General features: G+C 42.0%; 1 protein-coding gene across 1 annotated transcript; it reads left to right on the forward strand.

Annotated features, from left to right (window-relative positions):
* Positions 1-32,794: 32,794 nt before the first annotated feature.
* On the forward strand, positions 32,795-53,935 carry LOC147629512 (uncharacterized). Its single transcript, XM_086812771.1, has 5 exons — positions 32,795-33,498; positions 33,794-34,094; positions 34,182-34,340; positions 34,543-34,841; positions 53,468-53,935. Exons 1-5 carry the CDS (start codon positions 33,301-33,303, stop codon positions 53,669-53,671), a joined length of 1,161 nt encoding a protein of 386 aa, XP_086668897.1. The 5' UTR covers positions 32,795-33,300; the 3' UTR covers positions 53,672-53,935.
* The last annotated feature ends 18,154 nt before the right edge of the window (positions 53,936-72,089 follow it).

The following is a 72,089-nucleotide window of genomic DNA, read 5'->3' on the forward strand; positions in this document are numbered from 1 at the left end:
CGTGAAGGGGTGGCCCCCCTTGCTGGGGGGGGGGGTACCGAGAGGGAGAGATGCGTCTGCGTTGTGCTGCTGCTGCTACTGAGAGAGAGAAGAGCAAGCTTGCAAGCTTGCTAAGGGTGGGGTCCTGCTGCTTACCGCCAAGAGCATGAGACGGGTGAGAGAGAGCATGGAGGCGGGTCCTTCTCTGCAGATGAGGAAGGGCCATGTGGCAGCTAGCCTTTTTGCTAATTTTTTTAATATTTTTTTTAACCACCACCCCGCTATTAAGAGGGCGGTGACCGGTCCCTGCGAGAGGAGAAACGATTTTAAAAAAAAGGAAATTCTATATTGTATATATACATAAGCACCTATAGAGAGAGAGAGAGAGAGAGAGAGAGAGAGAGAGAGATTGTATATATATATAATCTCTCTCTTTATATATATATATAGAGAGAGAGAGAGATTGTATAGGAGGTCCACAGGGTGGGCAAGGGTTCACAAGATCAGATAATGAGTACTCAAGAGCGGGTGGCCTTCCTAAGGTAAGCAATAGAAAAAAATAACTCACCCTATATATATATATAGATCGTATAGGAGGTCCATAAGGTTGGCAAGGGTTCACAAGATCAAATCATGAGTACTCAAGTGCGGGTGGCCCCTCCTAAGGTAAAAGAGCAATGGAAAAAAAATTAACTCACCATATATATATATATATATAAAGTAAAGGAACCTCAAACCATATGTACAAGGTCAACACGCCATCCAGTACAAGGGGAGGAAAATAGGTATGTTCCTAGCAATATACACATGGATAATAAGGAAAAGTAATTGGAGAACAGTACATACCCATCCACTCCCAATAAGGCAATGAGCTAGATAGTGAATTAAAAACCTAGCAGCCCGTTCCCATGAGCATTAGAAGCAAGAGTAGGGCATCCAAGTGCGATAATAAAAACAAAAAATGAAGACAAGACCTACTATGTACAAACACATGCCAGGGTTCCGATCAGAATTAAGTGCCAAAAAGGCGGGTGTGAAACCCTACATCAACGACATTGCACAAACAATACGAAAACAGAAGTTAGGCTCAAAGCTCTTCTTCTTCTTGATGATCCATTCATGATTACAATGAGCGCTTGTGAGCGGGTATATAGTTATCGGCTTTGAATTTAGAACAACACATATGACTGTTAGAATCCTATTCCAAACTACCCCTAAGCTAAGGTTATACAATTATTATGGCGGGCTATTTCCTAAGCTAACAATGTAAATCCACTGTGAGCACCAGCACCCATGCAAAAACATATTTCGATAGCCTCTACCAGTTCATCAAAACCGATATTTGCTAGATCCATTGACACTAATGCTTGACGTAGCTTCGGCTAGAAGCTGAGTATGAACCACCCACAAGTAACCTCATTGGAAGGGTGAATGCTACATCCACCCGTCCATGGAGAGTGCAAAATTTTGTTGCATAATCAAACACTGGTAATATTTTTCTACCTAAGTGATCGAAGCTTATCTAACACCTACGAAGTACCACTAAAGGAATGCATCATGTAATAATGTATAATTGGTGAAATGAGCATTCGCATACTATGCTTTCCATCCACCACCACCGCAGCTTTGGATTCCAAGGTGGATGTGAACACATTGTGTTTCAATTCATTTGGTTGATTTTGATTTCCATTGGAGTGCCAACGACTCTCGAAGATACTCATGTGAGTATCAAGGTCCTCTGAATGCTTGCCTTTAAAGATAGGGTACTTCATTTTCTTGTGATGTTGGGCCATTCAGAGAGGTGGAAAATTGCCAAGTAACCCCAAAGTTTGATCCCTCTAAGGGGGTTGGGGAACCACCAGTTTCACCAAGAGGATGTTGGTTTACCATAACAAATTGGTAGTGACAATCTAAAGATCCACAAGCAGAATGTTGGTTTACCATAAGAAATTGGCGCAACAATCTAAGAATCCACAAGCGGAATGTTATCACCACCTGACATGTTGTCAGAGAAGTGATTGTCCTCATCAAAGGATTTTACCCTACTGGATTGTGCACTAACCATACCCAAGAGGTCTTCCTCTCATGTAAGGACACATTGGTCACGTGGCATTAGGGACATGGTGCAGAAGCCCTATTGCCATTACCCAAAAAGAAATTGTCATCTCACTACGGAAGCTACCATGCCAGTCATCGTAAGTACATGAGATAAACAACAGGATCACCAAAAGTGTTTGGAGTCAACCAACACTTGCTAAGATTTGTAAATTGTAAAAAGAATTAAGGCATAATATAATACATAGAGTAACATCGAGACATGATTGGAATTAAATGATCATCTTTTGTATTACAATGAATCTAGAGGTGTTACAATAAGTGCTTGGTGCTTGTATAGTGACTATAAAGAGGATTTGAATCGGCGTATATGCCTTATTGTATCTCCACGGGGTGAATCCGCCTAATGTATTATAGTGTTTCACCTAGAGTATGTTAGCGCCACTAACATACTCTAGTAATAGAAACTTGTCTATTCTCTCAACCATTAAGGCTCAAACATGTGTTTTAGCCCTACACATGTATACACTAATACAAGCTCAAACTCAAGTTTGAGTCTCATGAAACTTGAGAGAGAACCTCAAGAGATAACACTAATACATTATCAAGCTCAGCCTTGGGACACTTGTACATTCTCTCAACCAATGCAAGAGAGGTGCAAACACTTTAGGAGAGGCTAAAACTCAACTTTGAGCTTCAAAACACTTGTCTATTCACTCAATCATTGAGACTCACCCTACACACAAGAATACACTAATACGTGCTCAACCTCAAGTATGAGCTTCAAGACACTTGTCTATTCTTTCAATCACTTTAGGAGAGGAATATCTAGGGTCAAGAGACATGGCCTTCAAAACACAAATAGCCTTATAGTGGCTCAAACTTGAATTTGAGCCTCTACAAACATTTTTTCCATGCTTCTATATAGTAAGCAAGTCTCAATTCATTTTGATCTTCAAGACACTTAGTCATTGGCTTAACGTTGAGCTTCATACACAAATAGCTTCAAGTATATGCATTTGTCATTTTCATAATGATATTCTAATCTTTGCTTTTTAGTCAAATGTTTACTATTCATGGTTTCTTGATGTTGTTATTTGTCTTTTGAAATTGTTAAGAAGTGTATCCATGGAGCCACAAAAGAAGACCTTTTTCTTAGAGAGTTCTCCCCTTACAAATAAACCCAAATACAATCCTCCATGCCTCAAGATAGCAAAGAGGTATGACATGGTGGGAAATAAAGAAGGTCTCAAGTGGTTATTTGACACTTACAACCATGAAACTGAGTACAAAGGCAACATTCACCTATACTTAACAAAAAGTAATGAAGACTATGGAGACATCATGGGGATTATTGGAAATGCAATGGAAGATTACAGTGAAGAAGGTGCTCCTTGCATCACTTTTAGTGTGATACCAAATGCTAGAGAGAAGAAAGCTAATGCAATCTCACTTCCATTTAACAACTTACATCTTTCTGATATGAAAGGTAGCAAGGAGGGGCTAGAGAAGAGTAATGGGAAGATTGGCCTCAAGATCAACTCCTATGACTCACTTGAGTCTTTAGGACTTGAAAATTACACTCAACTGATCAAAGGTTTCATGAAAGCGATTACTCTCCTCTAATCCATCGATACCTACCAAAAGGGGCACAAGGGGAAAAAAATGACATCTCTACTATCAAAGAGTTTCTCTAAACATCATATACACATGCTTCACATGAAATATATATTATGCTCGCCTCTTTTGCAAATTTATGATATTTAATCTAACCCTAGCTTGGTTGTTCTTGATAGTAGGGAGCATGGCTATCTTGATTAGAACTCATTGAAATTTGTAAAGAGAATAAATTTAAAAAGTATTGTTTAAAAGAAATTTTATAGAAGTGTGATGTTTTGCCATAAGGTTGGGATATTTAGATAAGGCTCTGCCACAATAGGCTAGGTTGCACTAAAGTATTAGTGTTACAATATACATTTTTTAGACCTTTCAAGAAAGCATTGAACATGAGTTAGGGTGAGAATGTGGTGTTAGAGATTATTCTTCCTAGACCTGAGCTGATGAATTTTTTAGTGCATATTCATGCGTTTGCATCTTTCTTATGTCGATCTTATATTTTATGGATAGATAAACAACTTGCTCTTTTTGTTTTAGATGCTAGAAATAAATTTGCTGAAATGGAAAACAATCATGTGGAGAGAGAAGAAGCAAATGAATTGCTAGATGTGCAAGGTGTGGTCATGTCCATTAATGCTTAACAACATGGTTACAGCCAAAAAAGTAAAAATGCTAAGAAATTTACATCCTTTGGACATTTCTCTACAAATGAAATGGGAATGCATAAGTATGGACTTATCACTAGATTACCTTTAGTAAATACAAGATATAACTCCATCTTGGTAGTGGTCGATTGATTAGCAAAGGTTTCCCATCACTGAGTCCCTGTACAGAAGACTTATACAGCTTTAGATTCTACTAACATTTTCTTGAAAACAAATTCAAATTGCATGGATTTCCTAGGAGAATTATAAGTGAAAGAGATGCCAAATTTACATCTCAATTCTAGACCACTTTCTTTTCGAAGCCAAATTTGCATCTCAATTCTGGACCGCATTCTTGGAAGACATATGTACCTCTCTAGATCTTAGCACTACATATTATTTGGAACCTGATGGACAAGTAAGAGGGGGTAAACCAAGAAATTGAGGATATCATTCGAGTGTTTTGTGGGCAAGAGTAGGAGGTGGATGAACTAATTTCATTTAGTGGAGTTTGCTTATATTTCTTCTTGTCATCAAAACATTAGGATGAGTCTAATTAAGGCACTATATGGACACGATTGCCTAATGCCATCATAAATAGATCTGATGCACTAATCAAAGTGAAAGGGTCTAAATAGATGGTGGATGAGATGGATCAGCCAAATACAATCCATAAAGAAAGATATCAAAGCTACCCAGGATGACATGCATAAGCAATATGTTGATATGAAAAGATCCAACACGGAATTCAAAGAGGTGACATGGTTTTTCTTCATGCATGACCCAAGAGAGGGAAAGTACATGAAGCTATCACCTGGGTATTGTGGGCTATATGTGATTACACAAAGGGTTGGAAATCAAGCTATCATCTAGGTATTGTGGGCTATATGTGATTATGCAAAGGGTTGAAAATCAAGCTTATGGAATTCTACTTCCACCGTATCTGAGAATCCATAACATCTTCCATGTTAGTCTACCAAAGACGTATGTTCTATATCCTAGTCATATTTTGCATGATAAGTGAATTGCTTTTTGAGGTTAAGGAAAGTAGAAGTAGAATCAGAAGTGATCTTAAATGTTATGAGAAAAGCCTCTTAGAAATAGAATCCTAAAAAATAATCTGGCTAAGTGGAAAGTTTTCACAACCAAAGATGCGACTTAGGAGAGAGACGAATAATTGATGAAGGATATTCCCTAGTTTACGAAATGAGAATAGCTTAGTTCTTTAAGTGGTGGAGAACTTAAGATACATCTTACCATGTGATGTTTAAAAGAGGGTATTACTTTTTATGGTGCATATTCTAGAGAGACGTGTCATTAATGAGAAAATATTAAGACATGAAAAAATAAAAATTAGATAAATAATTAAGGTTAACTTTAAGTAAATTAGATTAAGATAGTGAGCGCATAATTTTATTGAGACCCTCCCATGTTGCACATGTGCCCCCAACACATTAATTGGGTTAAAGAGGGAAATAACCTTTAGAAAATGTTATTAAAATTTAAAATAAATAAAATGAAAAAGAAAGATGATAAATAAATATTCCCCATGTACATTATACATTAAACTTATGCTTGGGTGTAAAATATTGGTCTTGGCAAATTATAAATGGAAGTGTGTACAATAAATTATCCTAATGTTAAATGGGTTGTAAGGTCAATAGGCTAAGGTCAACTTTTAAGGCCAAGGAAATTAAATAAAGAGGTAAGTGTGGAGACTGTTAGTTGGAGTGAACCATGCATGAGAAGGGCTAACTGAGATAAGTGTGGAGTGGAGACTATTAGTTGGAGTGAACCATGCATGAGAAGGGCTAACTTACTAAGTGTAAGAGTTAGTTGCATGAGGTAGAAGTAGTTACATGAATTGGATAGTTGTAGCTCTAGTTACATGGGATATAATGGGCTACCAACCATGAGTTAACTACAGGAATTGTGGAGTGTCCAGCCATCATTTTCAACTATATAAAAGCTCCCTAGCCCTCTTGAAATACTATTTTTTCAAAAGAGGAGGAGAGATAGTACTTTGTATCAATTTGAGTTTTTCAAGAGAGGAGGAAAGAGTGCTACGCATCAATTTGTAGCTTTGATCAATTTGAGTGTGTGTACTCCTTTTGCCAAGGAAGCTACAAAAATATGCGTGTACCTCTAAGGAGTTGTGTTGCATATCTATTTCATCTTAGGGCTCTACTCCAACCCCCAAAGCTAGGCTAAGATATATAATGAAATTCCACATTCAAAATTTTACCATGCTTCTTATTCCTTGCATATAAATTAGGTTTAATCATTTTTATTTGAATTGAACAAATAAATCAATAATTCAGAGTAATACAGACCATCCTAGATAGGTCTATTTTCACCTTAGGATAGGGGTTTATTACAGCTATGTGATTGGAAAGGCATGAATTGACCCTTTTTTCACAAAGGGATATAAATCAAACTAAGGCTTGAATATTTTGTTAATTTTGAGATGGGATAAGGTCTCAGCATAAATCCTGAAATAAAGAATTAATATACTTTTATCCAGCACATTAGCCTTAGGATTATTAAAGAACCATATAAAATTTTGTGTTTTTATTTTACACCTAGATTAATCCAAGCTAGGATTAAGCCAAGTTAAATTGATCTGATCGTAGGATTAGGATTAATAGTCTAGGTTTGAACTTAAAATTATAGAGAGATAAAATCCTAATGTAAAATTATAGAGAGAGAAAATCCTAATATAAATTATAGAGAGAGAGAATCCCAGTGTACATGCACAGGTAGATTAATAATATTATAGAGAGATAAAATCCTAATGCACATGCACAAGTAGATTAATAATATTTTAGGGTTCAAAAAGAGATTAATATTACAAGTAAATTTGATTTTAAAGTGGATTGAAATAGTTGATTTTTAATTGGCCAATTTGATTAATAACTATGCAAGATTTGAGAGAGAGAAAGCTATTAATCAAGACTGCATATACATAAAATATTATCTAAGAGATATGCAAATCTATACCTTAATTCTTGAAAAGAAATGAAGACCCACGTGAAACTAGTTTGTTATTAGTAAACCTTATTTAATTTCATAGTTTCTCTCTGTAGAAATAATTGAAAAATGGGAAATAGGAAATTAGAGTTGGTTAAATTTCATGAAGAATTTTACAAACTTAAGTAGATTTCTAAGACTATGAATTAAAATAAAAATGGGGAAGGAAGGATTGCAAATCAACTTTAGATAGCAATTGATTACCCTGATGGTACATGGCATAAGCTGAATGAGTAGCATGTCCCTCTTCTCGATGAGGATGATATCGTATCACTTCCAGAAGAAGCCCATACCCAAGATGAACCAGATGTATGGCACATGTTTTTGCCAAGCAGGGCAATAAAGATCATGAACACTTGGGCTAAGATGTTTCCAAGTTTTGGTTTTGTACCTCCTACATACCGACATCCGCATGATCAATCCGGATTGGTTTCAGCCTACTAGCCTTAGAGCAAGTGTTGCCAGGTGGACATTGTTCCAATGTAGCAGGAGGACAATCATTTATATGAGGATGCCCATCCTATGGCCAACAATTTGTCAAAGCAAGCTTTTGCTTGCAGAGTCTCCATCCTATGCACAGTTGATGGCAGGTTTACGGGGAGATCTAGAGGAGAAGGTTCTTGCAAATGATGCATGTGGGGAATGAGCAATATGTTTGCTTTGAGGATACTCGGATGGATGAGTAGGATGGGTTGTAGCATGCACCCATGGATGAGGTAGAGAGCCTGAATAATCCCTCACATGCCGAGACACCTTGGATGGATAAGCAAGAGAATCACCAATATGTAGTTTATGCTCAGATGTTGAGCAGGGGAGATTCGGATGATCCGAATGGTAGTTCTAGCCATGATGATGGTATGGTTATGGTGAAGATTGAGAGAGCATGGAAGGAGCATGAAGGTTGGAAGAGCCAGGTGATGCCCTTGGATGTCTCTAGTCTTGCATCAAGTTTCCCTCATGGTGCAAATAGTCCAAAAAATCTAGTTTTCAGTTTCGATCAAGATGATGACATAGACTGGTTTGACATGCTGATTGCCAATGACAGAGTGCATGTCCATGGTGATAGCCTTGCAAAGGTTGATGCAGCTTGGTTTGACACCTTGGTGGAAGAGGATGTGGATTATGCAAATTATGTTTGTATGTCAGATACAGTGGAGCATGGATTGAGTGTTCTTGTTGAGCCTACACAGCATGATGAAGATGTGGATAGAGTGCTTAATTTTTTGCTTATGCATACACTCTTGTGCTATTTAACAAAATTCTCTAGAGATGATGTGCCATATTCATCGATTCTCGAGCTCGAAGTGTTGTGCCATTGGGGTACATTAGCATGTACAGCAGATGCTGGAGCTTCATCAACACATCTTTTTGATGGCCAATGTTATGCCTACATTGTGTCTACTCTGTGCTAGTGGAGTGTGGACATACTTGTGAGATGACATGGTTTTATGTTTTCATTTTGTATGATCATGGATGGATGGCCTTGTATTTGATGGATTCCCAGCCCTGGCATGCTGCCATAAAATGGTTGCACTGTACTTGCACTCAATTCATGTTATGTGTACGACTTTGGCATGACCCTATGATTATGGGTTCAGGTCGTCGGATTGGGAATCCAACCCACCGGGTGTACCAAGTGTTGGTGGCTAGATAGTCGTAGCCGATAAGCTGCCCTGCCCCCGTCGCTGCACCAGATGTCAGAGCCAGTGAGCCGGCGCACTTTATTATAAAGTCAGGTGTGCCAGGGTTAGCTGGTGTTCGCCTATTATATGCCTGGGGGTGGGCATTCAGGACAGACATTTTATTTGGGGATATCACATGACTGTATCGGGCTCTCCCGAAGCAAGGGGTACTTCAATGAAGACCTAGCTCTTTCTCTTCTTCTTTTTCTGCTTTCTATGTTTTCCCTTCTCTTTTGTTGTTGTTTCTCTATTAGGGAAAAAGAGCCACTAACAGAGTGCCCGTTTAATTAGTTGTAGATTTGGACATCATTGTTTTATAGATTGATTATACATTCTTTTGATGTCTCCATCTTTGCTATTTGATGTAGAATTATAGTGGCAACTCATGTTAATCCCAAAATGGGTGAACATTCCCCCCCTTTCCTGATGTCGATCATGTCCATGATCGAGAAGAAGACATTGTGGTAGGCAAAATTAAGAAGCTATTTTGTTAATGCTTATGATGTTGCATGGGTGAAATGGTCATTATTCCTTCAGATGAATTGGGAAAGGCTAGTGAATTGGGTAGGGATTTTTGTGAGTGATTTCATTTGTTTCCTTTGTGCGTTGTATAATAAGTTAGTAGTAATTCAAGACTTCTTAGCAATTGGAGGAGAAGAGAGGGGGGATTCGGAGGAGTGTTGACATAATCATCAAAACAAGAGAGTCAATATCTATTCCTCCTTATTTTTTACCCTTATTCAATACATTAAAGTGATGCAAATGTAGCTTCTTAGTTGTTACTTTTGTTGTTATTTGTAGAACTTTGTCAAATAATCTTGAAGTGCTCTAGAAGTGGACCTATATCTCTATCTTCCTCCTATGTGCTTTTTAAAAATTTTATGTATAAATATATTTTTTTGTTCTCTACTAGTAGATATATAATGAGGTGCATTAAAGTGAGTCAAGAAAGTTTCTGAATGTAGATGTTGTTACAGTCAAAATTATTAGAGAGACACAAAAGAATTCTTTTGACGTGAGCGAAATAGAAAAGTTCTCACCTTCTTGAGAGAAGTGTGGGATTTTATGGTAAAGAGATTATTGTTGAAGGGGTTAGTTGTGATGACGTTTGGATACATGTCATTGGGGAAAATCTATTATACTTGCACTTGTAAAGGGAAATCTAAGTGATGGGGGTCATACCATTAACTAGGTTTTCGCTCACCATGGCCCCGCATCTAGATATGTACCTCAAAGGATGTTGATGATGAGGTAATGATTTCTTCAAGCTTGCAATTTTCCAGCATTGGTGGGTGAGTATTTCTATTTACTCACATGGAGCAGCTATTATAAAATGATTAGCTAATTTAAAGAAGAATGGTAAAAGAGAATAGGCATAATCATTTATGTGATTAGCTAATGCAATAAGCTAACACTAATGCGTTGCATTGCGGTGCCGATCTACCTAGACTAAGGGAGTCAGTCAAGCCAGCATAGAGGTCAGTTCCTACAACTGACAGGATTCCTGAACGAGGCTCTTGATCTAGTTTCCAGATAGGAGTCATGTCCAGATATGAATGACTCTGAATACAGATCCCAGTGAGAAGACATATCCAAACAAGAAAGTTCTTAACATAGACTAGGAATCAAATAGACTTATACAGTATAGAAAATGGAGAATTACACAGACAAATCACTTGTATCACTAGAGCAAAGGCTTAGCCCAAAGTAAAATGTTGTATCACACCCTGTTGTCCTCTCTACTCCCTTCTCTGTCCTATATCTCTCATCCCTAGATAGCTCCCCTTTACCCCTTTACATCTGCCCGAGTACTATCCGTTGGCAAGATTGAGTTACAAGGTTGTTACAAGAAAGAAGATTCATGTCTCGAGAGTTTGTTTCCCAATGAATATACTGGGCTTGAGGTTGGCGGCAATGTTGGGCAATAGCTACCGATAGTTGGATGACCCCAACACCTGGCAATCACGGTGGTGGACGTTGCACAAGCAATGAAGCACCCACAATGACTTATTGTTGTTTCCATCCATTACCAACTCATTTTTGAAAAATCAAAACAAAAAATTTCATCTCTGGAATCCGGGTCTGAACTCTAAGGCCCATTCAAGCCTTTTTCATCCAGTTGTCCCTCCATGGCGAGGCCTCTTGAGATAAACTTTATGAGCTTTTCCTGGGAATACCTGGGCTTGTAAGCCCTCTTCTTGCTGCTCACCTAGGCATGCCCAACTCCATTCCTTTCAACAGCCCATCGAAACTACACGTCAATGGGCTTGGCATATGGGTACTTTTTCCTGACCCTTTCCATTACCTCAATGGCCATCCCCACTACAAAATCATGTGGCTTTGTCTGATCTAGGATGATGGCATCATTTTTTAACACAGTGTCCTCTGGCTTTCTTGGTCTCTTCCTTCCCCCTTAACTCCGCTTCCACTCGTATGGTGGTCTTTTAGTTGGTTCTGATTTGGAGTGTGCCTTCTCTTCTTCTGTCAAGTCTCTTCTTCTACAGGTAATTCTGTTGGTGAATGAGGGGAACTAGTAGTATTGCCCTATGCATGGGCTATTGCCTCCTCACCTGAATCCTCATGTCATAAGACCCCACCACTTCCTTGCATTGCTCAGGATTTGGATGAGGGGCTTTTTCCTGGCGCGTTGATATAGCTACCTAGGAGCTACTTTGCCCTTGTTTTTTTGTTTGTGACACATCTAACTAGTTCATGAATTTTGCTATTTCATCGTAGTTAGATGGTTGCACAGCTCCTACCTACTTGGCAGCAAGCTCCTCATGTGATCGACGGCTATCTCTTTCCATATGGTCGTGCCCTTTTGTACCCTTTCTTCTTGGAGCCTTTGATGTTGCAGGGCTTTGATGTTGCAGGGCTTTCTTCTCCCTTTTCTCCCTTTTTGCTCGGCCATGTAAGTCTTCAATCATTTTGTGTTCATTCTACACCTCTCTAGCATGCGCTTTCCTTAATGCCTCACCTACTCTTGTCTTTTCTTGAGTTCAGCTCTGGATACCTTCAGCTCTTCTGCATGCGTTTTCCTTGTGGCATCCAGCTGATCTACCGTCATTTTACCTCCTCTTCCTCTTGTGTTCTTTGTAGGGGTTGTGGATTCCACTTCCTTCTTGAGGGCTTTTATTGTCAACCATCCTGCCATTGTTATTCCTTGAACTCCTCCATCAGGCCCTCTAGTTCTTCAATTTGGGCCCTTAGTGGGGCCTCATCGCCTACCCTCTCTTCCAACTTCTTTGTGGCCGCCCATGCATGCTCTCGCAGCTCATCATTGGGAATTATATCCACTGATGTACAATACTTCTTGACATATAGTATGGCTTGTGGGTGAGATTGATCATCTCAACCACAAAGTGCATATGCTTTGGTCTATCCTCATCTGGAGTTCCTGTGATTTTAAATTCTTTGGCCTTTTCTTCCAAAGGGCCAAACTCCTTGATCAAATCTTCTTCGTCGACTAGTTTGACCTCTCCTTCCCCTTCATCCGGTAGCTTGAAGACCTCAACCACATAGAGGGGGTTTAACACCCGCTTCTCGCTCGACGGAAGCATGATTGTGTTGGTTCTGCACAGCTTGCTCTAGCTACTCCGTCGCTTTGTAATTTTGTTGTAGCTCCTCCCATGGCAGCTCAGTGAAGTCCTTTAGCCCCATCCTCTCCAGCCATTCAGAATGCCTATCCACCTCCTTGTATACAGTGGAGGATAGAGGTTTGAATTCTAGCACCATGGTTCCTATTTTGGGTATGTAGGGGCTGAGCGTGAGAAGGCAAGAAAAGTAGAGTTTAGCAGATAGGGAATCAAGCGTGTAGAACGAATTTTTGAAAGGCAATTTGGAAACTAAGCTTTTGATGGTGGTGAAGCATTCAACCATTGTCTGCACCTTCCCCAAGGGCGGCCATAATTGCTTCATATTTTCATGATTGCCCTATATCCTCCTCGCTATCCGACCATCAGTGCCATGCGCACTTTTTACAAGGCTATTAATGGCTGGGCCAAGAATGGATGATGGTGACAACATGACAAGTTCCTTTTCACGTCCAGGCACTCTTTTTGTGGCAGAAGCCTTGACTTTCTCGCCTGCACCATGCTACTGCCACCTGGCTCCTTGATATCTGTACATGCCATTACCATATTTACATATGGGAGATCTATTTTTGGGCTATTTCCTTTACCAATTTTAATTTTGCTAAAATCTTGTCCTACTTCTTGCTCTTGGTTGGACTCGGATTCTGGTTCCTGAATCATCTCTGGATCAAGATTTTGATACCCTTATGAGCATCCTTTTCCTTTATCTGGCATCTTTCCATAATAGGGCTTCAATCTGTATCCATTTATCAACTTCCTAAGTTTTTCACCGTCCACTCGCTAGCTCAAAATTTCCTATCCCCAGTTTCCTGACAATCCTGTATGGACCCATCTATCGCATTTTCAATTTTCTCGGGTGGGGTCCCATTCTTGATGTGACAGGACAGCATCTCCTTCTTCAAAGATCTTGAACTTTGTGTTCTTGTCCACTTGTAGCTTTCTTCTCCTCTGCACAATTTCTACTATCTAGGCGATGTGCAGTCTCTTTTCATCCAGCTTCAAGAGTTGTTCGATCCTATGTACCTCTGATTCTTCCGGAGAGAGCCATCGCTATTCTGAGACTCTATGTTAGGAACTCCATGAGCACTACTCCTTCTAGTCCATACACCATGCTAAAGGGTGTGAGTCCTGTTGCATTCTTATAAGCCATTCAGAATGCCCATAATGTTGAGTGTAGCTTTGTGTCCTAGTTGTTCCTGTTCTCATTTACTATCTTGATCAAGATTCATTGGCCACCACAAACCGCCTGGAGGAACACCTTCCGTCCTGTGACTTCTCTGTCCTTTTGTACATATCCTTCTTTCTTTCTCTTTTTCTTCTCTTCCTATTCTTGACTTCCTCTTGTCAGTATTCTTGTCTGGATTCCTTCCATATTTCAGTCCTTTTCTTCTCTCATGGCACTTCTGCTGCTCTAGGTTATACTTTGCCCCAGTTGGTGGTTCAACATCGGCTTCTTTCCTGCACCAATCTCTTATTTTTTCTTAATTAATTTTTTCCTATTCGGATTTTCCACAAGATACTCTCCCAAGGGCAGGCTTTCCTGCATCGTCCTCACCATTCCTTGTGTGCTCTGCACTAACTTGGTGATCTGTTCTTGGACCTTTTGCTGCCCTGCCCACTGTTCTAGTTTCTTTTCCAGGTCGTGCATGGCATTCTTGCCTGTCTGCATTTTGACAAGTCCTTGAGATCTTGTCACAGCCATAACTTTTGATGGATCCTCTTGTTCTTTCCTTTTCTCATGGTCCACTTTTACCATATTGACAACCGCATCATTTCCTACTAGGTTTGCCTCCCTTTGTGGACTTGCCTCCTGCAGTTATTACTAATGGTGATGAAACATGGGGTAATCATTATGTCTGTGCTCTAGACCATTGCATTAGAAGCAATCTCTCCTCAGACCAAATCTTCCACCTCCCCCAAATCTTCCACCTCCTCTTCCATATGGTCTGTTGATTTGAGGTCCTATGGTGACCTGGTTGATGAGGCTGGGGCTTGCTACTCTGCTGCCTTTCCACCACCCTTGGGTTTTTATAGTAACACGTCTCTATAGAGTGATTGTCCCTTCCACAAATAGTGTATACTTGCTATGTGCCTCTTAATTAGCACTCCTCTTTTGTGTGCCCTTGATTGTTGCACCTCGTGCACCAGAAACACCCTTCTTGAGTCCGGATCTTGCGTGTCCTCTAGCAATCTTGGCTAGGGCAGCCCTTAGTTCATCTTGAACTTTCTCTTCATGTTTCCTTCCTTTCTTTTTCAGGGGCTTCCTCTCTTTAGCATCTGACTCCTGACTAGATTATGACTCTGAGAGGTATCTTCTCCAGAATCCAATTCTAAGGTTTCTTCTTCTTGTCCTTCTTCTTCTTCTTAGAGTCTTTGTTTGTTTTCTTTAGGACTCCTTTAGCTCTAGCAGTTCCTGCCACCACTTGTTTAAATGTCAGGCCTTCCAGGTCGTATGAGGCTATTGTCGACTAGAGCTTTTTGCTCAATCCTCTCACAAACTACTAGCTCAACATGGCGGGAGTGAGACGATTGGGCTAGTCCAGGCCCATCAGCATTGCTGTGAATTCAGTTGCGTAGTCTTTTGTTGGCCTCTTTTTTTGTGTCATCCTCTGCAGCTTTTCCAGCACCTCCGTTATGGTCTTGTCTTTCTTGAATCTTTTTACGAAACCCTTCTTCAGTTCTTCGAATGTATGAAAGTGCTCTAGACCATATTGGGTGTACCAATTGGTGGCTTTGCCACCCAACGTTGTCGCAAAGTATTCTGTCTTTTGCGGTAATGAGGCTTTGGTGGCCAAGAAGGTGGTTTCAAAGGAAAATATGTGTGTGTCTAGATCCTCCTCACTCTTGCCTTTGAATTTTGGGTACTTGAGGGACATCCTACACACAGCTGCTAGTTCTTCTCCTTCCTAAGCTTCATGCCTCCTGCTTGGTGGTTCTTGGTGATCTTCTTCCTGATTCCTTAGTGGTTCCAAAATCTCTCTTTCCAGTTGTGTCGTGGAATCCCATCTACTAATCTTCCTAGACGGTAAAGTGGTGCTTCTTGTTCTACAACTTCAGCTTGTCTACGGTGGTACCGCATTGCCCTATTTGAGCTCCCTTCGTTTTCCATGCCTGCTCCATTGTGCTCTTATGACTCTCTAGTTAGCATTCCTGACGCTAGTTATTATGTGCTTTCTTTCTGGGCTTCTTTTGACTAGCTTACTCTACTGATTATGCAAGACTTTTAACCTAGAACTAGCCTCTATCTCTCTACTCCCCTCACTGGCATACCACTCCCTAGTAGGATCGCTAAGTGTCGTGGTTCGGTTGAGACCTGGCACTTGCATGGTTCCAGACCACCTAGTCGGCTCCCAAGGAGACGCGACTAATGCAGCTATGCCCAATGTAATAAGCTAATTCTAATGCATTGTACCATCGATCTACCTAGACTAAGGGAGTTAGTCATGCCATCTCCTACATCTGACAGGATTCCTGACGTGGTTCCTGATCCAGTTTCCAAATAAGAGTCATGTCTAGATATGAATGACTGTGAATACAAATCCCAATGAAGACATATCCAAACAAGAAAGTGCTTAACATAGACTAGGAATCAAATAGACTTATACAGTATAGAAAATGGAGAATTGCACAAACAAATCACTTGTATCACTAGAGCAAAGGCTTAGCCCAAAGTACAATGATGTATCACACCCGATTGTTCTCTCTACTCCCTTCTCTATCCTGTATCTCTCATCCTTAGATAGTTCCCCTTTATCCCTTTACATCTGTGCGGGTACTACCCATTGGCAAGATTCAGTTACAAGGTTGTTCACAAGAAAGAAGATTCATGTCCCGAGAGTTTGTTGCCCAATGGATATACTGGGTGGCGAGGCTGGCGGGGGCAAGGCGGCTGGGCAACAAGCGACGGTGGAATCTCCTCTTACACTCTCTTCTACTTCAAAGAACAAACTGGTGGGGGATTAGTGGGGCCTCACCTCCTTCTTGTGACTTGCTTCATTCTTGTGATTATGGTGGTTACTCAAAAACCTCACCATTTAAGTCTGGGAAATCCACCCCCTTGGCTCTTTCCTTCCTTCTCCGTGCTAGTTTCTTGGCTTCAGCATCCTTTAGCTGCTCATCTATAATTGTGCGAGAGGGTGGCTCTTGTCCCCCTTCTTCTAGACCCTTTCTAGCATCCTCGACATCCTTACTAGCTCCTTCACTAGGTTATTATATAGGGACAAAACCTACTGACTTCCCATGCTTATCAAGGTAATCTAGCCTCTCCAATTCATCAATACAATTAAGGGCTTCATCTCCCTCCTTGTCAAAGGTAGGGTAGAGGGGCTATTTGTAGTCTAGTAAAAAATAGTACCTTAGCTACCTTCTGCTCTTTGATTTGTGCCACAATACCTACCGACTTCCCATGCTTATCAAGGTAATCTAGCCTCTCCAATTCATCAATACAAAACCTACCGACTTCCCATGCTTATCAAGGTAATCTAGCCTCTCCAATTCATCAATACAAAACCTACCGACTTCCCATGCTTATCAAGGTAATCTAGCCTCTCCAATTCATCAATACAATTAAGGGCTTCATCTCCCTCCTTGTCAAAGGTAGGGTAGAGGCGCTATTTGCAGTCTAGTAAAAAATAGTGCCTTAGCTACCTTCTACTCTTTGATTTGTGCCACAATACAAAGGTAATGGATTACCATGCCGATCAAATCATAAATGGTACAATGGACTTGCTTGGAGTGCTTTATATGTGAGCTATATATCTACAAGGCCTTCTTCATGAATCCATGTCTCTACATGATCCATTATGGCATTCACCATGGCAATCGACTCGATAAATTGATCTACATTCAGGGCAATAGGTTCTACATTAGCATTTGCACATGGGTTCCTCAATATAGTGCACATGCGTGGTAATTTTAAACCATGGGATGTACCCTTTTATTGTAGATATCTATTGGTTTCTCTAGTTAGATGTCTCCCTTGAAAATTATCATGTTCACTAGGTGCATGTATCTTATTGGCACCTTTTTGCAGAGTTCATTGTTGTGAACATGCGAAGGTTTGGTGGCTAGTCTGGGATGTATTCTTGAAATAAAAACATTAATGATACCATCGAGAGGGCTAGGACGAGGTATTGGGTGGGGCTATGGTGCTACAACACCAAAATAGGCAGATGCATCACCACCTCCAAGATCAACGGATCCTTTTCCACACTGGCTCTAGCTGACTTGAGTAAGTCTAGGCTCATAGGCTCTAGGGAACTTTTCTTGGCTAGTTCTTGATGTAGACATCTAATAATTGCATCCCTTTTTCTTACTTCTGTTGTATACTTCTATTGTATATGCAAGGCATTTATGTTTTTGCAATTTGCCTTGAGGAGTCTGACCTCTGCTTTGTGTTGGATATATCAATGTTCCATCCTCAGATTATATTGTGGCACCATCTAGCTCATATTTGTGTGGCCCCCATTATGAGGAGTAGCCCCATGAATGAGCAACCCGGCAAGTTCCCATGCCCGTATTCACATGGGAATGGTATAGAGAGGGTTGGATTAGATTTGGCACTAGATCATGGGACCGTTATCTCATGATGGTCCACACATGAAGTAGGTAGACTTTACTCTAGTACACCATGTCCTAACATTGTGAGGCTCAACAAGATTGTACATCTTTATGGGCTGAGTCTACACCACAGATGTTTTCACTGGGACTATGACTACAAACCTACATCATAGTCATGTCACGACCACCCCATATATACAGGAAAGAGAATACATGGGAGAGGGAGAACTTAAGTTCCTTGCAAGAAAATACACACACACATGAGCAGACACACAAGAGAGAGTAGGATGGCTGAATTTTCTTCTATCTTCTTCTCTTCTCTATAACCATATAACTAAAAAGATAAGAGTACATACTATAAGGGAAAGTACTCTCGTACAGTAACATACAATGGTTGGTCCATAGTGTGAACTCGACTATATGTGCTATAACCATGCCATAACTTTAGTACTCCAAAGTGGCTAATCACACATCCTATCATCCACTGGCGGCATTATCAACCATAATCACACCAACCATGCTAGTGGCATAAGTGCAAAATCTATCACTCAAGTGGATCATCAATGTCCACAGCATGAGCTTAATGTCTCAACACTCCCTACAGTAACATACAATGGTTGGTCCATAGTGTGAACTCGACTATATGAGCTGGTGCTATAACCATGCCATAACTCTAGTACTCCAAAGTGGCTAATCACACATCCTATCATCCACTGGCGGCATTATCAACCATAATCACACCAACCATGCTAGTGGCATAAGTGCAAAATCTATCACTTAGGTGGATCATCAATGTCCATAACATAAGTTGAGCTTAATGTCTCAACACTCCCCCTCGAGCTCAACTTTACACACTGCACTCCATGTAAGCTCCTAAAATTGTGGAGCTTCTCTATGCCTGATGTCTTTTGTGAAGATGTCAACCACCTAATCCTCTGTGTTGACATATAACAAATCTACATCGCTTGCTAGAACCTTCTCCCTCACAAAGTGATAATGCACCTCAATGTGCTTCATTCTAGCATGGTATATTGGGTTACTTGCCAACTATATGCTACTCATGCTGTCACCCCATAAATGACAACTGCCCTATGCATAGGCTCACCCCTATCACGAAGCAGATTCTGAAACTAAGCTACCTCACAAGATGCCCTAGAGCAGCACCTTGTACTCTGCCTCTGTACTCGACAAAGAAATTGCTGGCTGCTTCTTACTACTCCAACTCATAGTAGCATTCCCAAATGAAAACATAAAGCCACTAGTAGACTTCATGTATGTGGTGACACTACCAAGATAATCAGTATATGTGTACCCATTAAATTGTATCTCTGTACCAACCTCATAGAAAATTCCATAATCAATTGTGGACTTTATGTTACTGAGAATCCATCTAGCCACATCCAATTGTGGCTTCCTAGGGGCCAAAAAAAAATTGACTCACAAGTCCAGCAGCATAGCTCAAGTTTGGCCTAGTAATAGTCATGTAGATCAAGATACCCACTATGTGTACATAGTGGGGTCCTCCAAAATCTCACCTATATCTATGGAAATATTTGTGTTCTAATCCAATGGCACTGAAATAGGCTTACTGCCTGTCATACCATACTTGGATAGCATGTCCAAGCCATACTGCCTCTGTATAACAAAATGCCATGAGGTGATCTCACCACCTCTATATGCCCAAGAAATATCGTAGCTCACCTAAATCCTTCATCTCAAACTTATACTTCAAAATCCTCCTAACATCATGTATGTTAGCATCACTATCACGAGCGTGATACTCAAGTCATCCACATAAATGACTAATAGCGTGATCTTTCTATCTATCTTTTTCACATAGTGAAAAAATTACATTGGATATCTAGAATCCAATGGTAACAAGATACTCCCTATACAGGGCTTTGCATAACGTGCACACAAAATCTGAGTGTACATCACTCTCATAAGAAGCTAGTGGCTACATCATGTATACTTCTTCTTGTTTGACCATGCTCTGGGTGCCTGGGGTGCCTGTTTTAAGCTATACATGGCTTTGGGTGCCTATTTTAACCTGCACATAAAATTTGGGTGTGCATCACTCTCATAAGCTAGTGGCTACATCATGTGTATTCTTCTTGCAAATAACCATGCAAGGCATTCTTTACATCCATCTGATGTAAAGACCAACCATTCGCTGTAGCCATAGCAATGAAAATTGTCACGATTGCCATTCTCATAACCGGGATAAATGTCTCCACATAGTCAATGCCATAGGTCTATGCATAACCCTGGCAACCAATCTCACCTTATACCTTCTCACTGAACCATCTACGTTATGCTTGACCTTAGACACCCACTTACATCCAATTGCCTTCTTTTCCTTAGGCAAAGACACTAACTCCCATGTTACATTTGCATCCAATTCTACCATCTCCTCATTCATGGCATCTTTTCATTTTTTTCTAAGTGCCTACTCAAAACAAGTGAGCTCCAACTCTTGTATTTATTTAACCATGTCAAGAAATGCTACAGTCATGCCTGGCAATCCACCCTCTTTTGAGGATGATTTCTTCAAGCATAGTTCCTATAGTTATGACAAAGAAACTACCTTCCATGGGATAAGAGTTTATGTGTAATTTAAGCTTTACAACACCTCCACAATCATTGTACAATCCCAAAATATTTTACACTAAGGCCTTTGTAGGTTTTCCTCACAAGATCCATGTCTCATAGGATTAGTTTGCCTCATAAGATCTTGCGGGCTTCACAAGATCCATGTCTCATAGAACATAGGACTAGTTTGCCTTGCAAGATCCACGTCTCATAGAACATTGAGTTACTTCCTACTCCAATATCTAGTGGAGAAAGTTTGGCTATACCCTTGCTAGTGGTGGGGGAAGTCCAAGAAAAGCCTTGTGGGCTTCACATCTTCTTTTCTGTCACTCATCACTTTCTACTATAGCCACGTGGATAGACAGAATGCCTCTCTGTTATTTAGCTTTTTCCTCCCAAGTCTTAGCTTCGTGTCTAACTTGTTTCTTCCTTTCTACTTCCTTCTTTTTTGTTTTCTTAGCTAGGTGGATGACTTCAAGTTGTTCATAAAAGAGAGGTTTGTAGAATTTTTTAAGTTTACTCCCGTTGAGGAATCCCTCCATTTGGACTCCATTCAATGTTTTTGAGTGTACAGCTCCTCCTGAAGTCATTTCATAGATTTTAAAGGACCCATTACTCTAAGCTTGAGTTTTTGTTTATCTTTCTTAAGGTTATAAGGCAGGACCAAGTCCCCTACCTTGAACCTCTTAGTCAAGTCCTTGTCAAGTCCTTGTCAAGTCGAAGCATCCTTTTCTTCTCTTCTTTTCGGCATACATGCCCATTATACATACCACCAAACAGTGCAGCCTAGCCTCATCTAGGTTCTCAAGTTCAATGAGTCATTTTGACAACTCATCCATTCCATTTATTTAGCCACACTCCAAGTTAGGATCATGAATTCTATGGGGAGAATTGTATCTAGTCTGAAGACTAGTATGCAAGGTATAGACCCTATTGATGTTTTGATTTATGCCCATAATGTTGATGAAAGTTGTTGTTTCCAATCTTTCCTAGAAACTTCAACTATTTTTGGGAGAACTACATATAAGACTTTATATGTTATCTTAGATTATCCATTAGTTTGTAGATAATATGGGGAGGACTTACAATGGACAATTATAAATTCTTCTAAAGAAAAATCCACCACATCATTTAAGAAATTCTTCTTGTGGGGAAGACTTATGGTGGACAACCATAAATTCTTCTAAAGAAACTCCACCACATCATTTAGCAAATAAATCGCTTGGGCACTTATGAGTTATATAGGGGACATCCAAACCTTGTGATGACATTCTCATAGAGGAATTTGGAAGTCATCCTAGTTACCTTAGCCTTGGCCATTTGGTTACATAGTCTGCAGCCACAAAGATATATCATGCTTGTATGCTTTTTGATGTAGGGCTAAAGAGTCAAAAAATCCATTCTCCATTTATCAAAAGGTTTAACATACATGATTGGGTATAAGCACTCATCACATCTTTTGGCATATTCTACGACATCTCCAAAGAGTGGCGACAGGCACGATCTAGCATAGAGGACCTTTCGAGTGATGATTTCACTCTTAAAGTGTCCATCAGTGACTCTTACATGAGCTTGTTTAAGAATATCAATGTAATCCTCACATATAGAGAGCCTAAGGATATCCCTTTTTATAAAGTTATCCCAAGATAAGCATGTACGGGGCTTCTACCTTGACTAATTATCTCTTCCTTTTTAAGGACATAGGCTCCTCTAATGGGAATCTATAGCTCAAAAACTGAGCAATCGCATAGCTCCATCTTGGTACTAAGCTAATTTGGAATAGAGGAGCATATGGGAGATCATCCTCAATGCCCGTTTGGTGGCTCTTCACTTAAGATTCTTGACATATGATTGGCTCTTACATATGTTGACCCTTTTCTTTTACTGATAAAATAAAATAAAACTCAAGAGGAAGAAATATCCACTTGGTGATTCACCTCGTGGTGCACGGTTTGTTTACTAAATAGAGTTCCTTTCTTTCTTTGAAAATAGGGTGCCTTTCTTTTCGAAACCTAGTTTTTGGAGTCTTCTTTTCTTTTGGAAACCCAATTTCGAGTTCCTTTCTTTTGGAAACCCAATTTTCAAAGGTTACTTTTCCAAGATTAAAATAGGTATTATTTTCATATGCTTGCACTTCATTAACTAAAATCATGTATGCATGTGATTACTTTCGAAGTGCACGTTTAGCTTGGGTATGGGATAATAATGAATACATCTCAAGAGAACAATCACCAACTAATTGCATGAGAGTACTATTATGTGTGAAATCCATAGTATGCATGGAATAATCAATATGTGGATTGAATTCATGTCTAATTGCATACTAAGTATTATGTCACTAGAATGCAAAGGTGTAATGAGAAAGTTTCGTTTTTGTTTATAAGGTCCAATTTGTATCTCAAGGTCACGTACTTCATGAGTGCCCATGTAGTGTGTGCCTTGAAATGCAGATTTAACCCTATAACACGAAGGATGAGTCTCCAAATGCAACCTAAGAACTGGCTTTTCATAAATAAAATCATGCGTACTACCATCATCATGCAAAATAGTGATATCATTTCCATTAATAGATCCTTTCATACAAAGCAAAGAGTGAGGAGTGACTAAAGTACTTGCCAATTCACTTTGTGTACCCACTTCTTCATTGTTGAGTTGTTCTTCCATCCAATGCAGAGCCGTATCACTATCACCATCACCATCATAGTATGTGCTGTCTTCAATATTGTGAAGTTGTGCCACTTGAGTAGGACGAAAGGTACACTTGTCGGCTCGATGTCCCACTCAATGACACTTGAAAGGGCGAGAAGTGGGTGCATTACGACTAGAATTGGGTTTGGGGTGTACATTTATTGGGTTGGTAGTATTAAAATTGTTCTTTACATTTGAAATGAAAAAAGTGTGTGCATTGCTACTACCATTACCAAAATTACCATTATTACCATTCTATGGACGCCATTGTTCTTTACATTTGAATTGAAAAAAGTGTGTGCATTGCTACTACCATTACCAAAATTACCATTATTACCATTTTATGGACGCCATTGTTGTGATGAAGGAGATTGATAAAATTGAGGGCGTCGAAAAGAAGATCTGAAACCTTGATTTTGCATGAAAGAAGATTGTCGATTGGGTGGAGAAGCATACTGACCTGCGAGGTAATTGACGAGGCAAACATTTCTTGCGCTCGGAATCATGAGCAAGAGAGATTGCATCATCAAGAGAAGTATGCTTGAACATGTTCACATCCGCTTGAATAGTTGTCTCAAAACCATCTTCATACTTTTGTTGGAGTGACTCTTTAGGAACATCCTCGAGCATACGAAGCATAAGAAGTGATTGCCAAAATCTCTCCGTGTATTGAGAAACTGTATCACGATCTGTCATGCGGAGAAGATCCCATGCTTGACGAGTGTTAAGGTGGAATTGTGGAGGAAGAAAAGCAGACTTGAATTTGTCTTGGAATTGATCCCAAGAGAGAGGCTTAGTAGGACCCATGAAAAGTGCATTCCACCACAAAGAAGCTTGATCACTCAAATGATTAGTAGCACACTTTATTTTATCTTCCTCAAAGAATCGTTCACCAGCAAAATAATCATCAAATTGAGTCAACCAATAAAGAACTAGACGACCATCTTTTTTACCATCAATTTGGAGAACGTGAATGCGTTGACAACTAATCTTGGAGTCCTTGTGAGTCCGTTGGAGAGTTCGAAAACGCATTTGAGAATCTTGCTCAAGCGATCATCTTTGGGAGCCATGACATCAGGAGATTCTTCATGAACGTGCTGGCGTTTGCGTTGTTCTTGAAGTTGCATCTCGAGTAGAAGAATGCGCTCCTCCAAAGTAGGAGCGGGAAGAGGTGACACATTCAAAATGGTTGGTGGTTGAGTGCCATCATCAGAATCCATGGCTATAGATGCTTGGTAGAAATCGGGGATGTAGCGGAAACAAGGATTGGAAAACCCCTTTAAAAGATATATATATATATATATTGGTTGTTTTTTTAAAAATACTTCTTCTTCTTCTCTTTCCCGCTTCTCTTCTCTCTCTCTCCTTCTTCTTCTCTTTCCCTCTTCTATATTCTCTCTACTTCTTCTCTCTCCTTGTCTTTCTTCTTCTCTTCTCTTCTCTTTTGCTCTCCTTCTGCTTCTTCTCTTCTCATGGCTCACTAGAAAATGCCACGTAGCCCCCCTAGTAATCCCACATAGTGTTGGATAAGGGAAACGAGTTAGGTATAATGGGAAGAAGAGAATACTATTTGCCTTTGTCTCTTAGGAGACACCCACACGTTAAAGATTGTGGGGAGGTGAGGTCGCCGGTGCGCTACCCGTTCATCAATGATGTTGTCATCCGTCACTTGTGTTGTTGCCGATGCTTGTTGCCATTGCTGGTTGTACTAGATGCCCCTTATGCTTGCCTGTCTGCTGGCGGTCGCGGTAGCTGGTGTGTTTGCCACATAGTGATCGGTACGTGTGTTAACTGGTGACCGGTGCGTTGTCCACTATAGCAGTGTGCACTGTAGACAAGGAGATAGGCGGTGCTCTGACAACTGGTGTCACCTTGGGGTTTCGTGCCGGTGTCTCTCACCTTCACACAAAGGATAGCAATCCTGGGCCGTTTGAGTGCCCAATACACAATTTTTTTTATATCACAAGAAAAGTACGATGGCACAATTCTCTGTGATCTTGGCTCTCTGGCTCTGATACCAATGTTGGAAGGTCACAGTGTGTGTGTTTGCCGATGATCGGTGGGCTGTCCCCGCTGTAGTAGCAGTGTGCACTGTAGACAAGGAGGCAGGCGTAGTGCTCTGACAACTAGTGTTACCTTGGGGTTTCGTGCCGGCGTCTCTCACCTTCACGCAAAGGATAGCAATCGTGGGCCGTCTGAGTGCCCAATACACAACTTTTTTTTTCTATGACAAGAAAAGTACGACAACACAATTCTCTGTGATCCCTGGTTCTTTGGCTCTGATACCAATATTGAAAGCTCACGATTGACCCTCTATTAAAAATCAACTTGAAAGAAATACTCAAGCTCAAAATAGAAGAGAGCTTTGCACATGACACAAGAATGGGTTAAATCTCCCCCACCGTGAGAGTGGCTCATGTCCTCTTCATGGTGTATTTAAATATATTTCTTTGTACAAAACAAGAGCCAAAAATACATGTAGCCAAAAATATGGATCTCCACATTGGGCTTGTATAAGCCTAAATACAAGAATGTGAACACTCTAAGGTTTACTCATGAAATAGAACTAATGTATATCAAAATGTTGCACACTAATGTACACATAAAATATCACTGCCATTGTCGAATAAATAATCGCCACGCATCATGCGTCAACAATAGATTTTCGTCGAAGCAAGCCCAATGGATCCATGCACATCCCGCACACTAACCCTGCCACCACTGATCTACACTGACATTCACAATATAAGCTCAAAATATGTGACAAGTTAGAGGTGATCAGTCTCGCTTGCACATAAAATAAATATTCATCGAATAAATCCATAAATTCCAAATAATGCAAATAATTCCAACATTGTGTGCATTACTACAACCCTATTTCCAACACTGTTGCTTGAGCATCATCCAAGGTCAGTAGTGCTTGCTCCTTTCTATATCCTTCGGCCTACACCACAAGCTATTTTCTGTTGTCTAAACATCTTATGCATGTTTGCAAGAAATAAAGGTGCCTTCAGACACATCAGTACACAAGTTTAGCATCCACATTGATAGACAACTAAATCTACATAAGCAGGAACCTCAATTTCTAGGTATTATTGCTAACATTTAAGATTAGGCTGGTGTGTTTTCACCTCATCACATGACATAGCCGAGTGTCTGTTTGAGTTGTTGACCAAGGCCACACCTTTTGCATTCTTCAAAACAAACCCCCCATGAGAGTGATGATGTGAACAAGGGGTGAGCAGGCACTAGAAGTATAGAGATGTGCCAAGCTCTTTGGACTGTGGAGCCTAGACTAGTCGCGCCAAATGGAAGTAAGTTTAAAGCTTTACAAAAAGCTTCAAACTTCTCTCGTGGGAGAGGCTCATGGGAGAGGCTTTGCGAACAAATCTGCCAAGTTATCTTGTGTTGGCACATAAGCCAAGCAGATTTCCCCTCTCCAGAGCATCTCTCTCTGACATAATGATAGTGCACCTCAATGTGCTTTGTGCGAGCATCTCTCTCTGACATAATGATAGTGCACCTCAATGTGCTTTGTGCGAGCATGAAAAATTGGATTCCTCACAACTGCCATAGCGCTCTAATTGTCAGTGAAGATGGTAGTGGCTGAGGACTCGCCAATACCCAAATCAGTAATAAGGCACCTAGAGCCAAACACTGTACTTAGCTTCACAACTAGAAATGGCCATATATATACATGAATCACCACGGCGAAAACAAAAACCACTCATGGACACTCGTGTATCATAACATCCATCCTAGTTTGAGTCTATAAATGCATGTAGTTGTGATTTACCCCCTTGGGATAAATAACCCAAAGTGCTTAGTGCACTTTAGGTAATGAAACACCCGTTTGACAGATTATCAATGTTTGTGCTTAGGCTATGAATAAATATGCTCAATATGGAGACCACATACTGAATGTCAAGCCCAGTGTGACACAAAAAGTTAAGGCATCCAATAACGTCTTGATATAAGCCAGCATCAAAAGAGCCACCTACATCTTCAAGAGTTAGTCGTAAACCTAGCTCCATAGGTTTACAGTCTTCAAGATTGAACCTCTTCAACAATGTATCTATGTATTTCCTCTACAACATAACAATGCCATCATTATGTTGCCAAAACTCAATGCCCAAATAATAGTGCAACGGTCCAAGATCTGACATCTCAAAAGACTTCTCTAAATTAGCTATAATAGCCAAAATATGATCATCATTAGGACCTGCGAGTAGCATGTCATCAATGTATAACACGATGACCAATAAAACATCCTTAGTCCACTTAATATAGAGGGTATTGTGAGTTGGGATGTTGCAGAAACCCTGTGTAACCAAGTATGCATGTATCTTTTCATACCATGCTTTGGGACCATATAAAGCTTTCTTCAATCTGCATTCTTTTTTATTCTTGACTTTTTTGAACAAAACCATGAAGCTGAGATACATATACCTCCGCATGCAAATCTCCATTTAAGAAAGTAGTTTTGATATTGAACTTATGTACATTCCAACCTTTATGTGTTGCAAATGTAATGATAGTCCATGGTGGCTATTATAAGCCAAGCAAGGGCTAAAGGTCAGGTGAACATGATCAGAGAAGAGAACTTAAGGATCATAAGAGAAGTATAGGCCAGGGGGCAGACAAGGATAAAATGGAGCTGGTCAAGGCAGAAGTCTAGCTGGCGGTTCTGGACGCTAAAGAGTTCCCCGAGGTCTATAAGCTGGAGGTAGAGAAAATGGAGCAATGGGAGAACCATGCCATAGAAGACTTAAAGGAGGTGTGGGGATAATATTTGAGAAAGTTGACAGTGTCCATGCAAGCCCCCACACCTACCTGCAAACAAATAGCTCCCCTCCAAACTCAAGACAGGAATCCGGACGGAGGGATCAGAAATCTGGATTCTATAGAGCCAACAAGAATGCAGCTAAACAGGAGCAGTGGCGGCCGCCAGAGACAACCAAAGGGGAAAAAGAGTTATAGTCACAAATTGAGCAGCTAAAAGCAGAGGTGGAGGCTTGGAAAAATCGCTTCACACTCTTAAAGGGGAGCGGCAAGATACCCGCAAAGCACTCGGAGGGGAAGGGGAAGGAGCTGGTAATCTACAAAGAAACATCTATGAACATAATCCCCGATGATGAGCTGCAAGAGCATGCATGGGCGGCCACTAAAAAGCTAGAAGAAAGGGCCAGTGACGAAGCAGCCCTAAAGGCCCAAATTAAGGAATACAAAGGCCTAGTGGAGAAATATAAGGAACATCAAAGACAAGATGGGGAGACAATCAAAGCCCTAAAAAAGGAAGCAAGAACAATTGCAACAAGGGTAACAAGGGCAAAAGGGGGTAAAATGATGGTTAATGAGCTAAATGTCACTCTGACAACAGTGCATGCCGATCTAAGGAAGAGACAGGAGCAATTGGATGACTTGAGAAAAGCGCATGCAAAAGAAGTGAAGACATATAAGGTCGAGCTCAGGAGAAGAAATGAGCAAGTAGAAGTCATGAGAAAGGCTCATGCCACGGAAGTACATAACAAAGAAAAGATGATCGAAGACTTCCAGGAGTGGGCGAAAAGAGAGAAAGCAGAAAAGAAAGAAATGTAGCAAAGGCTCGGAGAAGAGAAGAAGCAAGGAAGCACGGAGTTCTGTAAGGAGACGACCCTCAAACACATGAGTTTGATCTAGGTGGCTAAACAAGTGGGGGCCGTACAACCGTCCAATTGGAATGAAATCTCATGTTTCATGAACCAGTTGGATGAGAGTATGGAGAAATAAGGCCAGTGCAGCTCGTAGGCAGGGGAGTTAGCACATAGGAGAAGCCCCTTATACGGATTCGGGGTTGCTCGGGGAAGTGGTGGAATCTCATGACTCGCAGACTTGGGTGAGAAGGCAACAACTCATGCACCGAGCAGGACTGCGAGTGCCCCTTGCCAACGGAGTCTCATAGCATAAAGAGAAAGAACAAGACTCAATTTTGAATTAACAGACAATATTCGAGAATGCTGCCATCCTCCCATAGCTAACACAGCCACATGCTTTTGCTGTGGGGATGGCCATTGAGGTAATGGAAAGGACTAGGAAGAAGTACCCCTATGCCAAGCCCTAGGAAGAAAGGGTGGATGAAAGGACGGGGGTCGGCCATGCAGAAGTGAGTAGCAGGAAGAGGGCTTACAAGCCTAGGTATGCCCAGGACAAACCAATTAAATTTGTCTCTCGGAGCCTTGCCATAGAAGAAGGACCAAAAGAAGGGGTTGGAATAGGCCTTAGGAATCAGATCTTGATTCCGGAAACGAAGTTTTGAATTTTCAAAGGATGGAAGTAGCCTGGAGGACAATAAGAGGATATCATGTAGACTTCGCTGCTAATGCAGCATCCACCGTGATCGCCAGGTGTTGGGAGTCATCCAACCACAGCTGGCACCCAACCTTTGCCGCTTTGTGTATCCGTTGAGCAACAACTTTCTTGTAACAACCTTGTAACCGAATCTTGCCAACGAGTAATACCTAGGCATATGTAAAAGGGAAAAAAGGAACACTATTGAGAGATGCAAGACAGAGAGAGAAAGAGTAGGGAGTGTCAATTGTGGAATAGTGCATTGTACTTTAAACTAAGTCTTGACTCATTATTGGTGTAGTTCTTCATACTGAGTAATCCTTTCTGGTTTCTACGTTGCATCAATGTTTTCTATTTAACCATGTCTTCTAATTGGAGTCCAAGTATAAGGTCATTCCTATCCGGAAGTAACTCTTATCTAGAAATAGAATCAGGAGCTACACCCAGGATCTCAGTAGATGTAGGAGCTAACCTTTGCACACTATCGCAACTAAGTCCCTTAGCATAGGCAGATCGGTGGCGCAACGCACTAGCATCGACTTATTGTATTAAGCACAATTGTATTAGTCATGTCTCATCCGAAGCCAACTAGGTGGTTTGGAACCATACACCGACATGGAGCAAGCTCTTTAAGAGCATTACAATGATGACATGGAGCAAGCTCTTTAAGAGCATTACAATGATGACATCATCTTCTATTCCAATCTTAAACCCTACTAGTATATTCATGTAGTTGAGATGAGTTGGGAGTGACTCACTCGGGCTCATTTTTAGCTCGAAAAACTCGATAATAGGTTGATTTTAGAGTTTTTTGATTGTGCCCCAAACAAACTATCAAGTGTGCCTCATGAGATCACTAAGGCCCAATGCAATAATAGCACGAGCTTTCTCATCCTTACTAATCCATGTGGGCTTTCCATCTTTCCATGGTGGTAGGCATTTTCTCTTTCCCATTGGCTACTCCCCCTTCCTCATTAAGGTGAACATTATCTTAGTTTACCAAGTATGAAAACTATAGCCCTCAAATTTGTCAAGCTTAAATGTATTGGCCATGGCTTGACCATGTTGGGAATCACAGTGTCTTGAATAAAGCGATTGGGCACATGATTTAGGCATGGTGCTACCCTAAGAAAATGTAATCACATGGCATGGATATAAAAATGAGAGTTGTGTACTTTCATTAATTGTGTACTTCTATTAAATGTTTGCCTTTAAATAGGCATGAGTACATGGTAATTAAGCTAATGACATCATGGATATAAAAATGAGAGTTGTGTACTTCCATTAAATGTGTGCCTTTAAATTAAGCTAATGACATCATGGATATAAAAATGAGAGTTGTGTACTTCCATTAAATGTGTGCCTTTAAATAGGCATGAGTACATGGGATTAAATAACTGTCAATCCCATCCTTGAAGATCTCCTCTCTACTGTTGCTTCATGAGTTTCTATTTTGCCGAAGTGGAGGGCTAATATGACTGTGTTACAGCTTGCCAAGATATGCTTTTGACCTTAGAACCATATGCCCTTAGTCCCAATGTCACATACATGAATATTTTGGTGTATATTTCAACAACAAGCACGTGTGGATTGTTAGTTGAAATATGGGATGTATTGATGGGGGTAGGTAGACTTTACTCTTGAACATGCAATCTTGACATTGCAGTGCCCAAGAAGGATCCATATGTGGAAGCTACATAGAAGTTATTAGTAGTTCTTTATGGGCAAAGTCTCACCATGGATGGTGGCACCAACTATGACCATAGACCGAATGTAGATCTACGCTATCATGGCCACCCCACAACTTGAGGCCTTTATAGTTGCACTATGAGGCATGTCTCTACAAAGTTCATTATTGTGTGTTCACCTGCTGCTAACCTTACATCCACATTGTTACTAGTTCTAATAGCCATCCAAAAGCTCCCTTCATGGGAGAACATAGGTATGAAACACAACCATCCTTGTAATTTGGTCTTTGCAATATGCTTTACTTTTCTCTATCATTGTTTAAGCTATTTTAGAAAAAGATCCTACATTTTGTGAGTGTTCTAAGTTCACACTACCATTGTAGGTTAGCTTACAACTTCACTTTGACCTCTTAAATCAACATTAGGTCTAATGGAGCATAACACCAAACTCTTAAAGAATATAAGAGTAGACCCTTACAAGGCAATGAGTGCCATGATGAATAGAGACATTATTTTATAAAGTTTTCATTCTGTTAAAGAGTTTTTACACACATGCGCATGTGCGTGCACACACACACACACACCTATGATGTCTCCACCCACCCACACACACACACACACCTATGATGTCTCCACCCCAAGATGATACATGGCTAGTACACACATTGAGAAGTTATAATGTTCAGGTTGTGGTGTTTTTTTTCGCTTGATTGTTTTGTGTTAGTCATAGAGGTTTTGACTAGTTCTACAGTAAAAAAAAAAGGTTTAGTGTATTATTATAGAATGTTCCAAGTTTTTGCTATGTTGGCATTGGCATACATGTTGAAGTACTATCACACATATATCACATGATCTTGTTTTTGTTATCAATCAATTCCGAGGATGACACATGAGGAGAATATAACACTATGATTATGACAAGATTTACTAGAGCCACACCCATCTCGACGATGTGTGGCTATAATGAACCTACCCAATTGTGGAAATCAAAGCTAGTGTTAGGGCTTCATTCACAAGGAGAGACGTGGCTTTTGTTGGTTCTCATTTGCATGCTATTGAAAGGGCCCCATCTAGCGTAAAGGAAAAATTTGCAAAAACATTAGATCACATTCGGCCTTCAAAGGTTGAACATTGGGCAAAAAATTGAGAAATGCAATAAGCGACCCCCTACCATTGGACGGACATGCCGGCACCAATGACCATACCACCTAACATACCTCTATTCATGTAGCAGCGTTGAGAGCATTTTCCCATGAAAAAAAAGCTTAACTTTGCCATGAGATTTAGGAGTGCAACTATCAAAGAGAGAGGTTTATATTCCCACAACCTATGCTGATGTGTGGCCAAGTTTTCAAAGGAATTGTGTGTGTGCCCCTCCTGGCCGAGACCACCGTCATGTAGACTCTCTCTTCCACAAGGATGCAAGAGGGAAATGGCGTTGGTGGAGCTTTAATCTTACAATTTCTTTATTTTTTTAAATATATCTATGTGGCCAAGGTAGTCGCTAGGGTATCTTGCTCTGCACTCCTCATCTGTTTTGCGGCGGAAAGTTTTCACGCTTGGGAGAGGAAATTTCTTTTCTTGCTCAGAATTTCTTTAGCATTCTAGGGTTTCGTTTCTGCACGGTGCGGTGCTTTTTGGCTCGAATTTTTTTTCAACCAGGAACGGGTCTTGCTTGGGTTTCTGCACGGCCTCTCTGTGCCCTTTCTGCCAGGGTTCCTGTGCGGTTTCTTCGAGAGCTTCACCGTGAGCAAAGCCATCGCCATAGCCTTCGGTGGTTTTGGCCCTTTCCCGCGGCCAATGCCTGCGTGAATAGAGCGCTGCGTGTTTTCTCTCGTGCCGCACCATGGGAACCAGTCGAGCAGTATCGATTGGACAGGACTTGTTTCTCTACGCCGTGAGCGCCGCCCTGAGCTGCCTGGTCCTCTTCGTTGGGCTCCGGCATCTGGACCCAAACAGAGCCCATGAGAAGAAGGCAGCCGAGCGGAAGAAGGAGATCGCTAAGCGACTAGGTCGGCCCCTGGTGCAAACGAATGTCTACGAGGTAGGGTTTCTGTTAAGCCACTTCTCCTTTTTTCCTGACTCTGATTGTTGTCCAAATCTACCAGGGTTTTATGACTTAAGTTCTCACGCTATGTTGCAACCCTAACCCTGACCCTAGTCCCGTAGCTTTAGTCCTAATTATAAGCATTACCCCAGCCACATGCTTGTCTTCGTCAGCATAGCATGGACTTTTATTTACCTGGCATGGGATCTCAGATTGCAAGCATTTGTCATAAGTTTTGAGGAAATGCAACCTCAATGTCAACATGTTGATTGATGACACCTTCATGTTACAGGATATGATTGCATGTGATGTCATCAACCCGGATGACATTGATGTTACATTTGAAACAATTGGTGGGCTTGAGACAGTGAAACAGTCTCTGCATGAGTTGGTGATTCTTCCATTGCAGCGACCAGACTTATTTGCACATGGGAAGCTGCTAGGTCCGCAGAAAGGTGTTCTACTGTATGGACCCCCTGGAACTGGCAAAACTCTACTAGCTAAAGCCATTGCAAAGGAGTCGGGTGCGGTTTTTATCAATGTCAAAATTGCAACTCTGATGAGCAAGTGGTTTGGTGATGCTCAGAAACTTGGTAAGAGTTATGGAAGTTTATGTTATGTCATGTGGCATGTTGGTTTTGTGGATGATAGGGGTGAAGATGTCTCTACCTTCTGTGCAGTGACTGCTGTTTTTACGCTGGCATACAAGCTTCAACCTTCTATCATCTTTGTAGATGAAGTTGACAGCTTTTTGGGGCAACGAAGAGCTTCGGAGCATGAAGCTGTAACAAATATGAAAACAGAATTCATGGCTCTATGGGATGGGTTTACAACTGATCGTAAGTAGTCATAGCAATTCTCATTATTTATAAGAGATTGCATTGCAATTTTTCGTGGTTAGTTCCAGCCGTGCATTTTGTTATGTGGTTCAGTCAGCCCAAACGGAGACAAGGCAAATCTAGCAGCACTAGAACAGAATGCACCGCCTATTGTAGTAGCTTTGAATGTTGTCCAAGTTGTCTTATGTGTGCTTGCTTGCAGAAAATGCCCGTGTCATGGTTTTGGCTGCAACTAACAGGCCCTGGGAACTGGATGAGGCAATTCTGCGCAGACTTCCCCGTGCTTTTGAGGTTGGCATGCCTGACTCAAAGCAGCGAGCCAGCATCTTGCAAGTTATCCTGAAGGACGAGAGTGTTGAGCCTGACCTTGATTTTGAACACCTGGCAAGCTTGTGTGAAGGCTACAGTGGTTCTGATTTAACAGAACTTTGCAAACAGGCTGCGTATTTTCCTATCAGGGACTTGTTGGAACAGGAGAAAAATGGGGAGCTTACGTGTCAGGTTAGTTCCTCTTCAAGTTTGGGATTCTTGGTTCTATTTGGTACCGGTATTTCTTTTTAGCTTTGTAACAACTCTTTTCTACAAAGGGATCGTGTCCAGGTAGAATCATTGTTTCATACCAGTAGTAGAAAAAGTGACAGGTTTTTACTGGCAGCTTCCATTGTGTCAGAGTTACATCAGAGAAGTTTTAGTGGTACAAGTGGTGACAATGACATGAGATGGGTAATGAGCAAGTATGGTGTATTTACTTTTCCATGTAAGTGCCATTTAGAGGGGGTAGATTTTTTTCCCTCAGTGGCATCGTCTATGGGTGGATAAATAAGTGCCTACGGGCGGCCGTCTACGGTCAGTGAAATTTGGTAACTATGGGAGGATCTTGGGCAAGAGGCCAGTTGAAAAAAGAAAAAGAAAAAAGAGGGGGTAGATTTTGAAGGTCATTTAGATGAATTTGAAAGGAGTGAAAGGCCTAGGAGCAAGGGTTTAAGAGAACTAGGAGCATGTTTGGACATTGAATTAGATTAATAAGAAGCTTGTCGCTATACTTCGCGGATAGTCCTGTTTTAGTACAAGAAGTCTAGTTGGGATGCGTGTTTCTTGGAGCTCTTCCGTGGTAAACTTGATTAAGCACACAATTAAAGACAAAACCAGTAATTTCTGTTAAAAGTCGTATCTCAAAGTGGGGTGGTAGTCGGCCATTTCACTTGTGAGGGTATATATACCCATGCCCACCCATTGTATTATACAATCTATTCATTGCTAATATCAAAGCTGTTCGTCAACTTTACTCTCTCTCTCTGCGTCAACTTCTCTCTCCTTCTCTCTACGTGTGTATGAGTGTGGCTTCCGCATGCACTAACTCTGACATGGTATCAGAGCTGAGGCTCTAGGGTCCTTGGACAAGCGCATAGAGAGGTGGAGAAGGAGAAGAGAACAGGGTAAAGCATAACAAGCAAGGCTGCGCTTTTGTTCCAGTAGCGCTTGGTGGCGCAAGGTTGCACACCACAAGCGGCTGCAGCGAGCAAGAGCTTCAGTGCTGCGTTTTCTCCTGGTTGGCTGTGGGCTTGCGTTTTCCTGCCCTGTTGCTGGTCGGCCAGTTTTCTAGAGCACTTTGGAGACTGGTTTTGCTTTGGACAGCATCATAGCAGGCCAGGAGGGCACCGGTGACGCAAGGGTGGAGCCTCGGGAGTGGAATCCAGGACGCGGCCAAGACTTGCAGGTCAAAGTGCTCGAGGACTCGGGACGAGATTTCAACTGTGTTGACTGTTACAAGAGGGCGTCGGCTACGGAGAGGAGGTTTGGATCGACTGAGAAGATCTTGGACGGAGTTTATGAGATGGGTCTCCCGTGTTCAAGCAAGGACGACAAACTGAATGGCGACAACTATGCGCATTGGAACTTGATCATGAGGCTATGGTTTAGCAGAAAAGGCTTATGGGACATTGATGGCTCGGAGGAACGTCCCCGAAGGGATAGCAATCGGTTCACACGTCTTCAGGAGGAGGAGTTTCTCAAATCTCTTGTGGATTGGGATGCTCACAATGCGAAGGCAATGTCGGCGATTGCAGAATCTCTCACCAAGGAAATTTCCCCTGCCATTCAGACTTTAAAGACTGCCAAGGAAATGTGGTCAAAGCTTGCAGGACTGTTTGATCGAGACTCAACAATGCGAGCAGTAACCCTTCTCGGCCAGTTGTTTTCCATCAAGTTTGAAACCGGGACCTCTATGCAGTCACTTCTAATGAAGGCAAAGGTTATCCATGATCAGTTATCGGCTATGAATAGTGCATTAACTAGTACCCAGTTAGCTGCCTTGGTTCTTACGAAGTTGCCTGAGGAGTATGAGATGGTCTCGAGGGCATTACGCTTACAAGTCACGAAGGAAAAGCTGGAATTTGATGATCTCAGCTCTTTTCTCATTGAGGAGGAAGCAGTGCTCATTTCCCAAGGCAAGATTCGAGTTCCGAAGGATGTAGAATCGGCACATGCTGCATCGGAATCCAATAAGAAGTCTAGGAGCCGTTGTTATAAGTGCGGAAAGCGAGGGCATTTGGCTCGGGATTGCAAATCCAAAGCTAAAGCTCAAGGCTCGACAAATGACAAAGGCAAAGGCAAAGCTGACGAGGATGACAGTGACAGTGATTCTAAGAGGGATGCTACGGCGTCTGCCGGTGTGGCGAGGACTACACTGGCACATGCTCCAGCATTCTAGCTTGGTGGATGGATGCTACCACGTGCTTCAGCCAGAGAGAGGCATGTGAGTGGCAGAGAGGGGCAGTTTGTGCTCCCGTTTTGGTGATTTGGACCCGTGTGTCGGAGTTCAAGGCACATGCATCTGGCATGGAACAGCTTGACAAATCTATGGACGTGATGTGTTCGCAGTTCATTGTGGTAACATTATGGACGGGATGAGTTCCTAGTTCATTGTCAGAGAATTTTGGGCGTCATGTGTCGATAGTTCAATGTTCAGGAGATCTTTTGGACGTGTGTGTTCTCAGTTCAACGAATGGGGGATCATGAATGTGGAGTTGTTTGCAATTCATTATTCTATGTGGCAGCTGAAGCTCAAGATGGCATTCCTTGAGGAGACAGGTTTTTTGGTGCATTTTCCGAGGTGTATTCGGTATCCGGCCGGTACTGAGGTATCCATGGTTGCATCTACATCAACTTGGTTTCTTCATCTATGTCCACTATGAGCTACAGAGAGGGTGTTAAAAGTCGTATCTCAAAGTGGGGTGGTAGTCGGCCATTTCACTTGTGAGGGTATATATACCCATGCCCACCCATTGTATTATACAATCTATTCATTGCTAATATCAAAGCTGTTCGTCAACTTTACTCTCTCTCTCTGCGTCAACTTCTCTCTCCTTCTCTCTACGTGTGTATGAGTGTGGCTTCCGCATGCACTAACTCTGACAATTTCAGATTTGAACTACACTAGAGGTCAAAGATGGATTAAGGTATTTGTAATACCAAAAGGAGTATTGTCCTTGTACAAGGTGTGGTATCAATCCCCGGCATATACAACTGCCATGGACGTCAGTCCAGTGTACATAGATAATCAGAAAACACGGGTGGACCGATTGGGTGGTCAAATGGTGACATAAGCCCAAGCAGGTACACTCTAGTCCTAAGCCCCAACAACAGTCATCTACCTATCAGCCATCTAACCAAGGTAAGGGGACTCAGAATAGCAAAGAAAAAAGGACCAACTTTTTTTTTTCAATCAGGCAATAAGAAAGATTCCACGTCCAAGAAGACTCTCGAGGAAAAACCTAAGGAGGGCATTAATGGAGGTTACCTCCAGTCGGTTGAACAAACATGGTATAAGGTACAGAACTGTTGTTTCTTTTGCCACACTATGCGACACGGGAAGAAGGATTGCACTAAGTGGTAGGCCGAAAAGTTTGCCAAGGCACTCACCTTCTAGAGTAGCGACTGTAACATTATCCTGTCCGCTTTGAATTTGGTGCCACCAGTGGTATTTGATGGTAAGCAAGACAGTGGACAGAAGAAGGCTCTCATATGTGTCTATGACACTGCAAGGGACAACAATTCATTGTCCTCTTTGACATGGGTAGTTCTGGGCATGCTATCTCTCCGTAGTTGGCAAACAAAATGAGCTATACCTCAGTTCCTTATCATTCAGATATGGACCGCGTACACATATCTCTCATAAAGCTTAGCAGTTTGAGTTCCAAGTTCAGAAGATAACATTCCAGCGGGATTTCATTGTCTCCCCTCTTTTAGGGTGTGACATGATTCTCGGAATCCAGTGGTACAGATAGTATGCACTCATTTTTGATTGGAGGCATGACACTTTCACTATTGGTGAAGGTTTTTCTCATCCCATCATGATTCTCAATAATCGGAGCATTCTTGGAATACCATTCATTTTCCACATTCAAGCCCAATGAGCCATAAGAAAAGGAGCAGAATGTGCGTTGATTTATATTCGCTCTTAGTCTAATGCTGTTTCAGATGGCACCCTCATTGGAGCCGAGGATGGTTGGTCTCGGCTCAATACAGCAACATTATGTTGTGTGAAGACCTCTCACCCAATCTCCCACCCAGTAGACTTGAGGACCATCGCATAGAGTTGGTTCTTGGTTCAGAGTCTTCCAACAAGTTCGTTCCCCTACTGCCTTTCTAAACCATTGGAGAGCGAGTTGGAGTAGCAGATATCCCAGCTACTCCGAGCTGGATTTATCCGGTCCCCATTTATTGCTTCCATCATGTTTGTCCAAAAGTGCATGCTTATGAGTGGATTACAAGGGTGCTAAATAAGCTAACAGATAAGAATAGATTCTCCATGTCGAGAATAGAGAACATCCTAGAGTGACTCAAAGGTGCTAAAATTTTCTCTTATATAGATCTTGGAAGTAGCTACCATTAGATTCGGATCTTTGAGGTCGACATTCTAAAAACCGCCTTCAAGATTGAGGGCGGCCACTATGAGTTTGTGGTGATGTCTTTTGGACTCACCAATGCACCAATGACGTCCAATAAGATGATGTCTTGGGTTTTTCGGGATCTCATTGGCAAATGCGTCTTCATCTTTGTAGACGATATCTTGATCTTCTCAGGGATTGTAGAGTGTCGTGAGATGTGGCATAAGTTTTACAGCTCTTGCAAGACAATGAGTTGTTTATCAATGCCAAGAAAAGTGAGTTTGGAATACTGGAAATACATTACTTGGGATACATCATTAGGTCATCGGGTATTATCCTCGAGCTTGGAAAGGTACAAGCCATACTCAATTAGGATATTCCCAAGATAGACCCACAAATGAGCGGATTTCATTTGTGGGTCTTTGTTAAGCCTACAACACGCATATGGACAAGTGTTATGACCTTGCACCTGTGTGAAAATATACCTTAAATAGGCAGCCCAAAAAGGGCCGACTTTTATGATTGGCTGACTTCTATGTTGGCCACTTAATTTCTCATATAAATATGAGACCCTTCTGGATTCTTGACGACCAATTCACGTGGACCACGCAAATCTGCGTTTCTCTTCACAGTATGCTTGTGCCCTGGTCGCCTCACATCTGCTGCTCTCCATCGCTCGTGGATTGGTTGCTTAACTCATCACTGGCTGGATACTCTCGTGGACTGGACATCACAGTGCGCCTCCTCATCTGTTGTTGGTCATCACACAGATGACTCATATCGCTTGTCGCCACCTACTCCACGTTCTACTTGCAACGTTAACTACTGCTGCTTTTGGCTGCTTACATCAGGATTTACATGTAGCGTTAACTGTTGCTGTTCTTGGTCGCTTACAACAAATTTTATTGCAACGTTAATTGCTGCTCCTTTTGACCGCCTACATCAGCCTGACCAAAGCTTATTCGCTGCCAATATCACGTTTTCCTACGGCGTTCTCTACTGCTAGACTGATCGTCTTCATCGGGCTGTCTTCAACGTTTGCCTTGGGCTGATATCAACGTTTGCCTTGGGCTGATATCAATGTTTTTTTTTAGCAGCCTTACTTCAGACTCACATCAGTCTTATATCAGGCCTATATCCGTGCCTTCATCAGGGTCACTCCAGTTTTGTTAACTTGGTTTTATGGGACAACAGCTCTATTTGCGTATTCAGAGTCTCACATAGAGCTCCTGTACTGGACTTCATCTTTTATATTCACATCACCATTGCATGTTGTGTGTTTTACTCTGATCTTTCATATATTTGGTCCTTTGCTCTCTTTTGCCCTCACATGGTATCAGAGTGATAGTGAGCAAAGGGATCGAAGACCTAGAAAGTACACACCATGGATCGTCTACTCGCGATTCCAGAGGATCAGCTTTTCATACCAAATACTGACTCTCCTTATTCCGATATAGATCACACAAAGGATGGAACTCCTCATTCACTGGAGAGCCTTGTTTGAGGTCTTTCATTGGGAGACGACCAGCCTACTTTTACCCATTCACCCTCTACACCCTTTGTCAAAAGCCCACGGATCTCCTCGTGATCGTTCTTGGTTCGAGACTCGAATCCTGCAAACAAACGAACAAACAGACAAGGGGGTGCAGGCCTGACTCACCTCCCAACCATGACAGTTGTGGACGAGCCACAGTCTTGGCTGTCCCCACCGAGCCACGAGCTGAGCTAACTAGGTTGACGTATCGACCAATCTCCTCCTCGCGACGTCCCATACTGCCACGAAGCTGCCCTCGCGGGCCTCGAGATTGCTGTCGGCCTTGGCTGCCTAAAGCAGGTGCACGTCTACACTAGATCCAGGCTCCAAGACCATAGAGCTCTCACAAACTCGCGAGACTCTCTATATCCCAATAACTAACCTTGGCCACCCTTTTATAGGCTCTTGGCCGGTCATCAGGCGTCCACACTTGGGCGCCCGCTCGTCCATACTTGAGTGCCCGTCCGTTAGTATATCCCTAACTCAGCTCATCAATCAGCTTGCCTAGCTCCAAGCTTCCCCAAGCCTCGAAACTAGTCTTGCGTGCGTGTAGCATATGGTAGATACGGTGGTCAAGGGCACTTTCGAACTGACGACTTCGCCTGCGAGCTCCGCCTCTCCCCCCCCCCCCCCCCGCTACTTCTCGCCGTCGCGCCCCCCTCTCCCCCCCGCCAGTCCCCCGCTTTCTCCTCCGTCCTCTCCCCCGCCTCCTTCTTTGCGCCCTTCCTCGCCATCTCTCCCCCGCCTTCTGCCTCGCATCCTCCCCCGCCATCGCTCCCCCGCCTCCTTCCTCGTTTCCTCCCCCGCCTTCTTTCCCCCCGCCTTCTCCTCCTCCGCCTCCTTCCACGCTGCCTCCCCCGCCATCCCCCCCCCCCCGCTTGCTTCCTTCCCCCGACATCTCTTCCCCCGCCTCTCTACCCCCCTCGCCTCCTTCTCCTCTGCCTCTCTTCTCTCCCCCGCCACCTCTCCCCCCTCCGCCTTTTCCTCCGCTGCGCGTCTCTTCCCCTCCGCCTTCTCCCTCTCCTCCCCTTCCGTCTCGCCCCTCCCCCACCGCTAGCTCCCCCCCCGCCTCAGCTCCCCCCTCCCCCCCCCCCCCCCCCCCCCCCCGCCCCCGCTATCCTGTAGCCCTCCGCCTCTCCTTTTCCTCGCAGGGCTGTGTCCCTCCTGTTGGTGACCCCGGTTTGTGGCCTTTTCCCTCTGGAGGACTCCATGGAAGCCGCTCCGACTACCCTTGCCGATTCCGGTCTCCGTCTGGAGTTCACAGCTGAAGATCTTCAGTTGTTTGTTTCCACAGTATCCGCTCTTGAGGCCTCCTCCTTGGTCTGCAAGATAGTGGGTAGCCGTCCGATGCGGAGAGAGCTTCGCGACCTTCTGCAAGGCAGCCTTGTTGGCGTGCCCGCCAAGATCGTCAGCGTAGATTTTTTGGGACGTGGCTACTACCAGGTGGATTTCGAGTCCCCCCAGGCAGCTCAGATGGTGCTGGCTCGGAGCCCCATTGCCCTCCGCTCATCCCGGGCGTTCCTGGTGCGATGGACTCATGGTTTCGACCCCGCTTCTGACCCGCTAGCAGGCGCGACAGGTTTCCCCGTCACTATCTGCTTTCCTGGACTCCGTAGGGAGTACTTGCCCCTCTTGTCATCCATTGGCAAGGCGTTCGGGCAGGTGGTGGAGACGCCTCAGACAGCGGCTTCAGTGATTGCTCGGGCAGCAGGACTCCCGGCCATTCCTGTTGTGGTTCCGTCACCGGAGTCCCTCCCGAAGACGATCCTCCTCCCTTGTCTTTCTGGAGGACATCTGATACAGCGCGTGGAGTATTCGGGCCTCCCCGGCCAGTGTTACACATGTCGGGAGATGGGCCATCTCGCACGCGCCTGTCCCCGCAAGGGGGTTCATCCTTCACGCCATGCCGCCTCTGGGACCCCTGCAGGAGACCCGAGGGGTGGCCATCCACCTCAGAGACCGGACATCCCTGGCTCGCCACAGCAGGCGCCATCATTTGACGAGCAGGCCCCGGCGGAGGATGCCGCGCAGACCCAGGAGGCTGGCGGATGGCAGGAGGTTCGCCGGCGGAAACGCCCGGCCCGCAGGGACCGTCGCAGAGGCCAGCAGGCAGCACAGGCTGGTGGACAGGCGACTCCGGCTGGCGTACAGGCACCTACCCGCACTTATGCTCCAGTCAGGGATAGGCGGCCAGCAGGTCCCACCCCGATGGACGAGGATTCAGACTCAGTGCCCGTTGAGGCCGCTGGTGGAGCCTCCCACGTGGAGACCCCGCTCCCGCCTCCCCCCGCGGGGGGCCCTGCCCCCTCCTTGGAGCAGATTCCTAAGGATCCCGGGCCGCACTCTGCGACCCCCGGCTCCCCTTCCCCTCACCCGGAGAGCACTCCTTCCACCCCCCCTCTCCCCCCCAGCCCCCCCCCTCCCGCCTCCCCCGGCGGCCCCCCCTGACACCTATCCTCTGGCAGATGCCTCTCCATCCTCTCCTCGCTCTCCCCCCTCCTCGCCGCGAGCCCCCATCCCTCCCTCGGCCTCTCCAGGATACTTCGCCAGACCACCCACTGCCCCGGGGCAGCGCAGTTGGGTAGGCCAGAGTTCAGTCCAGCGGCTGTTCCACCGCCACTCCGGGCCGGTGGAGATGGCGATCCTAGCTTCGCCCGCCACAGAGTTCTCTCCAGTCTCCCCTGGGGGGCCCCCGCGAGTGATGGGGCTACCAGTGGATTACGGTTTTTTCAGGTGCCTCCAGCTGGATGCTGGCCCGTTCGAGACACTGGGCGCGCCCTTGCGAGTTTGCGTGGTGTGCCATCCCTCTCGTTCTCCTTCAGTGGTGAGCAGGTGGTGGCCTTCTCCTTTCCTCTCAGTGTTGCCCCAGACACAGCATGGGATTGCAACTCTGTAGAGGAAGTTTTGCGTGATCAGATACTGGAGTTTTCTCACCACTTCAGTGACTTGGGGCTCACGGACCTATTGCAGACCCGATTACACTCAGCCCGCATGAGCTTGTTTGGTATAGGAGATTGGCGGGCGGATCCGGTCCACACCTCAGTTGAGGCGGTGCTACTGATTCTCCTCCATGCCGCCCCGAGGGTGCAGCCTACCTTTAGATACATATATGCAGAGGATTGGTCTCACGCCTATGCCCTGGACAGGGCGAAGGCGGAGTGGGACTGGACACAGAGACAGGTCACCCTCTTTTGGAGAGACTCCGCACCCGGACAGACAGTGACTATTCTCCCTCCAAGCCGGCGCCCAAGACTCACAGAGTGGAGGGCAGATCATCCGGGCCGGCTGAGAGGGGTGAGCCAGTGGCGGCTGCTTCACTTGCCATAGCTCATCCATGAGGATCCTCTCATGGAACATCCAGGGTCTCGGTGGACATCGCTGCTACATTGGTCGGGGCAGACTTCGCTAGGAGATCCAGAGGGCTCTCGTTGGAGGACCCATAGATATCCTTTTCATCCAGGAGCACCACCTTTCTGCCGGGCGTACCCGCACCTGCGGGAAGATCTTGCCAGGCAGGAGTCACACTTTTTGGTCACCGACATATGGCTCCCAGGGGAACCAGGGTGGAGTATGCATCTCAGTCAGCGAGCAGCTTCTATCCGAGGTTGTGGACTCTGGCACTCTGGTCCAGGGTCGAGCGCAGTGGATCATCCTTCGGGTTGGGGAAGACCACATTGGCTTCCTCAACTTCTACGCCCCTAATGGGGCGACCGGGAGAGCCGAGTTCTGGAGCACCATTAGGCAGTCCCTCCCCTTGGCAGACCACTGGTGCCTAGGAGGGGATTGCAACATGCTGGAGGATGCAGAGGACAGGATGGGGGGCAGCCAGGAGACCATTCTTGGGCCGGAGCTCGCTGCCTGGGAGGAACTAGCGCTGCAGGTGAGAGGTCAGGATCCGTGGACTCTCCCGGAGTTTGGCAGGTTGCAGGGGAGTCTATCTTTCTCGCGCTCGGATAGACGGGCCACAGGAGTTAACCTTTCCCGCATCGACAGGTTTTACATTGATGAGTGGGCTTGTGATAGAGGTGGCACTGTGGGCATACTTGCAGGCTCCTCGTTTTCAGACCACTTTCCAGTGCTTCTCCAGATCGAGGACCCTACGAGAGGAGAGCGGGGCCAGAGCGTCCGGATTCCAGATTGTCTCATAGAGGAGCCCGAGATTGCGATCAGAGTTGAGCAGGTCTGGCAGGAGCTGCAGTTCAGGAGAGGATCGACAGCCAGCGATCTTGCCAGTGGCTTGCAGGAGATCAGTCGGATGCTCAGACAGGCTGCCTTGGACCGTCTGGAGGCCTTCAGAGAGCAGGAGAGGAGCCTACGGAGGAGTCTAGCGTCCCTCCAGAGACTCCAGGAGAGGGATCCTACGAGCCCTTGGATCTCAGAGCAGATGGAGTCAGCTCGCACTGAGATCAGATCCATCGAGGAGAGGAGGGTGGAGTTCCGATTCCATGCTCGGGCTTCTTTTTGGACACAGGCTGGAGACAGAGTGACTCGAGATTTCTTTGAGGCGACAGGGCCTCGCTTCAGACGAGAGGGTCTCAGGCGTCTTCGGCAGGCTGATGGCCAGGTTGTGGTGGATCCCCCCAGGGTTCGGGCGATAGCCACAGATTTTTACAGGGATCTTCTCTCTGCTGAGCCAGCAGATGACAGGGTGAGAGAGGCTCGGGAGGCAGTCTGGAGCTTCACGAGACCGGTTGTGCCGGCCCATTTGCAGCACTCCCTTCTCTCCCCCTTCTCGGATACGGAACTGGAGGAGGCTCTTCAGGCATTACCTCGGGGCAAATGGCCAGGGGAGGACGGTCTCTCAGTGGCTTTCTTCCAGAGGTACTGGGGCCTCTTACATAGGGGCTTCAGATTGGCATTCCAGGAGATTATGGAGTCGGGAGTCATGCCGGACAGCATGGCAGAGGGGTTGATTCACTTGATCCCCAAAGAGGGAGGAGACAGACTGGAGATTAGACAGTGGAGACCGATCACCTTGCTAGGCACGGCCTACTGATAGAATGTGCAGCGGAAGAAGGGAAAGCGGAAACACAGGAGGGAGAGAGAGAGAGAAAGATGGAGAGGAAACACAGGTGAGAACCTGCTCTCAATATCATCATCAAAAGGAATACATGTCCCGAGCAAGAGGGGAGAACCTCGTAAGTGAGGGACTGCAGCTAGACAAGCTAGGCAAGCAATGCAAGCAGTAAAATATGAGGGAGGCATGCCGGCTATATATACCTCTACATGAAGGCAGCCGACTAGGGATAAATACCTCCACGACTGGGGAAAATCCCAAGACCATAAAATGGGGAATAAATATGGGTAAAATATGAGGGAGGGGTGACCGGCCCCTCTGACTAACATGGTCAGCCCTAGAGGCTAAAATAGGACACCAAATAGGAAGCCAGCAAGTAGGGGATGATGTCTAACACCCCCTCTCAGCACCGGATGCTGAGCAAACTCCAAGAAGTCAGAGACGCCGTCCTCGATCAAAGATGAAAGACTGCAGAAACAGGTACCAAGAAAGTTCCACAAGCAATCTCCTCAGCAACTCAGCTACAAAAGCAACAGAACAAGCTGCCAGGTACACCGTTCCTCTGGAAGAAAACAACCATATAGGTTGCGACGTGCTGCTCCAAATAATGGTTCCAAACCCAAGTGTAAGAACACTCCCCGAAGTCGAATGTCGTGTATCCAGCTAGGTATGAAAAACCTCAAAACCAACCAAGATCAGATCCTGAATATAACCAATCCTGGGAGAAGCAAACTGCTCCTCACTGGAACCCTCAAAAGAAATAGAGTCAATCTGCTCCAACTCTGTACCAAGAGTAGCCAAATGCTGTATAAAAGCATCCTCTGAAAAGGTCGGCATCACAAGATGTAAAGACTCTGTAGAAAATATGGGGTCCATCTGCTCAAACTCCATAACATGAGTTGCCCAATGCTGTACATAAGTACACGCCATTGAGGTGGGCATCGCAAGATGAAAAGGACTCCACATCCCCCTCTGAAAAATGATATCGTCGGACTGGTACAAGCCCAACCTGATTCCGATCCAAATCCAAAAAACTCTGGAAGTACCACTGTGCCCCAGGCACGGTTAGCAACCACAGATCCAAAGCATCCCACTGGGTCCAAAAAACCATCCTCCAAAACAACAAGCCATCAGAACTGGCAGGGGGAGGGGCATCCTCAGAAGCATCACAAAGAGAGGCAGAGGTAGACTCCTCACAATGAGGAAGGGAAGCAGGAATATAAACTGCAGTGGCAACAAAGTCCTCAAAAGCATCACAGATAGCAGAAGACTGTTCCAGAAGTAGAACCAGATCCCAAAAATGAGCAACAGATAAAAGATCCATGTGAAAGGATCACACCGCAAAAGGGCAAAACACCCTCCTTGTTCTGCAAATACTGCAAAGAACACAAGCTCGGACAAAATAAACTCTGCTCAGGATCTCTGAAAAGATCACTGCTCTCCTCCAAATAACTGTAAACTCCTGTCAAAGAAGAATGTCTCCACAGATACAGCACAGCTCCCGAAACTGATCCTCAAGTGAAGTAGCTGGAGAAAGGCCCCCTCTGAGTGTAGAAAACTTCTATGAGAAGCAAAACGCAACCAAAACACTGCTATCCAGCAAGAATAGCACTCCACCGCCAACAGAAGGCAAGGAACATGTAGAAACCGGGAAACCGTGTAGGCCAAGAACAAAACACAGGTATAGATGCTCCAAAATCAGCAAAACACTGACTGAAATCAGAAATTCAGAATCCTCCTCAAGTACCAAACTGCCTCCAAAGCCACAATCCAATCAAGAAACCCCCTCTGCAAGTGATCTGTGTCCACTGGAGAAGAAAACGCAGCCAAACAAGGGCTACAAACCTGAAAATTCAGGCCAACCAGTGTCCACACCTCCTATGAGGAAAAACGCTGAAGAGAAGGTACCTTCGGGTCCAATAGATGAACCCAGTTGAAGGTAGAGCTACCAGCAAGATCGGTTCATTAAAAACGCAGCAACCATGGCTGCAAATCTGAAAAACGCAGAGGTAAAAAGGGGCTGTAGAATGGGCTGAATCTGGAAACGCAGAAGAAAGAGGTACACCCAAGCCTCAGATCAGCAAATCAGCATCAGAAACCTGTAGAAGAAAAAACGCAGCAAATATGCTGCTGTTGGCTTGTACAAAACAAGCGACCAGCACTAAGGGGGGGGTATGAATGCTGAGAACTGCTGCAAACTGCTGTAGACAGCCACTTGAAGAAAAACGCAGGTCTGTCAAGGGGCCAAAAAAACGCAGATATGAAGAGGTATAGGAGGGAGCATCCAACGCTGAAAATCACCGGCGCTCTGATACCATGATAGAATGTGCAGCGGAAGAAGGGAAAGTGGAAACACAGGAGGGAGAGAGAGAGAGAAAGATGGAGAGGAAACACAGGTGAGAACCTGCTCTCAATATCATCATCAAAAGGAATACATGTCCCGAGCAAGAGGGAGAACCTCGTAAGTGAGGGACTGCAGCTAGACAAGCTAGGCAAGCAATGCAAGCAGTAAAATATGAGGGAGGCATGCCGGCTATATATACCTCTACATGAAGGCAGCCGACTAGGGATAAATACCTCCACGACTGGGGAAAATCCCAAGACCATAAAATGGGGAATAAATATGGGTAAAATATGAGTGAGGGGTGACCAGCCCCTCTGACTAACATGGTCAGCCCTAGAGGCTAAAATAGGACACCAAATAGGAAGCCAGCAAGTAGGGGATGATGTCTAACACCTACAAGGTCCTAGCTAAGGCGATCAGCAGGCGGCTTCAGCCTCACCTTCCGGACATCATCCACTCCAGGCAGACAGGCTTCATCCAGGACAGGAGCATTCTGGATAACATTTTCTCTTTTTGGGAGGCTACGGCTTTGGCTAGATTTCGGCAGGAGGATCTGGCAGTGCTCCTTCTCGACTTCGAGAAGGCATATGATTGGGTGGACTGGGCCTTCTTGGAAGGCACTATGGAGAGGATGGGCTTCCCCCCTCAGTGGATCCGTGGGGTCTTTGCACTCTACACATCGGCTCATAGCCAGGTGCTGATACAGGGCGTGCGCGGAGAGAGGTTCCAGCTCTCGCGCTCGGTGCGGCAGGGGTGCCCCTTGGCGCCCTTTCTTTTTCTTTTTGTGGCGGAGGCCATGAGCACTTTTTGACGGCACAGGATATAGGTTTGCGGGGCCTCCAGCTTCCCATCCGCACCTCGGAGGAGCTCCTAGACTCGGAGTTTGCGGATGACACTGCTGTCTATCTTCAGGGAGGTGAGGAGAACCTCCGCCGTTTCTCCTCAGCCATGGATAGGTTTTGCAGAGCTTCGGGCGCTTTGATCAACTGGCACAAGTCGTGTGGGTTGTGGGTCAGTTCTATGCCCCCCCCCCCCCCCCCCCCCCCCCCCCCGACTTGGAGGCCAGTTGATGGTTTTCAGTGGTTGCCCCCCGGCACTACAGTGCGTTGTTTGGGATGCTATGTGGGCATTGACATATCTCCGGAGCAGCAGATAGCCCCCCTTCTTCTGAGCATTCGGAAGAAGCTTCTGTATTGGAGTACCGCTCGTTTATCTCTGGCTGGCCGAGTAGTTGTGGCCAACTAGGTTCTGCTTGCTACCATGTGGTACATCACTTCTTGCTGGGCCTTCTCTCGGGCGTGCATTGGCCAGGTGCAGAGGCTCATCAGGAACTTTCTTTGGTCCGGTGGCGACGGGCGGCCCGCCAGGGCCAAGGTGGCATGGGCTGTGATCACTCAGTCGAGGGAGAGAGGCGGCCTGGGCATTGTTGATCCTATTTGCCAAAGCCGAGCTTTGCTTGGCAAGTTGGTAGTTCGTGGCCTCCTGCCAGGCGCTGAGCCGTGGAAGGAGTTTCTTGTTTCCAGGATGCTCAGCCGCACTCCTTCTCTTAGCGGCCCCTGGACCCCCAGCATCAGGTGGATCTTTACAGAGCAGCGATCCAGAGGAGTGGGCCTTGGCTTCGAGGAGCGTTATGCAGCTAGCCTTCTGAGGGCCTGGGCGCATCTGAGGCCGTCACTCTTCCAGACTCCTCCGGGCACCGATGAGGAGCGCCTGAGGCAGCCATTGATCTGGAACCCCTTGATTTGACTTCCCAGTGGCCATATGGTTGGATCGCGGTCTCACGTGTCGTGGGGCCCGTTGAGCTCCGGGCCAGTCCAGTCCCTAGACGACTGGATATGTTTTCAGCAGCTGCCTCTAGAGGCTCAGGAGAGGAGACTCAGTGGGATCAGGGGCAGAGAGTTGATGAGACAGGACATTGAGGCGGCCATCCCCCGGGAGTGGCGGACCCCAGTACAGGACCCTCCACCTCCACAGTGGATGGGTGTCTTTACTCGGCATGAGATCCTTCTAGCGGTCTGCGGCACAGCGGAGAGAGTCGCCCCACTCACTTTCGAGGTGGGAGAGGGTGGCCAGCTTCAGAGGACACGACTAGATTTGGATGGGCTCCAGGGTTGTATTCTTCAGAGGGTGCGGGTGGTCGGCTTTCATCAGAGACAGTGGCATGTAGACCCCTCACCGGCCTCGATAGGGGAGGACTTTTCTTGGAGATTATGGGCTTGGGACAGCAGGCCTCTTATTCGCCTTCAGTGGGATCCAGGTGAGTGGTTTTGGCGAGATCCCTACTCGGCCCCTACCAGCCCAGGCATCCCCTTTTTTCAGTACACAGCGAGGCTGGGGCGGCGGATTCAGAGGCACAGGATAGCGAGCACCCCGGCGGCGGCCGAGCATTGGCGGCGACAGGGGCTCTCCCCTGCCTTTCTTAGGGACTTCTGGCAGCGCCTTTGGGCCAGCTTCCGGCCCCGGAAGGTGACGCTTTTTCTCTGGCTCACAGCGCATATAGGACTGGCTGTGGGAGCTTGGCTAGCTTTTGGTAGACACCCAGCGTCCTGCCCTCGGTGCGGCCATGCACAGGAGTCGCAGCGGCACTGCTTATGGGATTGCCCACAGGCACAGCAGGTCTGGTAGCGCGCTCTCAGGATGGTTTTTGCAGGCTCACCAGATGAGATGCTGGTGACGTGGGGTGCGGTGGCTTGGGCCACGGACAGCGGCCCGGCCCTTGGATATGAGGACGTCCCTGGCAGTGCGACCATCCAGGTCTCTGACAGGGCGATGGCGGTGGTTCCGACGCCAGACTTCTCTTCGGCAGCCCCTCAGGAGGGGGTCGGGCACAGATGGGAGATGATCAGCAGCATGACGGCTTGGCACATATGGAGAGCCCGATGCAGGGAGGCCATTGACCGCCAGGCGACTCCACCGGCGGAGGTCATACAGGCCCTCTGGGTGGACATCATTCACACCTTGAGAGGACACTGGGGGAAACTCCAGGGCGACTCGGATCGCATGAGAGGGCGCCGCAAGGCTTTCCCGCACTTGGCAGCCTGGCCCTTTTCTCACCGCGAGGGGCGAGGATGTCACTTGGCACTATAGGCCTCCAGTTTGGCTTTTCTCACCTCCCACATGTACTACTAGGTAGCCCCCCCCAGAGAGCGGCCAGCCACGGGGGTGGAGCTCAGGTGTTCATTGTGTTTTTTATCCCTCCTTCCGAGGTGAGCTTTGTAGCCTTATGGCGTTTTCTCATTAACTAATAGAAGGATCGTTTTTCTGGAAAAAAAAAAAGCATATGGTAGATACACACTGTGCACATGACATACTCCAAGAGCTCACTAAAAAGCCAGGGTAATCTCTCTGAAGAGTAGTCAATGTCTCCCATGTAGCGTTCTCCTCAACACGATCCTTCCACTTGATCTTGTATTCCGTGATAAGCGTATTACGCAATCTTCTTTCACGAAATCCAAGAATCTTTTCAGGTTCGTGCGGAACAAATGTCATGTCCTCGACATCTATGATTTCTTGAGGAGTAACTAACTGATCTGTTCCACCCAGTACTTCCTTAAGTCTACTGACATGAAATACAGGATGAACTTTCACATGAGAAGGCAAATCCAATTCATATGCAACTGAACCAATCCGTCGTGTAACACGAAATGGTGCACAGTATCTAGGGGATAATTTCGGAGATCGATCTGTCCGTAAAGTCTCAGAATCTTTCGGAACTCGCAAATACACCATCGTTCCTTCAGAGAACTCTCTGGGTGAACGATGTCTATTAGAATAAAACCTGTCTCGGTCTTGAGCACTTCTAATAGACTCCTTCGCAACTTGTAACATTTCATGCATATCTTGCAGAAAATTACGTGCTGCATCATGCTGAAGTCCTGAGAATCCTACTGTAACAGGTGATCTAGGTTGAAAACCATACATAAGCATGAAAGGACTAAAACCTGTACTCGTATGCTTAGTACTGTTATATGCAAATTCTAACATAGGAAGATAATCCTCCCATGAACTCTGTCTTTTGGATACATATGCTCGAAGCATATCCTCCAAAATGTGATTCACTCTTTCAGTCTGGCCATCAGATTGAGGATGATCGGAGGAACTCAAATTCAAAGTTGTTTCCAACTTCTCAAAAACAAGTTTCCAAAAATCACTCGTAAACAGAGAGGCCCTATCACCGACTATGTCTTGTGGTAACCCGTACACTCTAAACAATTGCTCGATAAACTGCCGTGCTAATTGCGTAGCTGTAATAGTCTTCCGGGTCGGTAAAAATCTAGCCATTTTTGTCAAGCGATCTACCACAATCCAAATAGAATCGTGGCCTTGATGTGTTCTTGGCAATCCGGTAATAAAATCCATGGAAATACTTTCCCATTTATTACTTGGGATTTGCAAAGGATGTAACAACCCAGCCTGTCTAAAGCGTTTAGCTTTATTCGCCTGACAAATCTGACACTTGAGAACATAATCTTCTACATACCCTTTCATCTTTGGCTAATAAAAAGTGTGTTTCACTAACGATAGTGTCCTGTGTACCCCAGGGTGTTCAGCAGAAGGGGCGTTGTGACACTCCTTAAGAATCTTGGACTTAATGTCCGAGATCTGTGGTACACAAATTTTGTCATTACAGAATAGTAAACCATTCTGAATCATCCACTGGCCTCCTGCAGTCTGAATGGTAGACTGCTTAGTCATCGAGTCTTGGTCAATCAATGAGCTCCCGTCTTGGATCTTCTGCCAAAATGGACCAAAATATGCTTGTATGGGATTTGTGTAGTTTGGAGAGAGTAGGCAATGGTCAAGTTCTGTTACCATAGCATGAGATTTACATGAATTTGTTAACTTTTGTAAGGGGATACCCTTACATGAAGGATTGGTCTGCAGTGGTAAACCTGTATAGTACATGGCGGGTACATGTCTTTCAATTCAGATGATTGCTTGTATGGGATTTGTGTAGTGTAACTGGATAAGTAGATCTTGTGGGGCATAACATTTAGATCTTACATGGCTCTGCTTTTGGTAGGGCCCTCAACCCTTACTTGCTTCAATTTATGTGGTCACTCAACATTTAGATCTAATGAGGCTCTGCTTTTGGTAGGACCCTCCACCTTTACTCGCATAGTTAAGTCACTCTGGTGTGAGCAGACGGATGAAACTAGTGACAAGCGTTCTTCTTACGAGTTTACGGGGCACGTTTTGTGCCATGTAAACCCTGGCTCATAAAACAAAACAAAACAAAACAAAATTTATGTGGTTTCTTATGACTTTATGGTAATAAAGCCTTGAAATTTATGTGGTTCCTTATGACTTTATGGTAATAAAGCTTTGATATTGTGATCTCAGACTCCAAGGCCACTACAGCAGGCAGACTTTGAAATGGTTTTGTCCACTTCTCGAACATCGAAGGCGGCAGCAATGGAGTACAATGATAGGAGGCAGTACGATGGAGCAAGGACGGGGGAGCAAGCTGAAATGAGTATGGGAGACTTTCTGAAGTTCATTGCACTCTCTGTAACTAACAACAGGAGGAATGGCTCAGAGATATGATTATGGTGAATTATAGGGTTTGACAGATCCTGAGGGGATATTTTTGGTTTTAGTCATGAAGACCAATCCAGAGGAATCAACCCCCCGTTTTGACATGCATGCCTTGCATTTGCTGGCTTGTTGGACACAAAAACAGCAAAAGCTATATTATTCTAGATTTGAATTGCAAATGTAGTAGGTGTTTGGCCAACTACTTTTGGCCAACTGTGGGAGGCTGAATTTTGTGAGGTTGTATATAGAGTTGAAATGTGAGTATTTTTATTATGTGTTGGTGTGCTTTTGCTGAAGCTAAAATGTCATGTACTTAGTAATGCATAACGCAGGGGCGGTATTTTTTTATATCTGTATCTCCATTTTATGGACACCAGTATCTCCCTCTAGTATATTCACGCACGTTAAATATATCATGTGATAAGGTCCTTGGTTCTTAGCACTGCAATCTGTGGATTTTCGGCTTTCTGGTTAGAAATAAATTTATTATGTGAGTATTTTTATTATGTGTTGGTGTGCTTTTGCTGAAGCTAAAATGTCATGTACTTAGTAATGCATAACGCAGGGGCGGCATTTTTTAATCTGTATCTCCATTTTATGGACACCAGTATCTCCCTCTAGTATATTCACGCACGTTAAATATATCATGTGATAAGGTCCTTGGTTCTTAGCACTACAATCTGTGGATTTTCGGCTTTCTGGTTAGAAATAATTTTATGTTCGAGTTCTGGGTTTCAATTCAGAAAGAGAGCTATTTTTGAAATGACAACTGTACTTGGCTTGGCAATATCTTGTATTGAATACTATAACCTCTAGCGTATACATTGCCTGCTCTAAAGGTGTCATGGAATATCCCTAATGAAAGCCTTTGGAAAAGCCATAAGATCGTGGAAGGGCTCCCATGTCTTCTGGCTGGGTACATTTATGTCGGTGCTTGTCTGGTTGTACTGCACATATTTGCTGACAAAAGTGTGATAGTGAACTTAAACTGTAAAGGCCAATCACATTTGAGTTATGTATAGTTATTTGAGTGGCATGACTCTACAAGTAACGGTGTTACTAATGATGGTGCATGTTTTTTTAAATCAAGTTTTTGAATGTGAACTTGGGAAGCCCTTTTTTTGTGGTTTTTTTCTGGGGGGCTGCAGAGAAAACAAAGGCTTGGGGGGCTGCAGAACAAACCTGCATCCTGCAAATTCTTTTCGACCCTGCTTTTTCTCTTCGGTATCTTCTTCCTTCTGATCAATGGCCTTCCTTTGCTAGGATGTGTGTGTAGACCTTGCATATTCACAAAGCGCTTTTGTTGTTTTCGCCACTCCTTTGTACCTTAGTAGCGCAGAAAAGAAACGCAAATCTCAGAGTAGTGTTTCTAGCTGTACAGCATTTGAAAAAGGCAATGCTCTTTTTTGACAACCCCCCACTCATGGGGTGGGAGGGAGCTTGAATGGTGGAGATCCCTTGTCCAAGGGGTATGTGTAGAGATTTTTAAGAGGAGATCCTATGAGCCAGCATTCCCATATGTCAATGCTCGTGAGTGTGATCCTTGTCTTGGATCACAAGCACTTTCTGTTAGCATGTCCTTAGTAGTATGAGACGTGTGCGCACTAGCACACGCGTCTCATGCTTGCCACATGGCGAGGAACACCATCACTATCCTCCTAATTTGTGTCATCTAACTTACCCATTTATGGTTGGGTGGTGTGAATGCTTTTGAAAGCTTTGTAAGTTTAGGGAGGTTTCTTATGGCGGCATGAACGTCATGGACAACCTTTGACTTCAAAATCATTGAGAATAATCATGAGTGCTTATTACAATCTCACGATATAAATAGTTTCATGAGTCAGCAAAGAGCAGAAAAAATAAGTAGCTTTTGCAAGATGCTAATCAGTCAATTAACGTAAGTGCGCCTCCAGAATCTATGGAATGCATGCCTTGAATGTTACTCTTTTTCCGTTCCCACGATTACTATTTTAAGTTTTGGATGTATAGCTTCTTGTATTCATACTTGTCCTATTAACAGGATTCTTTTTTAAGTAGCAGTAGAGATTGTGGTCTTTATAAATGTGTAAAATATATCTTTTCATGTTTTACTTCAATAGGGGTAATGCTTTTTATGGTGCATTTTCTAGAGAGATTAGAGGTCACATTAAGGAGAAAAGCTTAAGATGTTAAGAAATTAGAGTAAGATAAATGGTTAGGGTTAGTTTTGATCAAACGATTTAGGTGGTAAGTGCACAGTTTTAATGAAGTGCACACTTGTTACCTCGTAGCACATTAATTGAAAAAGTACATTTTAAAAATATCTTGAAAAATTTAGTAAGAAAATTAGGGAGTAATAATGATAACTAAAATATTTTTCATACATTAGAAATTAAACCTATCTTTGGGTGTGAAATATTGACCTTGGCATTTGTAGAAGAGAGTATACATTAAATTGTCTAAGGTTGAATTTTGGGATCAAAGAAATAAATTAAATGAGATAAGTATGGGGACTCTTAGTTGGAGTGAATGAGAAGAGCAAGTTCATGAAGAGTAAGAGTTAGTTGCATGAAGAAGGATTAGTAGCATAGAAAATGGGTGGTTGCATACATTTCTAGCTATAGTTGCATGGGATATTATGGACTACGAAAATAGAATTAACAAGGGAAGCTTGTGTACAATCATTGTTTTGCACTTCTAGTACTTCAATTGCACATGCATAAGAGCTTTGGGACACATTGGGGAGTTCTAATACAGTTTGTGGATTTCTAGGGATCTGAGCAACATCTACTTTTCAGTTAGACCATACTCCAACCGAAAAACTAGGCCAAAAAGATACAAAATTTTTGGGGGCTATTTCTTGCATTAAATTGGGTGGGTGAGCTTGTGCATTTGGTCTTTCCCCATATTTGTGGTGTTATCTGCTCATTTGCAACATCTCTATGCCTTAACTTTGACTTGATCGTCTTGATTTAAATTGAATAATTAAATTAATAATTCTTAGTTTGGTTTTGTACACTGTACTCTAGGAAGATCTATTTACACTTTAGGGTATAGAGAAAATCCTAAAGTATATGCATGTGTGGATTTAATACTAAAATACGGTTTAATTTAGATAAACCATTACAAGGAATTGAGCTTTTGAAGTAACTTGGATAATTGATTTGAAGGGTTAGAGTGAATCAATAATTATCCTAGATTTTAGAGAGAGAAAGTTATTAATTACTCTTACTTTTGGGTACGTATGCACAAAATATTACCCTCGATATGTGTAAATACACACCTTAATTTTTGGAAAAAAATGATAAAATACCCATGTGAAACCACTTTGTCATTAATTATAATTCAAATTCATAGTTTATTTCTCTTAGAAATATGGTGGCCCTAGAAAAGTTTATGATAAGCAGTCTAGATTAAGGAACTTGGGGATTCTATATCTTAAGGATATGAACTTAGATAAAAAATGACCAAGAAAGAAACTTAAGGTGACCTTAGACATAAATTATAATGAACTTAGAAGACCATAGAAGAAAGAGAGTTATGGTCTCTTGATAAATTTGGGTGTGATCCCAAGAATTTGAGAAGGCCTCACAAGGTATATACATCTTGTCAAACTTGCGATGGTTTACATTATTTCGGATATGTGTGATGCATGTTGTTTGGATGCTGTATTCATGGAATGTATATGTTTTGTTTGTTTGTTGAAGCTTATGAAGGTATTTCACATGTTGATGGATTGTTGTGTGGATGTCATCCCCAGTTAGGGAGAATCACACGAAGGTGGTCTTTCGAGACCTTTACTCCTCTTGACTAAACGTGGGTGTGTTCCTGGCATGATCTGTGTGATGAATAAGGATGCAGATTCGGATTGATTCAGGGAGTGTGTGAGCTTGTGGGGTTGGTGACGGCGGCTAGTAGAAGTGGCTCCCTGGATGGTGGGATTTCATGACTGTTGTGGATGCGAGACACGGGGGCTCCATGCGTTGGTCGCACCGAGATCCACGAGGAGTGATCGGGCTTCGTAGTGCGCGTCGTCTTGTTTGAGGATCATGGTTGTAGTGCGAGGAGATATGTGGTGCTGATGTTGTGACACTGATGTGTCAATGATATATGATTGTGATTATTGTTTGAATATATGAAAATTAGGAATCTTATGTGAAAAATCTTGTATATTGTTTTTAGGAGAAAAATTGTTTTCAAAGGAGTACGAGTGTGAACTTTGTTAAGTGGCGTGAGTTAAATGGCAATTTTAATTATAGGTGTGTGAGTTTACACACCGGCTCCATAGACCTATTGGTGGGAAGCTAGATTTGTGGGATTGGACGGGGCTAGTTGAGTCTATGGAACTAGTCTAAGTAGAAATGGATCAAGTACGGGAAAGTATGTGGCAAAGTGCACTCGAGTTGCAAGTACTTTCCAAAACGAGACCAGATTGTGAAGAGTTACTTGGGAAGAATAGATTAGAATATAAGTTAATGAAAAGGATAAAGAAGTTGTCTTTATAATGGAGGAGTGGGGACATCTTCTTGAGCCTCAAGGAGGTGCTCGATGTGACTTGCTTGTGAGAATTATGAAGAGAAAACACATGGTGAAATCGTTCACCTTTCCTTATGTAGTAAGGATTGCTCGATGTGACTTGCTTGTGAGAAAACACATGGTGAAATCGTTCACCTTTCCTTATGTAGTAAGGATTGTTCCAATCAAACTAAGGAGAGCTAATGGGACAACTAAGTGTTAGGAAAATGTGATATAAGACCTCTAATGAGTCACTCTACCCTTAGTGTGATTTTTGTTGCCAGATTATTGTATAGATAGAGGGTAAGGGTCTTATAGATGGTATCAAAGGTAAGCTAGGGTGAGATTTAAGCATCGTAGGATCTTAGGATATGATTTTTTTGCATGATTTATGACCCGAAACTAAAGCTTACAATTATTTACTGAGTTTTTCTTTTAGATGTAGTAGCAGAATAATGATGAGGTCTTACCTATAAGGATTTCGTGGGTTGAGGATGACATGATAGAGTTTGCCCTTCTTTCATCATCTTGATGTTTAGAGTGAGTTGCCTGGCGAGACATTTCGAGCATATCTATTTTTTTGACCATGGTTGCTTGGATTCATGGATGGTTCTCGGGAGAGTGGTCATGGCACTTTGCAACCAGGACGAGAGGTTATCAGAGAACATTGGTCTTGCCACCAATGATAGTTAAAAGGTTAGACGTCGTAAAAGAGGTAGCACTTTATGGACATCTATACAACACGATTTTAGAGTTCACTGTCAGATTTATAGGATTCTTAGAAACTCTATTCTCCACCATAGGATTTCACATGCTAGGCGTACCTCCGAATGCCTTTATCATGGCATGTCCACTCATATGTATCACTGCTCCATGAGAGCAACACTTGAGCATTCGTGGGCTGATGGAAAATATTATTATTACATTTTTTTTGTAATAAAGAGATATTCTATTTCCATGTTTGCAAATTTTTTTAATAATGTAAATAAAAATGGAGAATGCCCAAGAAATTGTCTTCCACTTAGGAATGACAAGCTATTCAAGTTGCATTCCAGCATACAACGTATGATAGAGTAATGGCTGCAACCTATTATAGCATATGGCCATTACTCTATCATTGGCCATATACATTTCATCATATGGCCAATGATAGAGTAATGGTTGCAACCTATTATTTCAGCTGAGGAGCATTATTTTGGTTAACCCTACCAACCTTGCTATATGTGGCAACATCAGTTGAATGAAGATGAGTGAAGTTTATTGTGGAATTAAATATAGACTATCTTCTATATTACGCTTGGAATTTGTGTCTAGCCCATGATGATAGAAAACCTGGATTTGGTAAAAGAATATTGGATACGTGGTCGAAGTTTCTTTACCTTAGATGAATACCTAGCCAAACTTTACCATCTTAGTCTGTATCTTTCATATAGAAAGTTTATAATAATAGGCCAATATTGACATTTTTAACTTTTTGGATCAAGGAGTTGAGGTTCCCTCTAAGAAATGTAATAAGCTTTGAAGAAATAAAAGAAGTGTTTTCTTATCTTCAAAGGAATTTTGTTAATCATTGAAACTTTTGATACAAAAAAGAGTTTTTAAAAAAAGAAAGAAATCATGAGACGATGTCATCAGCTCAAAACATTACACTTGAAATGGAAGCATTGGACGATGATGTTAAAGAAGCAATACTCAGGGCGCAACCTTTGGAGGGTCCATTTTAAGGAGAAGGAAATAATCACATTAAGGAATTTTGAATTGGATTGATTCTATGGACAAGTACTCGATATAATAGGGAACACCGATTGTAGTAAGATAGCCCTTGCTGCTCGGCTGAGGATAAGCAAAATTTCTTGAAGTAGTTGGAGGAAGCATATTGAATCATACCACATAAATCAAGATTAGCTCAGGTTGGAATATATGAAAGTGTACCTTCAACAGATTTTCTTGGATTCCAAGAAGAAAAGATGAATGAATTCTTGGAGTTGTCTCACACGTAGGGAAGTCTATTGAAGGATACTATCAATCATATGCAAATATTGTTTGATATGTTTGAGTAATGGATGATGAGACGCTTCTTCATCAATTCATTGAGGAAAGTTGGATCCTCCCATTGGATATGCTAGTGAAGAATGCAAAACCCGCATTTATAGCAGAAGCGATGGAGATGGCTGAGGATTTTGCCCAAGCCTTTCCAAAAGAGAGAGCTTTGTAGAATTCAGTATCGCCCATTCCCTCTAAAATCACCTCGATCTTAACAAATAATTCTAGTTTACCCATACCAAATTGATTAAAAGTTGCATTGGTATAACAAATCTAGTTCTGAAGCTAGTAGAGTTTGGCAGAGCTTTTGAAGTTATCATTGATGCTAAAGGATTCACTGTAGGTGGAATCCTAATACAGGATGGACGCCCTATAGCACATGAATCTTGAAAGTTGAGGCGACATGAGAGAAATTTTATTGTCTATGATTTAGAGCTACTTGCAAATAGTGCATGCTCTAAAGCTTTAGCGACATTATCTCCTTAGGCAATAATTAACTTTGGTAACTGATCATAAGAGCTTAAGGTGGATCTTCACTCAAAGTGATCTCAATATGAGGCAAAGAAGATGGATGCAAAGTCTTCAAGAGTTTGACTTTGAAATTAAGTATAGATTAAGGAAGGAGAATGTGGTCACAGATGTGCTTAGCAGAAAAGTCTCATTACTTGATAACTGTGATTACCAATCTCTTACCTGTCAAAATCAGGGAGAAAATTAGATCAAATGAATTATCTTTGATCTTTACGCATCCTCTAAAGCTTTGGCGACATTATCTTCTTGGGTAGTAGTAATTCACTTTGGTAAACTGATCACATAAGAGCTTAAAGTGGATCTTCACTAAGAGTGATCTCAATATTAGGCAAAGAAGATAGATGTAGACTCTTTAAGAGTTTGACTTTGAGATTAAGTGTAAATCAAGGAAGGACAACATGGTCGCGATGTGCTTAGCCAAAAAAGTCTCCTTACTCTCACGACGATAACTATGATTCCCAATCCCTTAAAGTGGATCTTCACTTAGAGTGATCTCAATATTAGGCAGAGAAGATGGATGCAGGCTCTTTAAGAGTTTGACTTTGAGATTAAGTGTAAATTAAGGAAGGACAACGTGGTCACGATGTGCTTAGCAGAAAAGTCTCCTTACTCTCACGATAACTATGATTTCCAATCCCTTATCTGTTGAAATCAAGGAGAAAATTACATCAAATAAATTTTGTATCTCTATCATTTCCTTGCTTAAGTAGGAGAGCAAGACACCCAAGAGAATGAAGAAAATTCAAGGGTACATGTTAGAAAATGACTGCTTGTACTTTAACAACTAGCTATGTGTTCTTGTTGAAGATGGAGAATTGATGTGAGGAGAATATTAAATAAGGTTCATGCCAGCTTGATAATAGGTTGCCTTGGATATTTAAAAAGTTACATGTCAATAAGGAAAAGTTTCTTTTGGCGAGCTCAAGAAGGATGTATTGCATCATGTTTTTTCTAATGCTCAACAACATGCCAAAAAGTCAAGGTTAAAAGAGTAAAATTACCAAGAAAGTTATATCCTTTGGACATTCCATAGATTAAATGGAAATGTGTAAATATGGAATTTATCATTAGATCTCCTTCATTGAAGGACTCCATCTTGGCAGGTGATCGATTAACAAAGGTTGCTCACTTGATCCCTATAAGGAAGATTATAAAGCTTTAGATGTTGCCAAAATTCTCTTGAAAGAGATATTTAGATTGCATGGGTTATGGGTAACTAGGAGGATTATAAGTGATCAGATGCCAAATTTACATCTCAATTTGGGACCGTATTCTTCAAAGTCATAGGTGCCTCTTTGGATCTTAGTACTGCATATTATCTAAAATATGATGAACATATAGAGAGGGTAAACAAAGGGATAGAGGGCATCATTCGAGCATTTTGTGGACAAGAATCTAGGAGGTGGATGAACTAATTTCATTTGGTGGAGCTTGCTTATAATTCCTCACATCATCGAAGCATTCGAATGAGTCCATTTAAGGTACTATATGGACGTGACTACCTAACAGCCTTAAATTAGTTTGACCCATTGATCAGAGTGGAAAGAGCAATTATAATAAATAAAATATTCCCATGCACATTAGCAATTAAATCTATGTGTGGGTGTGAAATATTGAACTTGGCATTTGTAAAAGAAAAAGTGTACAATAATTTGTCTAAGGTTGAATGAGTAAGGTTGATAGCCTAAGCTTGAATTTTGGGAGATAAGTATGGGGACTATTAGTAGTTAGAGTGAACATTTCATGAGAAGGGCTAGTTCACTAAGAGAGCGTTAGTTGCATGAGGAAAGATAAGTTGCATGGAAAATAGGTGGTTACATACATTTCTAGCTCTAGCTGTGCATGGGATATTGTGGGCTACCAACCTTGAGTTAAGTAGGAGAGCTTGTGGAGTAGTAAGCTATCATTTTCAATTAAATTAAGGTCCCCTAGCTCTTGAGAAATATAAATTTTTTTAATCTAGGGAGAGGAGAGAGTACTTTGCCTAGTGTTCAACACCTTCACATCATTTTACCTAGTATAATCATTGTTTTGCACTTTGGGTACTTTCAATTGCATTTGCACAAGATATTTGGGACCATTTTAACACATTGGAGAGCTTTAGAAAAATTCTTGGACTTCTAGGGATTTGTGCATCATCTCTACTTTTCAATTAGATCCTACTTCAACCCCAAAGCTAGGCCAAAGAAAGATACAACAAGCTATCATATTCAAATATTGATATTTTTCTTGCTATACTTAGAATTAAATTGAGTTGACCATTTTGATTTGAATTGAATAAATAACAATTCGCAATTTAATTCAATACAATGTACCCTAGGAAGGTTTATTACACTTTAAGGTAAGGTTTATTATGGTTATATGAACAATAAGGCTTTAATAGCTTGACTCTACCGTAGCATAAATTAGGTTAAGATAGGTTAAGGTTGAGCATTATATTTATTTTTGGAATGGGATAAGGTTTTGCACATATCCCAAAAGCAGAGAATTAATTTAGCATGTGAACCTTAGGATTACTAAAGAATTATTAAATTTTAACCATATAAATTTATGTGCACCTAAATCAATCTAAGGGAGGAATTAGGTTAAGATAATTGACATGACCTTAGAATTAGGAGAAATAGTCTAAGTTTGAATAAAAAATTATAGAGAGAGAAAATCCTAATGCACATCCACACATGCAGATTTAATATTAGAATAGGGTCTAATTCAGATAAACCATTAGAAAGGAGATTGACCTTTTAAAGTGACTTGGATAATTGAATTTTAGGTTACACTAGATCAATAATTACCCTAGAGTTTAGAGAGATAAACTCATTAATTACCCTATTAATTAAGGGTATGAATGCATGATAAATTAGCCCTCAAAAGAAATGAGGGATAAAAGAACCATGGGAAACCAGTTTGTCTTTAAACAAAGTTTATCTCTAATTGAGGTCTAGGAGTGATCAAGCTTGGTAGTGCATGCCATCTTGTTTAAGGATCATTGTCATGGTGCAAGGAGATATGTGATGATGATGTTGTGACACTAATGTGTTAGTTAGTGATATGTGATTGTGGATCATGGTCGAGGTGCAAGGAGATATGTGATGGGATGATGTGTTACTCAATGATATGTGATTGTAATTATTGTTTAGACATATGAAAATTACAAATCTTATGTGAAAGGTTTTGTATGATGTTTTTATGAAAAGAAAAGTTTTTCAAGGACTGAATGTGTGAACTCTGTTAAGTTGTGTGTGTGGCAATTTCTATTATGGTTGTGTGAGTTGACACTGGCTCCATAGATCTAGTGGTTAGGCGGCAAAAGTCTAGATCCATGGGATTGGACATGGCTAGGTTAAGTCTATGAAATAAATCTAAGTAGAAAAGGATCAAATATTGGTAAGAGGGTGGCAAGGTGGACCAAGGTTATGGTTACTTTCCAAAACAAGACCAACTTGTATTTTTAGAATGGAAGAATATATTATAATAGAATTTAACAAAAATGATAAAGAAGTTTCCTTCATAATCGAGGAGTTGAGACATCTTGTTGAGCCTCAAGGAGTTGAGCTGCTCGATGTGACTTGCTTGCGAGAATCTTGAAGGGAAAACACCTGATGGAATCCTTCACCTTTTCTTATGTAAGGATTATTCCAATGGGGTAGACTGAGGAGAGTTGATGGAATATAGCCAAGTGTTAGGATATCATGATATAAGGTCCTAAGTGATTCACTCTACCCTTAGTGTGATTTTCACTGATAGATTATTGTATTGATAGACGGATAGGGGTCTCACAAAGTGGTTGTGCACATAATTACTTGTTGAGGGATAGGGGTCTCACAAAGTGGTTGTACACATAATTAATTGTTGAGCCAATGATGTGTGGAGTTGAGGCCTAGATTGTTGAGCCAATGATGTGTGGATTCCAGCCCTAGATGAAGATAGTGGGATGTCAAAACCTCTAAGGGTGTGGCAAGATTTGATCATTCTTGGGCAAGGTGAACCATGGTGTGAGGACTCATATTTGTGCATTTCATCTTTGCAATACTTTGACATGGGCTAAAGATGTCTAGCCTTATAGTTGGACTAAATTTTTTTTGCAAATTGTTGATGGGTTAGCCATAGTCATGATCGTTTTTCTAATGAAGATCTTGATGTATGTACGATGTTGTTTTCAACGTGCATGTGGGAGTAGGAGAATATTAACCCCACAATTTGGTGCACATGGGAGGGGTAAGGTAGGACCCTCAGGATGCATATTTTAGAAAGTGATGAGATATGTCACCAATGAGCCATATTTTGTGCAAAATCTATAGATTGGCACCCTGGAGTAAGCATAGAATTATAACACACCAACATTCTACAAGAATGCGGCAGAGTGCTTGTGGTTTTTTTTTGAAAACATATACACTTCCTGTTTATATTCAACTGAGTGGGAAATTCAAAGAATTCCAAGGAAAAAGGTGTGTGTTATCTCCAAAAAAAAGACAAAGAAAAGGAAAAAGGTGTGAACTTTACCAAAATTATCCTATCAAAATTTCTTGTCAAAAGGGCATAAGCGTTATCAACAACAATCAGTAGAGCCATTTGAAAACAACTAAATTTACTTTTTTATCAACCCACCTCCCTTCTTTCTATCGAGAAATCATTCTCTTGTTAGAAGAGAAAAAAAGAATACATTCTTCAATCTTTGTGCTATCATAATGCGCTTGACACCTTTAAAAGCCTTGGATCTCAACCCATCTAATGTTGAGCAACATTTAGTATGGAGAATGGAGAGAGGCCCGCCTCCTAACAACGGTTCACAAAAATTGAGGTTCTATGTCAAATGAGGGACAAATTTTGGGACTTGACCTAGAAAATTACAAAGAGAAGTTTCTTACCAATTGTAAATTTTCAGAGTAGAGATTGTTTTTGTTAATAACCAATTTTTTTTCATTTGATTTGGAAGAGTGTAAAGGATCTTTGAGCTATATGTATAAAATTTATAAATTATTTTTTAATAACATCTAAAACTTTAAGTATAGGAGCGTATGGATAGTGGGGCTCACGATCACTCTCTATACAAACTTTAAGTATAGGAGGGTATGGATAGTGGGGCTCACGATCACTCTCTATACAAATGTATGATATCACATGAGTTATAACGGGGAAAACATTATGAAATTATACAATATACACTATATACAAGGGGTGTAAATATAGCCTTTCTTTAGAGTATTTTTATAGGTGGGATGCCTGAAACATACCAGGAGGAATGCATATAGCTGGCAAGACATTATGAAATTATACAATATACACTATATACAAGGGGTGTAAATATAATTGGCAAGACATTATGAAATTACACAATATACACTATATACAAGGGCTGTAAATATAGGCTTTCTGTAGAGTATTTTTATAGGTGGGATGCCTAAAACATACCAAGAGGAATCCATATATACATTAGAACCTTTAGAGATTTTATACATTAGGGGGTCCTATAATGTCTAAAAGGTTTATAAATGAGATTTTTTTATAGGGGCTTAAACGTAGGTGATAGGAGCATTTCTTGAAAAGTGATGACCTTGGGGCGCTTGCAAAATGACTAGTCCCCCTATACCCACATGGCCTGCGTATAAAATTATTGGCATGGTTGCTTGGAAAAAAGTGATGATTTATTATGGTGTGAAATGAGTATTATGAGTTTTTTTCTCCTCGTGAATGTTTTTCTTCTAGTTTGAATTTGCATATTAGAAGGATTTTGAAGGACATTTATGTATGCCGAAGATCTCATGGCTAGCCTGTGTAGATAAACACTCTATTGAGCTTGCGTGCTTGAGAAATGCAGATGATTATTGACAAATTTGTAAGGCAGGCATATATATGTACTGTGTTGGTGGTTCACTAGTCTCCTTTATATAGGTCCACTTATGACTTGTTAAAAGAACATAATTTTATTAATAAAATGACCATGACCTTCATAAGTGCGCACATCTTGCATTAAAGGTGTTCACACATGTTGGTCTGTTTGGACTACCCAGCCTAAGTGTGTGTGCAACCACTCAACTGGCTTGTGTATTTCTCCTACCAGGCTCGAATGATGTACCTACTTGAGTACATGCCACACACTTTTGAGTATTACTTCCATAGATTCCATCCTTATCAAGTCTTTGCCATGTGTGTGAGGTGTGTCACATTCTTCCCCCACTTGCATTGCAACTATCCAAGAAAAGCCCATGAAGGTACCAAAGATCCTAAACATGGTGAGACTAGTTTGCCTCTAGGGTGAAGGGTCACATTCTGTCCATGATGCTGCATCAACACAAGGACTTACAAAGAAACCAATGGATGACCAACTCTTGATTGGTCTACCCTTTGTACAACCATCCACGATTAACTCTCGGTTGATCTTGACTTTCCCTTTGTCCAACCATCCATGAAGAAGAAACAATATAGGAGCATTGAGTATCCTCTTGTAGCCCAAATGAAGAGAGGCTTGACAAAACTCCTTATGCAAACTCCAGCCACTAATGGATTAGCTCAGATGGACCACAAGAACTTCTTGTAGCAATACCAATGCACTATGAGAAGAAAGATGAACTGATACTCCTAAGAGAAGAGTTGCACCAAATTTATATCCATATAACACACATAGGCCTTTAAATAGGTTGAGGTACATCTACATTAGCCCATGGCTCAGCTTAATCCTCACATAAACATGCCCTAATCATTTACCTTGATTCTAGGTCTTAGGCTCATTTAATGTTGATTGAGGACTTTTGTGTGCATTACATGCCCACTTGAAGTAGGTGCTTTCTTCATGGGAATCCACCATGCATAGTGAACACCTTTTTAGGTTTATATTTCTTAGTAGTGAGTGTTCAAGTCAAGAGCTTATCTTAGCCTTGCCAAATCATGTGTTGTTGGGTCTTTCCTTCAAGCCACAATGTAACTCCCCCATGTGGGTGCGCTAGCTCGTGGCATCCTTGGTTTCTTTTCATACCGAAATGCTCCTTTGCTAAGGGGTTGAAGGACAAGCTCTCCTTGCCTAGATGAAGGCAAATAGAGATTGGCTTTTGTGGTGGTTCTCTCTCACAAAAGGCACAAAAGGTGACGACTGTCAAATTTGGGCTTTAATTTATCATATATATATTTTTGGCAATGTTAAGCAATTTTTTTCTTATTTTTAGTAGTTCTTTATGCCAAAGCTAAAATGTGGGCTTATTTAGCAATTTTTAGCCAATTTTGGATTTTTCCAAATCTAGATTTATTTTAGGTTTTACACCTACATTTAAAATGTATGGGTCATTTTACGACCAATTTTGATGTATTTTTCAGTCAAATTCTTTATATTTTCAATAAATTGACGGGAGCCCAAAAATGTGTTGTTAAGCTTGATAGAAGTGTGAGAAGCCATAAAAGTGAGTAGATTCAGAAAATATCATAAATGAGCTAGAAATAACCATTTTTAAGTGGCCGGACAGGTGCATTAAGGGAAGGAGGAGGTTGTAAAGAGAAATTACGAATTTGAGGGCATTTTTAGGGTGAAGTGTCCTTCAAGTTCAAGGGAAGGAGGAGGAGGCTGTAAAGAGAAATTACAAATTTGAGAGCAACACCATTTTGGAAGAGAGGTAGATGGAGTTAGATATGTTAGAATAGTGTAAGGAGATAGTCAATTTTAGGGTTTTAGGCCATATCGGATGCAATGGGAGTGTCTATTCTATGTTTTGAGGCATGTATGAAAAGTTATTAGCAATATTAATTATGTTTTTAATAAAAGATAATTGGTTTTATGAGAGGAGATAATCAATGATTAGAGCAATTAAAGATGGATTAGTATTGAGAAGCAGGAGAGTGGGAGTCTAAAGTATTGAAACAACACATTCTTGGGCTCCATTACATTTGAATCAATTGTTTGTTAAATTATTCCTCTTTTGATTATGCAAAATGAAGTAGTTATTAGTAGCGAGAGTTAAGAATCTAATTAAGAGAGTAAGAGAATACTTAATATCAAAGATGGATAACAACAACAATGAGAGAATCAATATATTATATCATAATTTGATTAAGATTAAGAACCTTAATTATAATAGATTAGTATTAATGAAAGAACCATATTATTTATTTGATTAAGATTAAAGGCTATTTTAATTAAGTTTCTTAATTATGATAAATTAGTGATTAATGAAAGAACCATATGATTAATTAATGTTGCATAATATTTACCTTTAAACAAAGTTAGTTTCTTAAATTTAATTACTAAAAAATATTGGATGAATATTTGCCTTTAAACAAAGTTAATTTATTAAATTTAATTACTAAAAAATATTGGATGAATATTCTTAATTTTAAATTAATTTCCAAAATTTGTAGCAATTTAGAAAGTAATTAAAGAAAATATGTTAAATAATGTTTTATTTATTAGGACTTATTACTAAAATACTTGATTTTTGAATGGGTTATAAAATTTATAATTAATTATTAATATTTAACAAATGATTTTTTCCTAGTAACCAAAAATTTAGGGAAGGTATTGCGGACATAGGAGAATGTTTATGAAGAGTTGAATGGCTTATTTCTCATTTCTAGAAAATAATATTTAATTTTTAATATTTGGGATAAATTTTGTAAACTTTATATCTCATGATGCTTAAAGAATTCGGAGTGGACTCATAATTATTTTCATTGATCATTTATATGCAAAAGGGTTGTTACAAAAAATTAATTTGATATATGTTTGTAGTGCAAAATGGAGTTAATTATCAATTTATTGGAGGGTTAATAAGTAGAGTTTGAGAAGGAATTTCTAGGTGCTTTACAAAGATGAAATGCTTATTTTTATGTGGTTTCTAAGCTTGTAAAATATGAATATGAATGATGTTGATTAGGGACTAGTTGCTTTGTTAAATGGCTTGAATGATGAATCTTTAGAGGGTTAATAAATCACTAATTAAAAAGAATCAGGTCATGATCAGAAAAGAGAAAGTAAATGTTTCATTATGAGAAAGAAGTGTATGAAGTATGAGTGTGATGGGATTTATTTGTTATTGTGTGCTTTGCTAAATTAAGTGGTTTTTATGAAGTAAAGTAGTTATATGGGTTAACTGTTATTAAAAAGAAGATTTCTCATTACATAACTATTATTAAAAAGAAGATTACTCATTAAGTGATTTTTATGAAGTAAAGTAGTTATATGGGTTAACTGTTATTAAAAAGAAGATTGCTCATTACATAAGAGCAGGTTGTGTGTATTATTTAAGTAGAATAGGTTAAGGTTGTGTGTATTATTTAAGTAGAATAGGTTATCCTCAGTGCTCAAATAATAATGTTAGCATTATAGAGTATCTTGCAAGGCAAAATTGTATTTAAGGACTACAAAGAAGTGTTATATTAGTGCATGAAACCCTATTTAGACATGAAATTTTTCTGAGCCCTTGGATGGAAATTGAGTTCAAGGGGTATGGTTGAAAGTAGGCTTGATTTTAACCATTGGACAACAAATCTCCATCAATCTTTTGCCCAAAGGGTAAAAGCAAGGTGAAAAACCATTAGTGGGTTTGTGGAAACAAAAAAAACCATTTTTAATCTCACTAATCCTCTTCATAATCCATGTTTATGAATGAAATCAGCTCATTGAGAGAATCCTTGCTTTAGTTTCAGAATTGCTAAGCATATCGTGAGCTTGAATTATATAACAAAGGGCTAATATAAATCATCTTGCAATTTAGAGATTTTAAAATTATCCCTCTCGAAGAAAAACGTGCTGAGCCAATTTCAAGAGAGGGAGGAAGATTAAAGTCATATATATATATATATATATATATTTCCCTCCAAAATTTCTCTCCTCTTCCTCTAATTCTATCGGACGACAATTTTTCTTCTTCCCCTCTATTCGGCAGCTCTCTTTTATTTTTCATTTTTGTAAAATGAAGACTTTTTCAGAATTAAGCTTTGGTTAAAGCTTAATTCTAAATTTTATATATATATATATATATATATATATATATATATATATATATATATATATATACATACATGCATACATACATACATAAAAGAGCCTTACATTTCTTAATGCGCTTGCCGTGCTGGCTGAAATTCGACTGTGATAAAAAGCCTTGATAAAACACTTTAAACCCCTTTTTTCCTTAAGCTTTATATTAAAGCTTTTTGTAAAGCCTTAAACTCAAACTATTAAAAAAAAGAGCTTTGACTAGCATCATATGTAACTCTTTCCTAATTTCTTGATATAAAAGCCTTTTCTTTGAAAAAAAAACAACCTATAAAAAAAAACAAAAACAAAAAAAAACTTTAGTTAAAGCTTTAATCCTAGAAGTTTTTATCTATTTCATGTTGGGAAACTTTTACAAAAGCTTAAACAAACTGTGAAATCTTTCTAATATTAAAGCTTATATCATCTTTCAGTGTTTTCTGAATGATTAATTTTGACCCAAGTTTTAAAGCTTTATATTGCAACCTTAACCTTCAACAAAAGCACCTCTTCAAATAAATTAAAAGGATTCCAAAGATCCAAGACAAGTAACATGAGACTTTCCAAAAGCTTTGTTGAGGTATGCCAAAACCTCTTGAAAAACAAAGTATATTACACTTGGAATAAATATTATTGAGATGATGATGAAGAATAAGACTACCACAAACGACTACTTTGACCCTTGAGTTGCCATCAAGAAAATTATTACCTTGGTTATCTTCTTTGACAAATTTTCAACTCTTTTAAAGACCTCTTCAACGAGTTATTACTTGGATTTATTTCGGTGTTAAGGAGTTATTTTCTACATCAGCAATATTCTTAAGCTTTTGAAAACTTTTGGATCCGTGGTTATTAGTTGATTTTTCGATATCAACAAATATTATTCTTGCCACTTATTCTTTGACATATACGAGCTTCCGACTTCTTACAAATTTTGGATGAAAGCTAAGTAATAACTACACTTTCTAAATTTTATAAATTAATATTATATTATGAATTGAAACTAACCTACAGATTAGTATATGCAAAATCTCCTATGATTTACTAGTTAAGTATTCACCTTGTATAATTTGATTACTTGCATAAAATAAAAGTTGTTAGTTGTCGATTCATTTTCTTCTAACTGATATTTTGAAGTCCAACCCAAGTAAGTTTCTCCATTTTTTATAATTTTAATCATCAACAAATTAAAACGTCACATATGCTATATTTGTTTCCTTTTAACGATGTATTTTGTAGCAAAACTATCCGCTTGTAAGTAAGTTGCTATCCTCCATAACTTAGTAAATAATCATTCTAATATTTCTATGTATGCTTTATCTTTCAGATAGTGATTCGAACACTTTCCAGTAAGCTTCTCATTTCTATCCTTTTACAAAAGATCATGCTTAAATATTTATG

The sequence above is a fragment of the Cibotium barometz genome, chromosome 18, assembly GCF_041138505.1.
Source record: "Cibotium barometz isolate CiBa-2024 chromosome 18, ASM4113850v1, whole genome shotgun sequence".
NCBI classification, from domain to species: domain Eukaryota; kingdom Viridiplantae; phylum Streptophyta; class Polypodiopsida; order Cyatheales; family Cibotiaceae; genus Cibotium; species Cibotium barometz.

Excerpts from the sequence above, each read along its gene's own strand:
- LOC147629512 (XM_086812771.1), top strand. The coding sequence starts at position 33,301 with ATGGGAACCAGTCGAGCAGTATCGATTGGACAGGACTTGTTTCTCTAC. Across the intron at positions 33,499-33,793 it reads TGCAAACGAATGTCTACGAG|GATATGATTGCATGTGATGT; the intron begins GTAGGGTTTCTG and ends TTCATGTTACAG. Across the intron at positions 34,341-34,542 it reads GGATGGGTTTACAACTGATC|AAAATGCCCGTGTCATGGTT; the intron begins GTAAGTAGTCAT and ends GCTTGCTTGCAG.